This window comes from Myxine glutinosa, chromosome 9 (assembly GCF_964187855.1).
Source record: "Myxine glutinosa chromosome 9, kmMyxGlut1.1, whole genome shotgun sequence".
NCBI classification, from domain to species: domain Eukaryota; kingdom Metazoa; phylum Chordata; class Myxini; order Myxiniformes; family Myxinidae; genus Myxine; species Myxine glutinosa.
Window position 1 is genome coordinate 38,977,279 of NC_136269.1, and position 72,089 is coordinate 39,049,367.

Below are 72,089 nucleotides of genomic sequence, written 5' to 3' on the forward strand. Positions count from 1 at the left end.
TATAAAAGCGACTGTAAGGGACTGCTTTACCAGATGACTTGGGAGATGACCTGGGAGATGAGCGAAGAGGCGACACCAAGAGGAGCGGTGAGATGCGAAACGCTCCAAGCCAAAGAGGAGAGGTACTCGGAAAGGGAACCAGCTTTGGAGAGGCGCGCTGAAAGGAGGGAGACGGCTCCACCAGAAGGAGAGGAGCAGGTGTGCCGAGCCAGCGCGTGACGTCTACAGCAGCGGATACGCGACGGAGGGTTTTCCCGCCAAAACCGCGAGGAATTGAGAGCTGCTGCCTCCGACCTTGCCTCCCTCTCCAGCAATCCACCTCAAGCCCTACCTGCCTGCAATATCCCCTGTGTAAGTGTGAACGTCGTCTGTCCTACTCGTTGTCTTGGGGTTAAGTAAAATGAATAGTATAAGCTAACGATGCACTGTGTGACTGCTTTTTCCATCCATTGCTTGTAAATAATTTTGGTCGTTCTTTCTTTTTGCTTGTGTGTGTATAATAAATCTGTTCTTCCTCCGTACTCTGTCTTCTTCTCTTTTCCTTCTCTTTCGGTCGCTTTAGAGGTTTCCCGATTGAATATCTGCGGTGCGATCTGGTCAACGTCGGGTGGAACCGGGTTCTAATCGGGGAGTAACTGTTCGGACGCGGTAATACACCACCGCTCGGTCAATATAACATCTAAAACCGCGTCTGCAACAATATGTTTTGATAGATATAAGATATAATAGATATGATAGATATAAGATATAAGATAACATAGATAGATACTATGTTACTGGTTTATGTTTTTTGGCTATTGTCGTGTACAGTACTTTTAATTTGATTTCCTTACTTACGAAATAAAAAGTTTACAAACTGTATAACAGTGTTATACTTGGTTTTGCCTCGTCGGCAGCACCACTGCATCATCAGCATCCAGTCTCGATTGCCCCCGCATATCGTGAGCGTTATTCCATTGTCTTTTCATTTGATTTTATTAAAATCAATCCACCCTAAAGTTAATCATGGGTCCCAAACGCAGCGCAACCATCCCTGGTGGTAGCAGCAGCAAGAAACAACGCAAGAGCATTGATTTGGAGGAGAAGCAGAAAATAATAAGACAGCGTGAGAGCGGCAAATCTGTGAATGCTATCGCACGTGATTTCGGCATGTCGCACTCTACGATCACAACGATAATGAAAAACAAGGAAGATTCTTCAAGCGGTAAAAGGATCAGCTTCAATGAAGGCAACAAGATTGACCAAGTTTTGAGAGGGGCCGATGTCGAATATGCAAAAGATGCTGATGACCTGGATTGAAGACCAGATTCAAAAGTGAGTCCCACTCAGCACGCTAACCATCACGGCCAAAGCAAAAAGTTTGTTCGAGAGGTTGAAGCAACAAGCAGGAGCCGACTACGACAAAGAGTTTTCCGCAAGCTCTGTCTGGTTCAAGCGCTTCAAATATCGCTATGGGCTTCATAACATGAAAGTCAGCAGCGAGTCGGCATAAGCCTTTTATTATTCCACATACACGTAAGTATAAATACAAAGTTCACAATGTGATGTTCGGACAACGTCCAATTCGGTTAACGTCACGTTTCCAAGAACGTATCTAGGACATTAAGCGACGCATGACTGTATATATATACAGTCACATGAAAAAGTAAGTACACCCTTGGCTCTAATAGGTGGTATTGCCCCCTTTGGCAGAAACAACCTCAAGTAGGCGTTTCTTATAACTGTCTACCAGTCTCTGACATCGACTGGGAGAAATTTTCGCCCACTCCTCCATGCAGAATTCTTTCAGTTGTGCGATGTTTGAGGAGTTTCTTGCAGGCACACCTCGTTTCAAATCCCCCCACAACATCTTGATGAGATTTAGATCCGGACTTTGACAGCCATTCCAGAACCCTCCATTTCTTTATTTTCAGCCATTACTTGGTGGATTTACTGGTATGTTTAGGGTCATTGTCATGTCGCAAGGTCCACCTTCGGTTGAGCTTCAACTTTCCGACAGATGGCCTCACATTATCCTCAAGCACCCTCTGGTACAATGAAGAATTCATAGTGGATTATATGATGGTGAGCTGCCCAGGCCCTGATGCAGAAAAGCTACCCCAAACCATAATATTTCCACCACCATGCCTTCCAGTTGGTATCAGGTTCTTGTGGTCAAATGCTGTCTTTGGTTTTTGCCAAACATGTCTTCTGGTACTGTGGCCAAATAGCTCTACCTTTGACTCATCTGTCCAGAGCACATTGTTCCAGAAGTGCTGGTCTTTGCCTAGGTGTTCATTGGCAAACTTTAGTCTTGCCCTGATGTTCTTTCTGGACAGCAAAGGTTTCCTCCTGGCACACCTCCCATGTAGATCAAATTTGCGCAGCCTCTTTGTAATGGTAGACTCATGCACTTTGACATCAAGTGGCAAGAGCTACCTGTAGGTCCCGTGATGACATTCTGGGGTTCTTAGAGACTTCTTTCAGCATCTTGCGGTCTGCTCTCGGGCTGAACTTGCTGGGGCGGGCTAACCTGAACAAGTTGGTAGTTGTTTGGAATCTTCTCCACTTGTAGATGATCTTCCGGACAGTCGAATGATTGATTTCAAATTGTTTGGAGATCTTTTTAAATCCCTTCCCAGACTCGTCGGCATCTATAACCTTCTTTCTGAAGGCCGCAGAGAGCTTTTTTGATCTAGGCATGGTGATGCCGCACACTTCAACAACAAAGAGCAAACCAAACTAAATGTCTGAGGTTTAAATAAGACAGGTTCCTCCAAGATCCTCTCTGACGATGTTCTCATCATTTGCACCAGAGCTGGTGCACCTGATTCTAATTTTAGGTATTTTAAGTAGTGATAAATGTAGGGGTGTACTTACTTTTTCCACATGCAAAATTTGCATTTATGTTTATTTAAATTATACAATGGACTACAAAATGTAAATCTTTCATGATATTTGTTATATTATATCACCTTTATCTATCAATATTGTTGAAATGAAGATCAAATAGCTGTATGTTGAAATATGTTGAAAAAGTCAAAACTTTTCATGGGGTCTACTTACTTTTTCACGTGATTGTATGTATATACATACACACTACATGGCCAAAAGTGTCGCCACCAGAAAATCTCATTCCAAAATGATGGGCATTAATATGGAGTTTGTCCCCCCTTTGCTGCTAAAACAGCCTCCACTCTTCTGGGAAGGCTTTCCACTAGATGTTGGAACATTGCTGTAGGGATTTGCTTCCATTCAGCCACAAAAACATTCGTGAGGTCAGGCACAGATGTTGGGGGATTAGGCCTGGCTCGCAGTCGGCGTTCCAATTCTTCCCAAAGGTGTTCGATGGGGTTGAGGTCAGGGCTCCGTGCAGGCCAGTCAAGTTTTTCCACACCGATCTCGACAAACCATTTCTGTATGGTCCTCGCTTTGTGCACGGGGGCACTGTCATGCTGAAACAGGAAAGGGCCTTCCCCAAACTGTTGCCACAAAGTTGGAAGCACACAATCGTCTAGAATGTCATTGTATGCTGTCGCGTTAAGATATCGCTTCACTGGTACAAAGGGGCCAGGCCCGAACCATGAAAAACAGCCCCAAACCATTATTCCTCCTCCACCAAACTTTACAGTTGGCACTATGCATTCGGGTAGGTAGCGTTCTCCTGGCATCCGCCAAACCCAGATTAGTCTGTGGGACTGCCAGATGGTGAAGCGCGATTCATCACTCCAGGGAACACATTTCCTCTGCTTCAGAGTCCAATGGCGGCGAGCTTTACACCACTCCAGCCGACGCCTGGCATTGCGCATGGTGATCTTAGGCTTGTGCGGCTGCTCGGCCATGGAAGCCCATTTCATGAAGCTCCCGACGAACAGTTGTTGTGCCGACGTTGCTTCCAGAAGCAGTTTGGAACTCAGTAGTGAATGTTGCAACCAAGGACAGACGATTTTTATGCACTACGCACTTCAGCACTCGGCGGTCCCGTTCTGTGAGCTTGTGTGGCCTCCCACTTCGTGGCTGAGCTGTTGTTGCTCCGAGAAGTTTCCATTTCACAATAACAGCACTTACAGTTGACCGGGGCAGCAATAGCAGGGCAGAAATTTGACGAACTGACTTGTTGGTAAGGTGGCATCCTCCACGTTGAAAGTCACTGAGCTCTTCAGTATGGCCCATTCCACTGCCAATGTTTGTCTATGGAGATTGCATGGCTGTGTGCTTGATGATATATACCTGTCAGCAATGGGAGTGGCTGAAACAGCCGAATCCACCAATTAGAAGGGGTGTCTGCATACCTTTTGTCATGTAGTGGATATACATAAACATATACCACCATTTTAATTCCAATTTCGTTCAGGCCGAACATATAGTCCAACCTGTCATATATCACAATCGCCATGCTTTACCTTGACGTTTTTCATTCAGTGTGAAACACAAACAAACCGATTGTTAAAATGATCATAAGATATTGAAAGCACAGGCGTTACGGGTCTTCCAACAATACGGTAAGTATAGGCCTTATAGTGCAGTGGCTTAGCAACTTTAATGTTACCAGCCGGATAAAAGTCCCAAATTTGGTATGGAGCTTCGTTTGGACCTATCAATTGATTTTAGCCGAGGAGCCATCCTGACCGTTTCAGATTTTCCAAGATGGCGGCCAAAATTCAAAATGCCACCAGCAAAACTGAAATATCATATATCTCTGGCTGTAGAAGTCACAGATAGACAAATGAGGTATCAAATCAGGGGTTTTTGAGGTCAGTGAAACTGATTCAGGGAAAGGTACATTGCATATGTCACTTATTTTCAAGATGGCGTCCAAAATCCAACATGGCCACCAATAAAAATTAAAATAATGATATGATATTCGTTCAAATGTGGCATCAGACCAGTATTTTCGCTGTGACTGACCTTATGATCTGGTAGAACATTTACACCGGCAAAGAGATGTACAAGGGAGATTAGCCTTGCTACATTTGCACACTGTACAATCTCTTTTGCAGCCGCATTTGATAAATTCTCTGCAAGCACGAGAAGCTTCGGGAATTGTTGTCCAGACAGGTTCCCAAGATTCGGCGACTTTTTTCCAAGCATATCTAGCTGGACTTGGAAGTTTTTGTTGTGCTAACATGCTGGTAACCCAGATGCCAGCCTGGTACACTGCCCTCTTTGTGTGCTGCAGAAGTGCATTCTGAGTCGGTGGAATTTTGTCTACAGCTGGACTTCTGGGAGAAGAGCTCCATACGTGCACTGTTTACATTGGTCAAATTGCTTGTTTTGTCATACACTATGATAACTAGTCGCTCGATCTTCTATAATGTTTCAGATTCCAAATCAACATGCTCAAATGGATGTGTGGCCAGGTGTACGAAAACATTTGTGATTGCATCATATACATGCCATGCTTGCCAGAATGATTTCTTTCCCTTCCCTCGAAATGCTGACGTGGTATCACATCCTGAGAAGGCGTGGAACATGGGTAGGGACCTTGATTTAGGTTCACCGAGGCGTGCACAGATGGCATCGATACTGTAATGTGTGTAGTTCTTTCCCACACCGTAGGCTACCCATAGGTCTACATCTGAGTTAATATGTGAAAGATCATGAAACATGCCCGTAAGAACAACAACAATGTCTGTGTCCACGGTGCGCACTTGGACAATTTTTGAACCATTCTCCAATGCATGCTTCACGTGAACCACGATCCTCGTGTCGGCCCCCTCCTGATTGCACATGGACATTTCGATCTCAGTTCCAATGCATATAACATTCTCTCCAGCTGTGATGTATACCGAACTGCCTGCGGGACAGTTGAACTCTGCCACCTTTGAGGAAAGAAATTCAAACAGTTCTTTCTTGTTGATAGGATCACGGAGGAAGTCATTCCAGTTTGTTGGCAGCTTGGTGTCACCAGATACCTTTCTGCGCGTTCCTTTCCCTCGTTTTTCCCTGGTTGACTCCTTCAAACTGTTCGGTATGTATGTATCCCACACAAGGTCCAGTCGTTTGGTGGTCTTTAGCTGTCGTTCCAGGTAGGGAATGAACACATTGTCTGCATATTCGTGGAATGTTCTGACATGTGTTACAGGCAAGCAGTGCACAATCACAGCACCGTCCAGGACTTTGCAGTCAAATGATGCAGGTGGCTCTGTCTGGTTCGGCTCCTCAATGCATTGCAACAATTGAGATTTTGTACCTGGCAGGTTCAGCTTGCCAAAGTCAGACAGGGAAGGAGGATATGACTGAACCTCATGTGCGAAGAAGTCATTGATATCACCATCCCTATTTTGCAAGGAGATGTATAACTGTCCGAAGAGTGCCATATTGTTCTCAAGCACTTTTACTTTCTTGCCGTCCTTGGATTTAGCTTTGACTTTTGTCGAGAATAAGGGTAGCGAATTCTTTGACATCGGATTGTGTATGGAGCAAGTGCGATCCACAAGGACTGTTGTCACATAGTCCTGATACTTTTTCGTACCAATGTCTTCCAGTGTACGGATTGTATTCACTACGGTCTCACTCGTGCAGTTACGACTGTCAAGAGTTACTAACTCGGGAAAATCATCCAGGAAAGGATTGCCCATCTTTTGTATGACTTTAGATAGGCTATCAACCTGTTGCTGGAACGCTTTCTGTGCGGCGAGTCCCTGTTCATGGTGCTCGAAATTCGTAGGGTTTTCCGGGTCATCATCAAGAATATATTCATTCTCGAACTGCTTCATGAGTCTGGCGAGTTCTGGTCCAGAGGTCATCCAACGTTTGAAGGCGACTGGATTTTCAGTTAGTCCTACTGCACCACCGGAACCCTTCACAACTTTGTTTTCCTGCTCGTGCGCTTGATCAAAGGGTATAGCAGAATATCTGTGGGTTGACTTCGAGATTACCCAGTGATGGCGAGTCTCAAATTCATCCCTGATTGGTTTCGGCAGAGATTTCATGTCTCTGATATGGACGGACAGCCACCTAGCATAGTTCACATGATCTAATGCGAAAAACAAAGGTACGAGCTCCTCCAGAACGCTAATGTACAGTGTGAAGTTCCTCTCCCGATGGGCTCTTACAAATATGAGAATGAGGATCTCATATTGCGTAATCAAATCCCAGAACTTGAACGTGGGACAGTTTTTACACATTCTCTCATGCCAGTTATTAAAATTGTCGTTATCATTCGCACCGCTGGGATCCTGGTTGAATGCCTCGACGATAAGCTTCTTAAGGGTCAAAAGTGTAACTTGGTGAGCGTGTCTAGTTCTGGTCAGGTGAGCTGTTTTCAGGAATGAATCAGCAATTCCAGATGAGGCTACCTCAGCTTCAGTAAGGGCTGCTGTCCACCCGGAGCCCTGTAACAAATCTCCAACAGTGTTGCATAAAGCCATCTCAATGTGCAATCCTCCCATCATAACCACATGCACTTTCTCTCCATACGTATCTGGCCATTTCCATTGTACGTACTTGGCGAGCGTAAACAACGGCTGATCAAATGTTGTGACTGGGATTTGTCCTGGGTTAAGGTACTCTGTTGCTTGCCTTTGGACATCCATGCCGTGTTTAATCATTGCAGGTGTGGCTGACTTTTCATAAAACAGAGGAAGTAGTGCACATACAGCTGACGGCTCTACTGTCACCTCTTGCTTAGAGGCATGATAGGCAGACCATGTAAGCGAATTATCCTTGCTCAGTTCCGTATCATTGACAAGTTGAAGACCATGTTCTATCCAGCCATATTCGTCACGTCTTGCATCTGGTAAAACAGATTTGATGGGTTGAACATTATTCTGTGGAACAGCAACATCGGTGGTCTTCAGCGAAACAGCAGGAACAGAGGCATAACTGTCTGGAAGCAAATGAGTCTGTGACCCAGATGGTGGTATAGCAACAGGCTGTCTAGTCACACCAGGTTCTCTCTCACTTGGGAATTGGAAAAGACTTATTCCCGTGCCGTGGGAAGATGTCTTTGACGTGGTTGAGCTCGGATTATGGTCGAGATTGTCAAGAGCTCCTACAGTGAAGAGACCTTTCCGAAGAATAGTCGGAGCTACTGCACCATCATCTTCAAACCTCTCGCATACAGCTGTGGCGAGCCAGTCTTCAAGCTGCATCACCCTGTCATAGGAAACACTGATACCCATTGTATGTAACTGTTGGATGATTTTCTTGCTCCTAGTCAGCGCATGTATATTGAGGCCAATATAAATTGTTAGCGGAGGTTCTCGGTCAAGAGTGTGCCAGACTTTCACAGGCGAATTAGGTTTCCTTTTCTTGACGTTGTAGATGATGTTTTGCCCAATAGTTAGGCACACTTGTGACTCATTACTCTCTTGGTCTTTCAGATTAGGACCATTGAGAATCATGGAGATGAGAAATTTCAGACTAGAGGGTAATGAGTTCTCCTGACAACCTGGTGGAAACTGGCCAGTGAATTTGAATCCTTCATGATGGAAGATATCTTTTCTAACGATGTTTGCCGCGCGTGCCAGAATCAGGGCATCTTCCGAAAAGTCACGCTTTTTCATAGCATCTTTTATCATGTCTTTCATTCCCTCTTTGAATATTAGAACGATGCCCCGCCCATCATGTTGCACTTGTGCATCAGAAAATCGTTCAAGTAACTGTTCCTTCAATCTGGTTTTGTTGATAGTCTTTTTGATGCCCAATGCCTCAAGCCGATTCACGTACAGCGAGTGTAACTCGGATAATTTGAAGATGAAAGTCCCGGCATTAACAGACATTTCAATGTAACTGGTGAGTTCAACAAATGCTCTAGACTGATTCATTACGTCATCAATGTTTACTGTTGCATGGTGTAACTGTCTCATGTGACTGCGATACCGATTTCTAAGGTTAGTCAAACATTTTAGATGATACTTCGCAACCATAGCTATGAGATCTCCACCAACAATCCTCGCAAGTAGTTGGGTATCTTGCAGTTCGTTGATCATAGCTCTTAGACTGGCATCCATATCATATGTTGAAACCAGATGGAGGTCACCTTCATCTGCGCCTTCTCGCAAAACAAACATTGTCTAATCATGGTTATTGTCCGGCGCTTAATTTGTTGTCTACCATCGGGATTGGATTTCTTTCGCTTTCTTGCTCTTGCCAGTTTCTCATTGTTGAATTTTAAATGACACGATTTATGCCACAATGCAGAATTGTTCACAAGTTCGTCAACACTTTGATCACTCCCAAACTTCAGTTCAGTTGGGAGCTGATCAATCTCGCGGAAATGTTCGACATTACTCAAGAATGACTGGTAGGCAGATGTCTTATTATCGGCGTTTGGTCCTGGACTGAGAAGTGGACATTTTAACTGTTCATCTGTTTCTTGTTGGCAGATAATGCAGCGACTAAAGTCTACAGGTAGCTCCATGTTGATTTATCTGAAAAGACACACACAAATAGATAATTTCTGTTAATACTCTCATATCATCATTTTAACTAGCAATAGTACCCGTCTACGACAGATAGTACCCGTCATGCGTCATCAAAGCATGGTGTTTGTAAATAAACCATATGACCTGAGGGTGTGACGCGTATCCGGGTCACCGAACCCCCGCAAAGTAACGTTACTTTCCCGTACCCCCCGAATTAGGATAGAAATCGAAAAAAACGGCCCACATTGACACGGTCAAAAACGATATATCTATACTCTATAGGTGTGCAAAGTGTCAAGTTAATCCATCCTTCGATGCCTGAGCCTTAGGCGAACATACTTTTGAAGTCCCAGCATTATAGTATGATTTTCCTTGGCGGCCATATTGGATTTTGGACGCCATCTTGAAAATAAGTGACATATGAAATGTACCTTTCCCTGAATCAGTTTCACCGACCTCAAAAACCCCTGATTTGATACCTCATTTGTCTATCTGTGACTTCTACAGCCAGAGATATATGATATTTCAGTTTTGCTGGTGGCAATTTGAATTTTGGCCGCCATCTTGGAAAATCTGAAACGGTCAGGATGGCTCCTAGGCTAAAATCAATCGATAGGTCAAAACGAAGCTCCATACCAAATTTGGGACTTTTGTCCGGCTTGTAACATTACACCTAAAAATTGTTGCTAAGCCACCTGACTATTAGGCTTCATGCCTCACCATCGGACCGCTTCGGACAAATTAAGCCCAGGATTGAATCGTAATAATATCGTAATATATTTACAAAATAATATAGTAAATATAACCATAACATGTCGGGAATGGAAAGTTAATGGATGGAATCGGTGATGGTTCATGAATCAATGATAAGTGGTGCAACCGCAGAGGTAAGGAATTAGCCTCGGTTTTTTTTATAGTAACATCATTTTCATAATAATGATAATGTAACGTTAATATTATAATAAATGTCATCGTGACACAGGAATCCCTTCATAGTGACTGCAAAGTTACTCGAGGTTAAAATATATATTCTATATATTAAAGTAGCGGCAGTTTTGTGTCATGCTACGTCATTACATCTATCTTCAACTAAAGTATCAAAGCCTGGATACACTGCTCTTAGACTTACTGTTTTGTTTTTGTTTTACATACATAGACTTCCGAGAATGTTTTCTTCAATACAATGACCCAAAGCTCATGGAGGAGCTTTTGCATAAATCACATGCAGGACGAAGACATTAGCAGACATCATGTGTACTTTAATAAGATTTACAACGACACAAGTACACAATAGACAAATACATTTAGTATGCTGGATTTCCAGCATCATGAGCCATCAGTTCCGAGAGGAATGTGGAACAGGCAATAAGGGAACACATTTAACGATCATTTTTCTTTTTTGCACAAAGAAATCTAAACTAATGGGGAAGCCAAAATGTCTCTGGGCAGTATGTTCAGAAAATGACAGTGGATAAAAGGTGAACAGAGAGGGACAAGCACATCGCACACGGGTGGCAGAAAGGAAAGGAGCATGTTTCAGCAGGAGTGGAAGAGAGTGTGGGTGTGTGTAGGAGAACGCACGAGCGACGCCGGGCATTACTCTTGAAAGACTGGAGGGAGGGCCACAACCTCCGTCATTTTGATGAAAGTTCGACATACGCCACAGTGACCCATAACCATGCGGTTCTTGCTGGAGGGGAAGAAACAAAAAGTAACCAGATCACAACTTCTTCAGCTTCTTACGAGGGGGTCTGTGACCAAACACAGGTGGTGAAGCCATACTGCTGTCTGGAGTCGGACAGAGGTGGCCGGCATCATTGGCCGCGCCACTAGGTGTGAGGGCGATGGAGCCTTCGCTCATTGTTGACATGGGCTCATCGAAAGCACCGCTCGGAGCATCGTCCTGCTCTGGAGGTTCAGATTTGACTTGAACCATACCCCACAAGGGGGAACTATTTCCAGAACCATCGGCACCTAAACACGACATAACCAAACAGTCATTGCATGAGAAAGAAAATTACAAAGACAGTACATTTGATAATATTTTAATCAATAAGCAAATGCGAGCTCACCCTGGGATGTGACAACACTGCATACTGACTGAGAAGCCAGATTGCCTTGTTACAAAAATAATTAATACCTCAAACAGATGGGTTGACATATGGCACGAGTGTTCTAAGGTCACATAGCTATCTGCTCTGTTTAATCATAATCATGATGAATGAACGAGTGTGCGGTATGCATTTCAATTCCACAAAATGCAGCGAAACAGTGGCTTTGCCTCAAACCAGATGCAACACAAGCAACCAAGTGCAACTGTGCAAGGAAGGTCCAGCTCTTTTGTTGGTAACCCCTCATGGTTGCTTTTTGTTGCAGCTGCTTAGGCACAATTAAAGGTCAAAGACGTTTACGTCACAAAGCTGAGGGGTTAAGACCAAACTGAGAACATATACTGAAGCAATTCCAGTTTAGCCTATGTATAAAGGCCATGTGTCACCAAATCAGTCACTCTCGGTCTTGTTGATTTGCATCACGCCACCAATAGTCCTCTCTGATGGTGTAATGCAAGAAAGTGTTGCATTTCAGGTTGTATTCAGCAAAAATTAGGAATAGGTAAACACCTAAGAGGAAATTCAACATTGTGATGATGCCTTCGCCAAAGTTTTCCGGAGAGATGTCGATCAAAGGCGCTCGTGTAGAATGAACGGTGAATAGCACATGCGTTGTTCTAAAGGCGGATTCAAATATGCAATGCCCTAAAACGTGAGTAAAACTTGCCGATAATTATACCATTATTTGGAGAGAAAAAAAGAATGGATTTTTTTTTCAGAAATGCTGAGGAAAATGTGAAATGTTTGTTTTTGAGCCAAGAAAAAAATACTGCAAGAAAAGTTCCCAGAAATGAAGAAAAATCTTTTCTCAATTACACAAAATTCCGAATATATATAAATACACACACACACACACACACGAGTATATATGAATGAATGAATGAATGAATGAATGATCGTTTTAAGGCCATTTTTCCCCGCCAGAGCGGGGTTAGCCTTGCGGGCCCCATGACGATCATGGTTCCCTGTTTGAGGCAATGTTTTTATGGCCGGATGCCCTTCCTGACGCCAACCCTTGGTCACGCTCTTACGATGCGCAGGGATACAGTGTGCCTATTCTGAATCGGGGTACACACCGTGATCATTCATCCCAGCAAGCTGGTACTCAATTTGCCGACCTCGGAAGGATGACAGCCTGAGTCAACCCCCCTGGCGTTAATTCAGCGATCGACCGGGATTCGAACCCAGGATCCTAGGATCCCAAGCCGGCACCCTAACCGCTAAGCCAACGCCAGGCTAAAAAAAATATATATAATATTGTCATCCAAGATGTCGTTTCTCAAAATAGGCCAATGAGGAAATAAAATTTCAATTTTCTCAGGAAAACGTTTTTTTTTCTAAATTCTTCACATTCTATCACTGATTTTATTTTTAGTGTCGAGTTCTTCTTTTTTTTTTTTTGCTCATTCATTGGAGGGAGGGGTGGTGGAGGGTTATGGTGGAAGGGAAGGGGGGAGGGGAGTGGGGAGAACATCTGCTGGATTTTTGGATCAAATCTATTAATTACTTCATGTAAGTAATAAAATTTTTGTTTAAAATACAAAATACAAACAAAATTTAACGTGCAATGATCATGTTTAAAAATACAATTTACCAAGGAATACATGCACTATAGCAACAAATTACTATGACTATAACTGTAATGGTCCCAGTTAGTCCCACATCCATGTGGGATTGGCCAGGAAATGTTTTTGACCAAAGTCTTTCACGAATCGGCAGGTCAGGCATGATGCTCGGCCGAAGGCGATTTGAGCAGGTTTAGATAATTTTTTTCTGAATGCCACCGTGAAATTTTTCTGAATGTGGGAAAGACACCATGGGATAGTTAACGTCCACAAATGCCCGGTGCTGGCCAACGGGTCCTTCGGCTTCATATATTTGATGGACAACGCACACATCAATGCATTGCCGCACCGCATGCAAAAGAGCAGGGTGGAAGTTGAGTCAAGATTCAAAACCAGGCAAGTCAGCTAAAGGCGATTGCACATGCAGGTAGGCCATTCTGCCAGGCTTTATCAGGAAATACATACACATGTATACACAATGGCAATAAAATTAATTAATAGGAACTGTCAACATTAAATGAAGATCAACTGTTCAGAGGACAAAGCCAATAAAAAATGAAATTGTTAGATAACTTTAGTAAAACCGAGCTCTATACAGAGGTGGTTGAACCAGGGTTCCTTGGTTGGAGGGGTGGTGGAGGTGTGGGGCGTGAGGACCCACCCAGTCACCATGACGAGTAGTTTAATCGACATATATAAAGATATTAAAAATTTGTGCAAATTTTATTGATTTCTGCTCTTTTGATCTGACGAAGGGTTAACGCCAGAAATGTCAGCTTCTCCTCAAGGTTAGCGTACCTCAATCAACATTTTGTTGATTTAATCCAATTGCATTCCACCTCATTAGTTAGTGCATTTTTGTTATAATATATTAAAACCATGTATACATTCAACAGTTTCTCAGAAGCCAGTGTAGGAGGGTTACAGGATATGCATTTGCGACATTATGGCCTCGTTAATGAATCAACCTCCCAAAAGAATAATAATGCATTTCATAGATTGTGTTTATTCTACTGCCACTGCAATGTCAACCAGAAAATTACTCAAACCTCATTAAACAATGTAAGAATTGATGAGTGCACTTTGCTCTTCATCAAAGATGGGGCTCTATGGTCTCACAAGAGAGTTCAGGACGAAGGAAGGCTGACGTCAACGTTTTAAAAGAGCTAAATTCCTCAAAGACCTAAATAAGCATGCATATATATACACATACATATATATATATATATATATATATATATATATATATATATATATATATATATATTTGAGGATTTGGGAACTGTGTGTAATTTGCTGTAAATATTCCTTGTGAAAATACCTCCAATTGTGAAGGTCAAAGGTCGTCCTTAGTTAGGCCATCGCACACACGTAGCCAATCATAAGTTTCCCTCAGTAGTTATGTCCTTAGTAAATGTCAGTATAAGGCTCTGTGGTCCACTAATTCATTGCGTTGCATCGAATTCAAATAAGATAGATCCCCTTTCAATTGCCAGCCTTCATTGCCAACTGCATTCGCCCGCCATTACGCACGTGGTCAAGCCTCGGGGAAGAAGGTGGGAGGAGTCAGCCGAGCGCCAGGAACAAGGCGTGGCCCTGCCAGCGCCTCATCGAGGGGCGGGATCGGTGAGCCCTCGCGACCAATCGAGGCCGAGGCGAGCTCACCGATGGGCGTTCCTAAGAGGCCGGCGGCTTGATCGCGACACGCCTGATAAAAAGGGGGTGCGGAAGGACTGCGGGAGAGATGAGAGAGATGCGGCAGAGACGGGAGATGAACTTTTGAGAACCGCAGCTTGAACCACCGCAGCTTTGAGCGTTGACGGCAGCGTTGCTTTCGAGGAAGGTCGGCGGCTGCTCACCTCGAGCACACACCAACCAGACCCGCATCCTTCCCGCCTGGTGATACCACCTCCTCGTCGTCAGTCCAGCCATCCACCTCCAGCTGAACCTTCCTCTCCTTCCTGCCATTCCATCCTTTTGTGTACGTGAGTTTGTTTTGTGTGTCTTGTCCCTGGGTTAAGTAAGACTGTATAGTATAAGCTAGTATTTGCACTGTGTCTTCCTCTTCTTCTTCTTCCAGTTACTTTCGTTATCTTTCCTTCTCCCATGGTTTCTTTGTTTGTTGTACAAATAATAATAATTAGTAATAAATCCCTGTTCTTCCTACTTTGTCTTCTTCTTCACATTCGGTCACTTTGGAGGTTTCCAAATTGAGTGCACGTGGCGCGATTCGGCCGACGCATATGAATTGGGTTTAGCCCCTTCGATAAATGGCTCACGCCGCAGTTCGCTTCGCTCGGCGCAACCAATCCATTACGCTGCGGCCGTGAGCGGGGGTGTTTCCTTGCGTACCGGGAGGCGCTGGTATTTAGGTCATGGGACGGTTGGGCCTAATACCCTACCCAGCGCTGACCGGGCGTGACGTCAAACCCCAGGACCACGTCGGTCAGTCATAGACGAGGGGATTAATCCCCCCTCGATAAGGGGGAAAGAGGCCGACGTTGGGTTCCGTAACAATATTTATATATATAAATGTACAATTATACACACACACACACACCACACACACACACCACACACAACACACACACACACACACACTTTTCAAATAATGCACCATTTCTTCCAGAAAATTGGTGCAATTAAAAAATATTTTGGTATCCACATATGTATTTATTTGGTTTGCAGTGGAAAAAAACAAAAAAGCTGAATTTTTTTTCTAAATCTTAGCTTATTCCACACAGAAATCTTAAAATGGCCCGGACAATATTATTAGCACCTTTTAGAAGTTGTTAGAAACAATTAGGTTTGAAGCAGGTGATTCTCCTTTACTTTGGAATTGAACTCACCAGTGGTGAGTTGCAGGTGCCTGCAATATAAAAATCACTCTCAACCAGTTTGAATAGAGAAAAAGTCATTCTGCTGTTTTGTGTCACTGTTTGTACCGCAATGAGCATGGAGAAAAGCAAGAAAACCAGACAATTGTCTGAGGAGATCAGACAAGATTGTAGCCAAGCATGGACAATCTCAAGGCTACAAGTCCATCTCCAGAGACGTTGATGCTCCTGTATCTACTGTACGCAATGTTGTCAGGAAGGTTGAGGCCCATGGCAGTGTAGCCAACCTCCCTGGACGTGGCCGCAAGAGAAAACTTGATGGAAGATTGCAGCGAAGGATTGTTCGAATGGTGGAGAAAGCACCTCGATCAACTGCCAAACAAATTCAAGCTGACCTTCAGACACAAGATACGACAGTTTCATCTCGCACCATCCGAGCCAACTCAATGAAACGTGGTTCTATGGTCATCGACCTTGGAGGACCCCACTGCTGAGAGAGAAAGACACAAGAAAGCTTGACTGGAGTTTTCCAAAACATACCTGAACAAGCCAAAATCCTTCTGGGAGAATGTCCTGTGGACAGATGAGACCAAATTAGAGGTTTTTGGTAAAGAACATCATCTCTATGTTTACAGAAAACAAAATGAAGCCTTCAAAGAAAAGAACACCTTCCCTACAGTCAAACATGGAGGAGGTTCAGTGATGTTTTGGGGTTGCTGTGCTGCCTCTGGTACTGGGTGCCTTGAATGTGTGCATGGCATCATGAAATCAGGAGATTACCCAGGCATTTTGGAGCGCAATGTTCAACCCAGTGTCAGAAAGCTGGGTGTCCGTCGAAAGTCATTGGTCTTGCAGCAGGACAATGACCCCAAACACACTTCAAAAAGCTACCACGAATGGTTCAAGACAAAACGCTGGACTGTTCTGAAGTGGCTAGCAATGAGTCCAGATCTAAATCCCATTGAACACCTGTGGGGAGATCTGAAAACAGCAGTTGGGAGAAGGCACCCTTCAAATCTGGGAGAACTGGAGCAGTTTGCACAAGAAAAGTGGGCCAAACTGCCAGTAGAGAGGTGTAGGAAGCGCTTGACTGCAGTTATTTTGTTCAAAGGCTGTGCTACCAAATATTAAGTCGAGGGTGTCAATAATTTTATCAATGCCATTTCGTTATATTTTCTGATTTTAAAGGATATTTTAAGTTCTGAATAAAAAAAAACAAAGGTTCTGTAATATCAACAGTGAAATAAAGAATTCTGGAGACCAAATACTTTTGTCAATTTCAGCTTAATTTTAGAGAAAATTGTAAGTTATTTGAAAAAAGTGCAAGGGTGCCAATATTTTTGGCCACAACTGTTCATCTTACTATAATTCATCAAATGTCCATCTGTCTGTCTGTCTGTCCGTCCGTCCATTCCCAGGTACCGCAAAAACGGCCGAACCGATCGCAACAAAATTTTGGGTGGGTAATCCTGGGACCCCATGGAGTAAAATAGGCTATATTGTTTTTCCAATTTTCCAATTTTTCCAATTTTCCCAAACACGATGGAATAATATTTACCAATATGAACAGTGATGTGGCTTTTATTGAAATTCTACAAATACTGTTTAGATTTTGATGATTTGCGTGTGATATGATTTAACGGATGTTTATATGAATCGTTTAAAATAAAAAAAGCCTTCAATTTCTGATATTTTGCCTTTTCATTTGGGCCTCCCAATTGAAGCCCCGCCCATATGGCGGGTACCATTGCTAGTATATATAACCAAAGAAGCACACTGACCCTGTGACTTGACGCTGACGTAATGTGCATAAATTATACAAACACATCACCTCCAAACTAGAAGGCATCCATGTGGTATTGAAGTCTTTGCAGACCGAGATTAAAGCTCTATGGTCATAAATAGACAAAGTCAGCGATGTCGATCTACATTTCACCCTTGTAATGGGCTCATCAGGACAGCAGGAGAAATGGCCAAGTGGTACTTTTCTGGGAACCTTCTCAAGGTCACCGCTCAAGAGGACGACCCGCTACAACCTGCATCGATACACTGGAACACGACACCAAAATCAACAGGCGTGACATCCCTGAAGCGATGGTGAGAAGAGAACAATAGAAAAAATTTGTCAGTAGTGTCTGATCGAGATCGACCCGATGACGATGATGATGATGATCATGGTGATACATATTTCCATATATAAATAAGCATACAAAGTTTTTTTCTGCCTCAATGACACAGAGGGGTTTGTTTTTCTCTTTCAAACCCTTGACCAGGAACACTCCCGCCTCTCTTTGTTTATATGCAGCCCAATAGTCCGAGCTCTAGCCAGGGACATTCCACATAACAGACAAGAGCAAGCTATACAATATTTTCTCGGGTGCATACGCTGTTTCTCCTGAAGTTGAGAAAGACTTTCCGAGAGCGGATGAGGTTGGAAAGGCAACAAAAATGGCTTTCATTTGTGAGCCAATTCAAAATCTTGATGGCATTGAGCACAAATAATTATTTGACAACATCCCAAGGATATGGTGATATGGGGTTACGGATATGGGGTTACGGATATGGGGTTACGGATATGGGGTTACGGATATGGGGTTACGGATATGGGGTTATGGATATGGGTTTACGGATATGGGGTTACAGATATGGTGTGAGAAATGGAGAAGGTGAAAGGATTTTGGAGTTTGCTGATGGAGCTGATTTGTTGATTTGTAATACTCAGTTCCAGAAAGAGGATAATAAGCTTGTTACATACACGTCAGGTGGGTCGACGACAACCGTTGACGACCTGATGGTGCGTAGGCGAGATAGGGGGAACCTCCGGGACACAAAGGTGATCCCGGGGGAGGAGGCTGTTTCACAGCACCACTTGGTTGTCTGCGACATAAGGGTGAAAGGTGCGAGGAGAGCTCGGCGGGTGAAGTACCAACCGAGAATGAAGGTGTGGAGGTTAAAAGAGGTGACAGTAAGGGAGGCATTAAAAGAGAGGCTGAGTAGGGTTGAGGGTGATGTGGTTGAGCTTGAAAGTGGTTGGATGTCAATGAAAGCTAGTCTGTTGGGAGCCGTTGGTGAGGTATGTGGATGGACAAAAGGACCACCGAGGCACTCGGAAACATGGTGGTGGGATGATGAAGTTGGAAAGAGGATTGACGAGAAGAGGAAGAAGTTCAAGGAGTGGCAGAAGGCGAAGGGTACGGGAGCAGACACAGCAGAGCATGAAAGTTATAAGGCAGCCAAGAAGGCTGCAAAGAAAGAGGTAGCAAAGGCGCAGGAGGCATGTAGGAAAATGTTCGGAGAACGCTTTGATTCAGAAGAGGGTCAGAGAGCAGTATTCAGGATTGCAAAGCAGATAGCGAAAGAGAGGTGTGATGTGATGGGGGTGAGTTGCTTGAAGGATGAAGTGGGACAAATCGTTGTGGACCCAGATGGAATTAAAGGAAAATGGAAAAGATATATGGAAATGCTGTTGAATACAGAGAATGAATGGGATGGCAACATAGAGAGTAACCCAGTTTTAGGACCGGCAGAGAAGATAACTGAGAAGGAAGTTGAAAGATAAAAGCAATGAAGAGCAGAAAAGCGGGAGGGCCGAGGGGAGTTGTGGGAGATATGTTGAAGGCAGCAGGAAGTTGGGGTGTGAAGAGAATGACAGAGATCTGTAATCTGGCGGTGAAAGAAGGCCGCATTCAAGTGGATTGGGAACCGAGTACCCTCGTCCCTCTATACAAGGGGAAAGGTGACCCTCTAGAGTGTGGCTCGTACCGAGCGATAAAGTTATTGGAGCATGGAATGAAGGTATTGGAAAGGGTGTTGGAGAGGAGGATAAGGAAGAAAGTGAACATCGACGAAATGCAGTTTGGATTTATGCCAGGAAGAGGAACGACAGACGCGCTTTTTATTGTGAGGCAGTTGCAGGAGAAGTACATGGAGAAGGGGAAGAAGTTGTTTCTTGGGTTTGTTGATCTGGAGAAAGCATTCGATAGGGTTCCACGCAAAGTATTGACATGGGCAATGAGGAAGTTAGGAGTGGAGGAATGGTTGATCAGAGTAGTGATGGCAATGTACAAAAGAGCGCGCACAGCTGTAAGGACTAAGGACGGGAACAGTGGTGAGTTTGAGGTGAAGGTGGGAGTGCATCAGGGGTCGGTACTAAGTCCACTACTATTTGCAGCTGTGATGGAGGTGCTGGCTCAGAACGTAAAGGAGGGTTTACCGTGGGAGTTGTTGTATGCAGATGATCTGGTGTTGATTGCGGAAAGTATGGATGGACTGAAGGAAAAGATGAACAAGTGGAAGGAATGTATGGAGACAAAAGGTCTGAAGGTGAATATCGGAAAGACAAAGGTGATGGCAAGTGGTAAAGCATGTGGTGAGGTGGAAAGAACTGGGAAGTGGCCCTGTGCTGTGTGCAGGAAGGGTGTCGGAGTGAACTCCATTCAATGTACAATGTGCGCTGAGTGGCTTCAACAAAAATGTAGTGGTCTGAGAGGGTCATTAACCAGTGTGGCAGCTACATTCAAATGTAAGGTGTGCACAGAGGGAGATGCAGATGGAGGAAATGTTGAGTTGGATCTTGGAGATGGCATGAAGCTGGAAGGTGTGAAAACATTTTGCTACCTCGGAGACATGTTGAATGGAGAAGGTGGATCAGACTCGGCAACGGTTGCTGGAGTGAGATGTGCATGGAAGAAGTTTCGGGAACTGAGTGCCGTGCTGATGAGGAGGGGAGTGTCACGGCTGCGGGGGCCCCGTCAGCACCACAGCGGCCCGGTCAGCACCACACCACGTCGGCCCGGTCAGCACCACACCAAGTCGGCCCCGTCAGCACCACACCACGTCGGCCCGGTCAGCACCACACCACGTCAGCCCGGTCAGCACCACACCACGGCGGCCCGGTCAGCACCACAACACGTCGGCCCGGTCAGCACCACACCACACGTCGGCCCGGTCAGCACCACACCACGTCGGCCCGGTCAGCACCACACCACGTCGGCCCGGTCAGCACCACACCACGTCGGCCCGGTCAGCACCACACCACGTCGGCCCGGTCAGCACCACACCACGTCGGCCCGGTCAGCACCACACCACATCGGCCCGGTCAGCACCACGGCGGCCCGGTCAGCACCACACCCTTGGAAAGGACTTTGATGCTGTGGAGAGATCGAAGCAAGCCTCCTTGCTCGAGCGGCCTGGAAGCGGAAGTCCATATATATAAGCACAAATCTATCTATAATTCCAGTAATCTCTGTCTGTACGTTTGTACGTTTGTACGTCTGTTTGTCTGTGACCGCTGTTTCTCGACAACTACCGGTCCGATATACTTGAAACTTGCCAGGTATATTGCTGGGGACCCGAGGATGTGCCTTTTCAAGGTTTGAAATTAATCGGACAAGTACTTACCGAGCTATGGCGATTTAGCCGTTCGCCGTTCGCTTTGGCGTTGCGAATGGACCAAACCATTCATGTAAATAGAGGGGGGGGGGGGGGGGTTCTGTGGTCGTTCGCTTTGGCTTTGCGAATGGACCAAACCATTCATGTAAATAGAGGGGGGGGTTCTGTGGTCGTTCGCTTTGGCTTTGCGAATGGACCAAACCATTCATGTAAATAGAGGGGGGGGTTCTGTGGTCGTTGCGAATGGACCAAACCATTCACATCGAATCATCGAATCACATCGAATGGACCAAACCGTTCGCTTTGGACCAAACCATTGCATGTAAATAGAGGGGGGGGTTCTGTGGTCGTTGCGAATGGACCAAACCATTCATGTTTTTTTTTTTTTTTTTTTTGGCAAGGAACGGGCACCCACGTACGGGCACGTCCTAGCTTATATATAGTACGGGCATGCCCTAGTATATATAATGTGCACATATATATAAGGATATAATACAGATTTGGCATTTAATATGGAATATATATTTTTTCTTCACTTGGGTTTACTTTCTTAACTCGGTATATCAATCTGGTGAGTTTATTTTACACTTTGGTGATTTATTTGTTAAAAGAACCATGTCACTGATTGTCTGTCGCAGCAAGAAGTCAACAACAGGATTACATCACAGGTGGCGTGGCAAAATGTACGGACAGGTGCATTTGATGATTGGCTTCACAGTCGGGTATACAAGGGTTGTTGCGTTCTGTATTAGTGTAAAACAACTGCTGCACCTCTCCAAAAGTTATTGCTGCTTCCGCTGGAGATGGTCCGTCAACTCGACAATGCTGTTTGTCATTGAGTGGTGGCTTTACGAAATTACGGCATGAAGCAGCGTGCTATTGCTCGGCAGTATGGCATCACTCAAGGTCAGGTGTCAAAGATCCTGAAACGAAATGCTCAGAGGTGTGTCCCTACTCCAATACCGAGGCCAGGACGTCCCCGCAGAACCACAAGGAGGGATGATCGCCAGCTGCACCGGTTAGTCCGCAATGGCCATACCAAGTCAGCTAATCGGCTTAGGGCTGAGTGGCAGCAACTGACAAATGTGCCTGTATCCAGAAGGCTAGTCAACCAACGACTGGTTCAAGCAAGCTATCGTGCCAGGCGTCCCCTGAGAAAGCCACGCCTGACCAGATAACACCGCCAGCGCCGATTGCAGTGGGCCAGAGAGCACCGTCAATGGCAGCCAGGACACTGAAATCACGTGATCTTCAGTGACGAGTCTAGATTTCTGGTCTATCGTCAAGATGGCCGCGTCCGAGTGCGCAGCCAAGTGCATGAAGCCTACAACAAAGATTGTATAGTGCCAAGAGTCCAAGCTGGAGGTGGTGGGGTGACCGTTTGGGCTGCTTTTCATGCAGGGGGCAAAACTGACCTGGTTGTTCTGAATGGAAACATGAACCAGTTCAAGTACAGGGCCATTCTGGAAGAAACATTGCTTCCATTTGCTCGTGCAGCCTTTCGAGGAAACTTTGGCTTCCAAGATGGCAATGCACGGCCTCATCATGCTCGCATGATCCAAAACTTTCTTGCTGACCGTGGTGTAGAGCATATGGAGTGGCCCACCATGTCCGCGGATATGAATCCGATGGAGAACTTGTGGGCAGAATTAACGCATCAAATCGACCACTTGGACCAGCAACCGACCTCTGTGCGTGAATTGCAGCAGGCTATTGACACTGCATGGCAAGCGATTCCTGGCCAAACCTTGGCAAATCTCGTGAACAGCATGCCTCAACGTGTACGTGCTCTCCTGAATGCCCGTGGGGGTTACACGAAGTACTGAACTGTAATTTTACTGTCCGTAATCCCAGTCATAATTTAACTTTTGTTTTTGTTGAAATTTTTTTTGGCTAATGTGCAAAACAAAGAGATACTTCTGGAAAACGTACAGAAGTTTAACACAGTACTGTCCATGAATTGAGTTCGATATCAGTTTACATCACTTTCAAGGATCAATTTATTTGTTTCAAAATGTCAAATGTGGTTTTTGTTTCTTTTAAAGGTCACATTAACAAAATCTAGAATAATTTCAACATAATTCCAATGAACTTTTGGTTCTAAGACATCTTGAAAAGTACGTTCACCCCCACAAAAAATATATTCCATATTAAATGCCAAGTCTGTATATTGTGGGCTTTCACTAAAAATACTAGCAAATAATAACGGCGGGGTAGTAGAAAAGGAGGTGGGGTTGAGAGGTTGGGGTATTAAATCAAGCCTCTCAAAATATCAGGACCACACACCACGTCGGCCCGGTAAGCCCAGAGCCTGGCGCGAAGTCCAAGGAAATCAGCACATCATCCGAAAACAGCTCCGGTTGGTGCGAACCACTCGGTCAATGGCGCGAACCAGGTCCCGACACGCCCTTGCTCGCTTGGCCCCGATGAAGGTCTCGCTGGGTGTTCTCCAAACAGGAGCAAACTCGCCCAAGCCACGCTGGATTTCGGCAGCGGAAGCCTTGCTCGCTCGGCCCCGATGAAGGCCTCGCTGGGTGTTCTCCAAACAGGGGCAGAATCACCCAAGCCGCGCTGGATTTCGGCGGCGGAAAGCAGCCACGAAGCGACGATATTCGGTCGGGCTGTAATGCGAACACCACGGCGGCCCGGTCAGCACCACACCCTTGGAAAGGACTTCGATGCTGCGGAGAGATCGAAGCAAGCCTCCTTGCTCGAGCGGACCGGAAGCGGAAAACCTGAAAGGATGAAGGATGAATGAAGAAACGGATGAAGGATGATGAAAATGAAAAGGATGAAGCTGGTAACAATAGAAAAAAAACAAGTAAGCATGTTTAACTGACAATGCAAGGGAACATTATCAAATACCAGGAACAAGGTGATGTAGCCTTTCAAGTGTTGAAGTCTCAATTGCTGGATCAATCAATCTCCCTTGAAGAGCTAATATCCTCATGCCCTCGGTACATCAGTTGGCTTCCCATTCAAAGCAAATAAAGCAACTCCTGTATACTACCTCTCGAATGATGAAATTTTCACTCAGTTAACACACAACTGTGAGACGCTCTTCATCAAAGATGGCAATGTTCTTACATGCACTGACGGCTGCCCCTCAGACAGATATGCATCTTGCAAAACAGTCCTAAAGGACATGTCACTGCAGTCATGACGAAAGGCTTCGTCATGACTGCAGTGACAAATTGCTTCTGGAAAGCATAAATACTCTGACGCAAGCACATTTCAAAGTCTTCCTGCAGAATGATGAGAATAAAGCTCAGTTGTTTTTGACTGCTGTTGCAAATCTGGAGTTGCTCTGAAGCTACTAGTCAAATCTCTCAGGAATCTATTACACTCATTATTGATGGCAAGATATTCAAACTGACTACTGTCAAAGATACATTACAGACGGAGGAGACTGAAACACTCAAATCATCTCATGAGGAGACCGACTGCAGGTCAGTCCTCGACTTATTTCAAGCCAAAGACAACGGGTTCAATTTTGCTGTGTTTCGAAGTCCTGACAGTCCTATTCTTAATCGCTCCATCCTATGCTCACATGTTGGAGCCTCTGATTCTGCTGCTTGATACAGGTGTTGGTCATCACAGACGCAGAATCGACATCACACAGCTTTCTAATGATCTCGGTCCTGTGTACTGCAAGGTCTTCCTCGGGATAAATGAGTATCCTGGAGAAAATTGCAGTCGTGCTTTTAGAAGGAAGGGAAAAGTGAATCCAGTGAAGAAATTGCAAAAGATGCCAAGATAGCAAAAGGTATTCATGTTGCTGGGTGAGATGTGGACTATCGACAAGGCATTGGTGGATGAACTGGAGGCCTTCACATGCGTCATGTTCGGATACCCAAGGTGAGAACATAGGTTATTTCTTGTAAATGCAACTTTAATGAACGTGCATTGCATTAACAAGTTAAATATAGTAATTCCATTTAACCATATAAACAGAATTATAAGTACTTATTTGCCAAAAAAGAAAAATCTGATCACCAAAACCTGTTATGTGATTGAACATGATGGATAATTTATATAAACATTGTGCATTTTGCAGTACACAACCATATTAACTGTAGTGTTTCTGTTATCATTTCAGAATGAAGGAGGAGCCGATTTTATGCAAGATGGTCGGAGACAAATCTGACAAGATATTGAAGACGAAGGTGGATCTCGGTAAACTACCGCCATGCCAGAGGTCATTAATTACCCAAATCAAACGGGCCAATCAAAGCGTGGCACAGTGGAAGCTTGCACACGTGAATGACCGCAATCTTCCACCTGTCCAGGAACTTGGCTGGAAAGAAGACACTGACACTCATCATAATGAGCCAGTCTGGTCTGAAGGCCCATCCTCCCTGATAAACTGATAGATATTGTAGCTGATATCATTCAAAGTAATGGTGATGAAGGATCTAGTGATAGAGAAGATAAAATTGATCAAGATGAGTTGTCCGATGCATCTGATGATGAATAAATTGGTTTACTGTTGTTTACTGTTACCATTGTTAGAGAGAAGGTACTAAAGCAAGTTAAGGATGTAAGACCCATCCATGAATAGCATTGTGTTGGACTTAGAAGTTGATGTCTGCTGTATATGTGGAGGAAAATTATTGTGCACATTGACCTAAATTCCTCAAAACATGGTTGGCTTCATTTTGATTTCGACTTTGATTGCACTCTTAAAGTTTTAAGCACGAAGAGGTGGTGCATTTTGGAACCACACTTCTGTTGCAGCTCAATAGTGGTAAAATGAGGTCTGTGGCGGCCATTTTGAATAGAGGTCAAACCAGCGAAAGTCCTGTTTGTTTCAATGCTGGCAATTGAACACATTTTGGGAGACACTTCAGTGCTTATAAAAACGTTGGTCTCACCAAGTCCTGAGGGTGCGGGGTTGTAAGTTTACCCACTGTAAGTTTACCCAAGTTCAAATTGCTCGCGAGATCTTGGAGACGGCGGCAGGGATTTTCAAAGCTCCACACGGTCTCCACGTTTTTCGAAGTTAAGTCTGTTCACAATTGTATTTTGTCGAAACTGTATTTATCTTTCGGTGTGTGAAGTTATTGTGTGCAACTTTGGTTGTTTCTCGGTGTTTATCTTTCATAAATTGATCGTCTGTTTGCCGTGTCGTGTCTTGAGGCCTTGTACAGTGTGCACTGTACAACCTTGAGGCTTTGTTTTTCTCTCAGTGGTCCGTCGTTTGTGATCCAATAACTTTCGTTCTCTGTATTCCCAGGCTTTTCACCCATAGCCTACTTCCTTGTGTAAATCTCAACTCAAAAAAAAAAAAAAAAAAAAAAAAAAAAAAACACAACAACAACAACAACATTTCCTTCTCTGTTCTCATTCGTTTATTCATTCTTATTCGTTCGTTCGTTCTTCGACCACGTGTTTCTCCCCCATTTCCCCAGATAGTTTTCACTCATTAACCTTCAATGTTTACACTTTCCCCTCAAGTTATGTATTCCGTCATATTTTATAACACCTTTTTCTTCTTCTTCTTTAAAAGGCTGCTTTCGACTTGCTCACCAAATCAATTCATCCCAAAAAAAATATCCATCTCCTATAGTGCCTTTTTTCTACATTCCCTAAACTCTCCTGCACTCCATCCTCCATCCAGCGTCCTTAAACGTATTTTTAACTCGAAGGTCACAAGAAACTCATTTTGCAATAAATGTTCGTTTCCCATAAATCGTACACTTTCAAAAATCCAATCTCACCCCTCCCCTCCAAATCTTCCCCATAACCCCTCCCCTCCAAATCTTCCCCATCACCCCTCCCCTCCAAATCTTCCCCATCACCCATCCCTATCAAATCTCCCCCCTTGCCCCCTCCCTCCTAAACTACCCCCTCACCCCTCCCCGCCAAGACGCCCCCTCGCCCCTCCCCTCCTAGACTCCTGCCTCACCCCTCCCCTCCAAATCTCCCCCATATCCCATCCCTTTCAAATCCCTCCCCTTGTCCCTTCCCTCCCAAACTCCCCCCTCACCCCTCCCCTTCAAATCTCCCCACCCTCATTGCTTCTCAATTTCCCCCCTCTCACTCCCCCTCCTCAAAGCGTCCTCCCCGCTTCTTCCCCCTTCAAACTCTCACCTCCATCTCCCCCAACCTTCTGCCTCGCTCTTCCCCCTCCTCAAATAACACCTCATAGTGGCTCACCCAATCACCATCAAACCTTTTGTCCGCCCCATCCTTCCCTTTCTCCGAGCTATTCTGAAATCTCTGACACACCTTCAACAGCTCTCCCTACCTCTTCCACCTCTTCCACATCTTACCCTACCCCTCCTCCCCCCTGTTCTGTATCTGATGCTCCCCCTTCCTCTTCATTAACGGTATGGACCTCAAACATCCGGGGCCTTCGTTCAAACTTAACTGATCTCTCCATACAGGTTGCTTCTGTCAAACCAGACGTGATCTGCTTAACAGAAACTTTCCTCCTTTATGATGTCTCTGATTCCATAGTATCTCTCCCGGGCTACTCCCTCCTCCGGTATGATAGACCTGAGCCTCGTCCTGGAGGCGGGGTTGCTATCTTTATCAAAAACTCTCTTCCTCACTCGCCCTGCACTGCACTCTCTCCACCTCACCCCCAGGAATACCTCTGGCTACGGCTTCCCCTTCGCTCCCACCTCTTGTTCATATGTGTGTTGTACCGTCCACCAAACAGTGATGACTCCATCTACATCTCGCTGTCTGATGATATGGACCAACTTCTATCTACTCATCCCAACTCTCTCTTCCTCATATGTGGTGATTTCAACTGTCATCATGCCAGTTGGCTGGGTGTGGGTACCTCTCTCACCAGCCATTGCTCCTCAGCAAAGGACTTCTGCGACTCACTGGGACTGACACAATCTGTCAATTTCCCGACCCGGATCTCAGTCAACGGAACATCTTCTCTTCTGGACTTGGTTATGACTAACTTCCCTGAAAATGTCTGCTGCTCTTCTTCTGCTCCGATCGGATCATCTGATCATGTCCTTGTTAAAGTGGACATCTCTCTGACCATCCTCAGGGAGCCTGCTCAGCGTCGACGAGTCTGGCATTTCACTCAGGCCAACTGGCACGGTCTTCAAGCAGCCATCAATCATCTGGACTGGTCTCCCATCTCTACCACCTCTGACATCAACTCATCCTGGGAATTCTTCCAAAGTAAATTGCTCTCTCTCATGCACAGATTTATCCCATCTCGTCTTCAGTTGTCATACCCTTCCTCCCGTCCATGGTACATGGAATCTTGTGGTGAGGCTGTTGCCCAGAAACAACTTGCCTTCGTCTCCTGGAAAGCAAATCCAACGGAAGGAAATCTCATTTCCTTTCACAAAGCCCGAAACAAGTGTGTGTCCACCCTCAGGAGAGCCAGGAAACAATATCTCTCCGTTCTCAAGACCGAACTCTCTTATCTGTCTCCCTCTTCCAAATCCTGGTGGCGTCTGGTCAAATCCGTTTCTGGTGTTTGTTCCCCCTCCATCCCCTCCCTTACCTCAAACGGCTACACAGCTGACTCCGCACGTGAAAAAGCTGAATGCCTCAACTCTGTGTTTGCCTCTAAATCTTGTGTCCCAAACCCATCCCTCTCTGTACCCACCATACCCAGTCGTACCCTGCTGCTCCTGGACTCCGTGTCCTTTCCTCCTGACAAGGTGGAAAAGTTTCTGTCAACCCTCGACTCTGATTCTGCAACTGGACCCGACGGCATCAGCCCACGGGTCCTAAAATCCTGCTCTGCTGCTCTATCTCACCCTCTCTCTGTTCTCTTCACCCTCTCTTTTGCTCAAGGTCAACTGCCATCTGCTTGGAAATCAGCCAACATCACCGCTTTGCACAAAAAAGGTGCAAAAACAGATCCTAGCAACTACAGACCAATCAGCCTTCTCCCAATTATCAGCAAAGTCATGGAATCCATCATTGCTTCGGATATGAAATCTTTCCTCTTCTCCAATGGCTTGATCTCTGATCATCAATTTGGTTTCAGACCAGGTCACTCTACTCTGGACATGCTGCTTCTGCTGTCTCAACAATGGATGGAGGTCCTCAATGCCAAACAGGAAATTAGAGCTGTCTCCCTCGACATATCACGTGCCTTCGACACGGTCTGGCACCCTGCTCTGCTCACCAAACTCTCCTCCTTTGGTATCCATGGAAATCTCCACGCATGGCTGGCGGACTTCCTCTCTAGTCGTCGTCAACGTGTGGCCCTGAATGGGTTTCTCTCATCTCCTCTTCCTGTTCAGGCTGGAGTTCCCCAAGGCAGTGTTCTGGGCCCCGTGCTTTTTCTGGTCTTCATCAATGATCTCTCTGACTCTCTCGAAAATCCTCTCTATCTCTTTGCTGATGACTCCACTCTCTGCCGCTCCATTCCTCTTCCCTCAGATCGGCAGTCTGCTGCCTCCTCACTCTCTGAAGACCTGGACAAAATCACAGACTGGTCAAACAAGTGGAACATGTCTTTCAATCCTGACAAATCTCACACTCTTACTATGTCTCTCCGAAAAGATCGACTGGACAACCCTCCCATCTACTTTCTCAACAATCCTCTCCAAGAAGTTCTGTCGCTCAAGATTTTGGGTCTCACTATCTGCCATGATCTTTCTTGGGAAAACCACATTTCCAAGCTGGCCTCCAAAGCCAGTCGCCGACTGGGCATCCTCCGTCGTGCGAAGTCCTTCCTCGGCACACCTGAGCTCCTCACCACATACAAGGCTTTCATCCGCAGCTCAATGGAATACTGTTCTCCCCTATGGGCCGGTGCTCCTGCCTCACACCTAGCTCGGCTTCACGCTGTTGAAACCAAAGCTTTCAGAATTATTGGAATCTCCCGCGATGAAGCTATCTCTGAGGGCCTTTCACTCACTCACCGCAGGCAGGTAGGTGGTCTTTCTGTCTTCTACCGACTCCTCTCCGGCCTTGCACCCCCAGCTCTCTCTGTGCTCTGTCCCCCAAATATTCCTACAGGTCGCACAAGATCTGCCAGCAACCCTCTGATGGTTAAACTGCCGAAATCTCGGCTCTCTGCTCACCTTCACTCTTTCATTCCTCTTTTCTCCCGCCTCTGGAACAAACTCCCTCACTCCCTTCAATCCCACTCCTCCCTCCAGGTCTTTAAAACAGCTGTTCACCACCATCTCTTATCTTCCCCCATCCAAAACCTTGATCTTTTCTACCCCCGCTAATTCACCCCAGATCCACCTTGTTTGAAATTCCAACTTCTTTCCTGGAAGTCCTGGCAGTGTCCATATGTTTTATACCTCTCCCACCGCCCCCTTCCCACGCCCCCCCCCCCCCCCCAAAGCCCTCGCCCTCTCTCAGATCTCTCGATGTCTCCATGTCTCTCGGTCCCTGCTCTCAAATGTTGTGTTTGTGTCCTTCCCCCTCTCTCCTCATCTTGTCTACCGCTCCCTATGTTATATGTTTTATGTGTCGGTTTGTCTTTCTGTGTGATTAATGTTCGCTCTTTCACGAGCCTCGATCTTGTATACAAAAAAAAAAAAAAAAAAAAAAAAAAAAAAAACTCCTCCCTCCCCCACTCCCTACCTAGGTACCCTAAGGCTGTGGCGTTGCATCATCGGCAGAGTACTCTGCTATGCTGCTGATGCAATGTCATCTACTGGTTCGGGCAGAAATTTCAAATTTGTTCATGGTGCCGACAATAACTTGCCTACTCTTTGTGAAGGACACCATGAGATATTTAACATCCACCAACGAATGCTGGCAGACAGGACGCTCGTTTAATGTCCATCCGAGGGACGGACCACACATTGACGAATTACCCTGCCTGTGAAACTCCGGGATGACAGTTTACAGCTGGGTAGGGATTCAAACCCAGGCTAGATAGATTAGAGGAGAATGTACGTACCCTCTAATCAGCCCTACCATTTCCAATGATGACCCATGATTGCAGACAACACAAAAAAAAAAAAAAAAAAACCCTTTAGAGGCCATTTTTCCCCCGCAAGCGGGGGTTGGCCTTTTTCGGGGATCGTGGTTGTTGTTGTTTTTCGGTCCCCTTTTTGAAGCGATGTTTTACGGCCGGATGCCCTTCCTGCCGCCAACCCTTTTTGTCGCCTTTTACGACAAGCAGGGAATTACCAGTGAACTGGTACTCAATTAGCCGACCTCGGAAGGATGACAGGCTGAGTCAACCCCCCTGGCGTTAATTCAGCGATCGACCGGGATTCGAACCCAGGATCCTAGGATCCTAAGCTGGCACCCTAGCCGCTAGCCCAACACCAGGGATTGCAGACAACACAACTCTTACCTAATGTTCTGACCTTCTCATGTAAAACTAGAACGGCACTCAGTAGAGAGCATACTTCCGCCAGGTGAACAGTTTACATTTTGTATCCCAGAGTAAACCAGAAAATCACAACACAGAATCACATTTAATCAAAATCATATATCCACAACTTTTTGGGATATCCTGCTATGTATCGTTTTTGGCCCTATCTCCCAATGGTGAAGAATCACTTGAAAAATTATACTAGCCAGAGCCGAATCCGGATCTTCACCAAAATCGAATCATTTCGTCCTTGTCACACAACCAACCTGTCCACCAAGTTTTGGCCAAATTAGTCCGTAACTTCTTGATATCCTGCTCAAAAAAAAAAAAAAAAAGACAGGGGTGAAAAAATAACCTCCATCCTCCTTCGAAGGTAAAGTGAGCGGTCAATGGCGTGCCATTGCAAATCCCCATGTTTCCCACCTCAAATAAAGTTGAAAGATGGCAAAGGTTCCACCAGGGATAACCCAATATCAAATTTTGAGTTTAAAAAAAAATCTTCTGTTTTGACCCCTGGGACCCTAAGACCCCACTCCCTGGGGCATGAGCCAAAGGTCAAATCATAAAAATCGTTAAATATTTCATGCTCCCCCAATGTTTATTGCATAAGCAAAGTTTCATTAAAACGTGTAAAAATGTGCCTGGAATTGCATTTTTTGACATTTGACTCTGACCACAACCCAAGCCAAGATGGGGTGGTGCCAAAATGATACTGCCCTCGCATCTTATTGCCATGTGGTGATCAGAACTACCAACTTTGGTGAATTTCTGCATAACCGTTTAGGAGGCGATAGCGTGACAGTAGAGACACACAGACAGACAGACAGACGGATGCCAATTACAAACTCCCATCCCACTCCCCCACCCCTGCATTTTTTTTTTTTTTTCAAAGAGCGTAGGGAATTAATAAAAACACAAAAAAATGAACATACATACATACTAACTTGCGTGCACATTTAAATGAAAGATTTTTTTAATGTCAGAGGGATAATATACCACCAGTGTTGATGGCCGTTTCAGAGGCGTCCATGTCCAATTGAAGAAGGTCGCCTTCACCTGTCTGTTCGGCTTCACTCTCTTCGCTCACAGGAAAGCTGATGAGCTCCCCAAGGGGTTCCTCTTTCACCCACGAAGTGGGCACAGTAACCAACCTGCAAGAGGCATAGTAAAAGACAAACACTCAAAACCCACAATCATGCTACTCGAATGACTCAATAATCCGATTCACTATCCCACCATAATCGCAATCACGGGATGACAAGATAGCCAAAAGGTACAAGATAGCCAAAAGGCACAATTGTGAAGCCTGGATTCGAACCTGAACACAGCTATAAGCTCTCGTATAAACGTCGGTGTTTTGCAGACATCAATATGTGCTCAATCCGTCGGGTGGAAGACCCGTCTGCTAGCAAAATTGATGGACGTTAAAGATCACACAAGTTCGCGAAAACACCTTTCCTTTGACCTCAAAATCTAATCAGTTCATCTATGCATCACAATAGATAATTATACCAGGTTTGGAGAAAATCCCATGAGTGGCTCATAAGTTAGCTCTGAAACAGGTGTGTGTGTGTGTGTGTGTGTGTGTGTGTGTGACGTGTGTGTGAGTGTGAGTGTGAGTGTGAGTGTGAGTGTGAGTGTGAGTGTGAGTGTGAGTGTGTGTGTGTGTGTGTGTGTGTGTGTGTGTGTGTGTGTGTGTGTGTGTGTGTGTGTGTGTGTGTGTGACGCGCTCTGGCAAAACCAGACACTTGTCGGCATTTCTCTCAGCGAGAAAAAGCCGAAAAGAGTCAAAATATAAGCACAGGGAACAAATTGAGATTTTTATATGGATAGAAAGAGTAACTTCTCCAGATTATGATGCACCAAAACATTTTTCCAAGAAACAACAGAAAAGTTGGGAAATTCGCCGAAGAATCTAAAATGTCATTCTCAAAATTCTCAGAAAGTCACGATTCCTCGGTCAAAAAGACATGAAGATCGTGAAATTTCGATGTTTTACTACGAGTCATACATCGTAATTCGAAGGAGATCCCTGACATACATGTTTGGTACGAATGAAAAGCTCTACGTGTGCACATTGTGTGTGCGTGTGAACTGTATTGTGAACTTTGAACCTCCAGTATCTCCATTGTTTAAACGAAAATATAATTGTCATTAAAATACCATAACTTCGATAATTTTCATCCAATGAACATAATGTATATATCAAATGAAAGAGAAAAGCATGGGAAATCAGATACCAAAATCTCAATTTTGATTTTTGCCCCCAAGTGTCTGCTTTTGCCAGAGCCAGTCACTATATATATATATATATATATATATATATATATATATATATATATATATATATATATATATATATATATATATATATATATATATATATATATATATATATATATATATATATATATATATATATATATATATATATATAAATAAATAAATAAAGTATTCAGACCCCTTTGCTATGACACTTGAAATTTAGCTCAGGAGCCTCCCATTTCTCTTGATCATCTTTGAGTTGTTTCTACACCTTGATTGGAGTCCACCTGTGGTAAATTCAATTGATTGGACATGATTTGGAAATGCACACACCTGTCTATATAAGATCTCACAGCTGACAATGCATATCAGAGCAAAAACCAAGCCATGAGGTCGAAGCAACTGCCTCTGCAGAGCTCAGAGACAGGATTGTGTCGAGGCTCAGATCTGGGGAAGCCTACAAAAAAATCTCTGCTGCATTGAAGGTTCCCAAGAGCACAATGGCCTCCATAATCTTAAATGGAAGAAGTTTGGAACAACCAGGACTCTTCCTAGAGCTGGCCGCCCGGCCAAAACTGAGCAATCGGGGAGAAGGGCCTTGGTAAGAGAGGTGACCAAGAACCCGATGGTCACTCTGGCTGAGTTCCAGAGATCCTGTGTGGAGATGGGAGAAACTTCCAGAAGGCCAACCATCACTGCAACACTTCACCGATCTGGGCTTGATGGCAGAATGGCCAGACGGAAGCCTCTCCTCAGTGAAAGACACATGAAGGCCCACAGAATCTTGTTTCTCAGTCTGAGAGTCCTTTAGGTGCTTTTTTTGCAAACTCCAAGTGGGATTTGTGAATAGACAAATAGACAAAAAAAAATCAAACAAACAAACAAAATTTGTTTCAAACAAACAACAAACAAACCTTGCCTCCCCCCTCCCATCCCCAAGGTGGACCTCAGTTTTTTGTTTTTTTTACGTCGTGAACAAACTTTGGTACATCACGGGTGATGATGGTTGTAGTCAAGTTTCATCGAATAGGGTGTGTAATTTCAGAAAAAAAGCAAATTCCTATTTTGGGGCATCAAACCGTGATCCACTTTGAGCCCCGGTAGACATCCTTCGACACCGATTTTTTTCATGCCGTGAACAACTTGAGTTGCAGCATACCAAGTATCATTTTTTCCATGTTTGGTCACAATGTCTTCAGCGGTTTCAGAGAAGAAGTTGCAAGTGTTTATGGACTGACGGGCGGACGACGCGGCAATCGCATAAGCTCCCCGGAACTATGTTCCAGGTGAGCTAAAAAGAGACAAAAAGTAAGGTTAATACACGGGAAAATACAGTCTGTGTGTATCTAATCTCTCAGCCATAATTGCCAACAATTGACTATCAAGTTAACCCCATGGCATCCGTCTGGGTGTTTCCCTTTTGATCTGTTTGACGTCTGAGAACAGGGGAAAAAACCACTTGGAAAGACAGAGCCAAGTCATCCACCACCGAGTTATCTGGTTAAAACCCAACAAACATGCAAACCGGGACGAAAGTGGGTGGGTGAAAGGTGGCGAAGTCTCGGATGAGGTCACGCGAACGGTGGATGACTTCGCAAAAAAAGAATGTGCGAGATGGTCACTTGGACACATGGAGGAGGGGTTTACATATAAAGGGGCATGTGGAGTTAAGTCGGACATGGGGGTGGTTGATCGTCGGTTGCTATCTCCATTGGTCATAATCTGCTGTTGGAATCGGGGCGATTAAGGTCCAGCAAAGCTGATAAGCAACTCGTATATTATAAAGGCCCGGGCTGCGACATTTTGCTGTTTGCGGGAATCTGACTGCCTGCAACGTCTCTCTGGCCTCAAATCTCGCTGCCTCCAACGCTCAACCATTCACCTCGTGCAGGCATCACGCCAGGAAAGGTATCCCGCCAGCAATAACTGTAAACTCTTTACCTTCGCAAAAGCGGAAGGTTATGTTTTGATCGCTGTGTATTTATTTGTATGTCTGTGTGTGTGTATGTTAATCGCATAACTCAAAAAGTATTCAACCGAATTGCATGAAATTTGGTGGGATGATTGGTTATTATACGGGACACATTTGATTAGATTTTGGGAAACAGATTTGCTCAAATTCTGACTATTTTTAACTCGATCGTATTTCACTCAAAGTTATGAGCGACTGAAGAAGATGTCCATCCAGGACGTCATCACTATAACGCGATCTCCCGCGATCATTTCAACCTCAAAAAAAATTATAATTGCAGATTTGACAATAGATGAGGCATATTAACAAACGAATGAAACAGATTTGCTCAAATTCTGACTATTTTTAACTCGATCGTATTTCACTCAAAGTTATGCGCGACTGAAGAAGAAGATGTCCATCCAGGACGTCATCACTATAACGCAATCTCCCGCGATCATTTCAACCTCAAAAAAAATTATAATTGCAGATTTGTCAAGAGATGAGGCATATTAACAAACGAATGAAACAGATTTGCTCAAATTCTGACTATTTTTAACTCGATCGTATTTCACTCAAAGTTATGAGCGACTGAAGAAGAGGATGTCCATCCAAGACGTCATCACTATAACGCGATCTCCCGCAATCATTTCCACCTCAAATGAAATTCAAATTGCAGATTTGTCAATCGGGGAGGCATATTAACAGACGAATGAAACAGATTTGCTCAAATTCTGATTTTTAAAAATCGATCGCATTTCACATAAAGTTTCACATCGCATACACTCCCATGCCAAGTACAGAACAGTAGCTGCGGCGAAGGTATGCGCTCTACCGAGTGCCCGGATTCTAGTTGTCTTTATAATTGTGTGTGAATGGGTTAAGTTATTGTGTCAAGCCATGTCGAGATTAGGGCACGTGGGTTATAAATCGTTCTGTACTGTATAAATGTTATTTTTGCCTTTTTCTGTCCTTCTCTTTCACCCTTCTTTTAATTCGGGTATTGCTGAGCAATAAACCCAAATTATTCTCATCATCTGAGTGGTTTGCGGTTTCATTCCTTTGGGCTTCACATCCCTGGCACTAGAATGCTTGCGCGTTGTGGGTAATTAGCGGTTAAACACTTCATCAAGGGTTTTTGTATTATCGCGGTAGGGGTTTCTCCCCATGTCGCCCCCTCAGAGCGACATCCCTACCATGGGGAAATCGCATCGCAGGCTGCAGAAACTCGTTAGAGATAATGTATGTAGCCCCAACTGTATGTATGTAGTTAGAGATACTGTATGTATGTGGTCCCAAAGCAAAGATTTAGTTGGCTTTCCCGGCAAACAGTTTCCAGCCTCCATCGACCTTTTACCGCAAATTGCAAACTGTAATAGATTTAATGAAGCGTTTTCCTTATATTACTCGCGGGGTTGACTTGTTTACATAGCTGGTGGGAAGCTCTCAATCCCGCGAAGCTCTCAATTATAGCGCGGCTAAAATCCGCGGCCGTGAAAACAATGAAAACACGAGGCACACGGCTGCGAATGTAGAAGCAGGTCATGCTCGCAGCTCGTAGAAGATGCTTTTTTGTGTATGTCCAGCTGTTTTGTGCATGACTGGTGAAAGATGGGTTTTATAAATGTGTCAAGCTAGTGGCTCATGAATTTTTTTTGCGCCCCCCCACCCCCCCAAAAAACCGCGAATTTGTGGGACACGGCCGCGAATAGAAAAAAAACCGCGAATTTGTGGGACACGGCCGCAAATAGAAAAAAAACCCGCGAATTCGTGGGACACTTTTCCACGAATAGAGAAACAGGTAGAATTTTATCAACCACAAATATGCGGAACCGATGAATAGCGGAACCGCAACAGGTTCTCTGATACTATTACCATAGAAACACCAATGTGTGCTACAATAAAAAAATTAACTCAGAGAACATTCATCCTCTTGGGATCAAAGTTTGATTTTCCAAACACCCATTCAGCTTGGAGTATACAGAGAATGACATGCTAATCCTCTAGCTACTCTGGAGTACATGCAGCATATGACGAGAAATCAATGATATGCACAGGGAGCTGAAAAGACAAACAACAATAATTCGTTGGCATACCTTGTGGGATTAAGCATTCGCTCATACTCCTCGGTCAGCTGTTTACTGCTGGACAAGACGTAAGCATGGTAGTCTCGCACACGGCGCTGCCAAAATCCACGCAACTCGAGGCTCGAACCGATGCCTATCTCATGGAACACCTGCTCGATCACGTCTGGAAAAGCCGTACAGCCCATTAGAGCCTCATGGTCAGAGGCAGTCCGCAGCAGGAGGCCCAGTTTCAGGTAGAATTCGTGCACCACGTCGGTAAGGGTCTCCAGAGCAGATTCAAATGCGGTGTCAAAACCCGCATGAGATACTAATGAGGCGACTGCACGCCCAAGAACACGACGACATTCAGACGCATGGAGCTCAGGCTGGGGCAGCGCTTGACCCCTGCCAAACAAAGGTGAAAAGTCTCCTAAGAAAAGAAAACTAAGACATTCCTTACCCAGGCAAAAATAAATCTTGACCTTCGTTATTATTCACAAATTCAGACCCAGAAATGGTCAACAGATTGGCACACTGTTTCAGATCATTAATTATTACTAAAACCAATTCTTCAGTGATGGGTAAACACGTATAGGATCAGAACTGTTTGCTCCGTGTATCAAAACTTTACAGGGAATATGGAACTATCCAGCGAACAAGCCATAAAATCGAATATCCTGAGATTCGACAAAACCCTGACAGTAAGTAATCATGCATCGCAAAAATGGACATAGACCTGCTAATAAAAAGAACACAACAAAGATGACCCAAAGTATGCTTAACCACAAGACATGTGAAGAATGCCATAGAGTAAGGGTCAGCAACCTATGGCTCTTCTACGATCCCAATGTGGCTCGCAGACCCTCAGTTTATCTGTGCAAATGCACACAAAGATCAAATGAACAGGCTTAACACTTAATTAAAAATATTAGGATATTTGTTTTGAAAATATATTTACAAAGGACCACGGGTTGCAATTTCGTGGTTTGTATTGATTTCATTTTGATATACCTGCCCCAAGCCTGTGGTTTAACCTGTTTATTGCCCGAAGCCTGTCCAAGAGCCGTATCTCTAGCCTGTTCTGCACGAACTGGGCTGCGGCATGGAGACAGATCTTATTGTTGCTTGTATTCCTGAGTGTAATTTCATCGAGTTTTGATTGGTCACGATATATTTCAATCTGAATCAGTCAATCTGTGCAAGAACCGTTTCAGATTTTCATTTTTACTGAACCCACTCTTGAGTGTGAAAATGGCGAAATGAATGAAAGGCAGGGAATACCTTTTTGGAGAATTCAGGATTTCCCCTGCCTTTTATGCAGAGAACGTTCAGCTTCCAACAAAATAAAATAAAAAACAAACTAGAACGGCACTCTTTGATGTCACGACGTTGACCAATATGCCTCCGCCGACATTATTGCATCATTATACATACTTGTACCAAGTTTGATTTGAATCCCTTCAGCTGTTCACAAGTTATCACATTTTTACCTGGCCTTACCACCACAATCTAATCAGTTAATCTTTGCATCATGACATATACTCATACCAAGTTTGGTCAAAAATCCCATCACTGATTCACAAGTTATCGCAGTAACAAAAACCTTTCTCGGGTGGACAGACGGACGGACAGCAGGATGGACAACCCAAAAGCGTAGGGCCTCCAACAGCTTCGTCAGCAGAGGCATAACAAAAACAAATCAAACATACAACGAAATCTCATGCCAAAACATGTAGCCTTTGCAGCAAAATACCCAGAATGTGAAGCTTGGAAAAGGGCATGTGAGGATCTGCAAAGTGGGGCAAAGCAAACTACTGGCAGGATCGAATAAAGGAGGGAGTATGAATTCTGCAAGCTTTGCAGGCTCTTTCAAGATGGTTCGCAAAGGTAGGCCTGTTATCGATGGCGAATATGTGAAGAGCTGTATACTCAACATTGCCAGAGAGCTGTTTGATGAATTCCCCAACAACGACAAAATCTTGCAGCAAATGCAAAACAAGTCTTTATCAGCAAAAACAGTTCACATCGAACTGTGAAAATGGCCGACCATATTGAGAGTAGCAAGGAGAAACTATTTCTTCCGCCTCTTATTTTTCTCACTTTGAGACCAACTCACTGAGATATCATGAGCGTTTCAAGATTGATGCACAGTAGAGGAACCAAGCAACAGCTTTGATTTGCAGCAGCTCGTGATGTTTACATCCGATCTACTCATATCGGTCAAGTCTAATTTCGTGAATTTCTGCAAAACACAGCATTTTGATGAAGTTCATAATTCAACCCCATGAAACTTGCGTGGAAGCACTGGACTCGACAGTGATTCCAGGCATCTCAGTTGGAGATTTGGAGTGAGAAGTTGCAGACTGTAAGAAGTTGGACATTTGGGTGGAAAATTCTCCCACCCTGAATTCAAACTTGGAAAGTCTTGCTCGGCAACACGCAGAATTAGCAAAGCTGCACAGCTGGACTAATTTGAAGAAATTACCGCAGGAGGATTAACCACATTCGGCAAAACTTGGAATGAACTAACACTTACATGCAGCACAACGCAGAATGTCACTTTTGCTTTGCTAACAAAGTTTGGATCTACCGACACATGCAAACAACCATTCTCGCACTTGTGTCACATTAAAAACCACAACGGCACTCGGTAGAGCGCATGCCTCCGCCAGGCTAAACAGTTTACGTTTTCTATCCCACTGATGGGTCGGATATGGATTCGGACCTGAACCAAAATCGAATCGGCTTCTTCTTGTCACTTGACAAACTCGCCCACCAAGTTTCGTCCGAATTTGGCCATAACATTTTGAAATATAATGCTATATAATCGGTTTTAGCTCTATCATTCAATGGTTAAAAATCACTGAAAATAATCCTCAGATCAGGATTCGAATCTTCACCAAATTTGAATTCGTCCTTGTCACACATACACAACCAATCCACCAAGATTTGTCTGAATCCATCCATAACTTTATGAGATATCCTGCTATATATCGTTTTTTGCTGTATCAATGGTGAAGAATCACTTAAATTCTCAGCTCCAGATCTGGATGCCATGAGTCACCAAAATCTCATCATTTCGTCCTTTCACATACCCAATCTCCCCGCAAAATTTCGTTCAGATCCGTCCAAAACGTTTTGAGATAGTGTTCACAAACAGACAAACAGACAGGGGTGAAAATATAACCTCCATTCACCTTCAGTGGCAGAGGTAACTTGCGATCAAGATTAACAAACGAAAGCCTAAATGCCTGCATGAGGCGTAATTTGACCAGTTGTAAACAGGACTTCAAGGAAATCGGCAAAACGATGCAGCAGCAGAAGTCCATTGAGAAAACTGCAATGTTGTTCTTTTTCCGACCCGTTGTCCTTTTGAGCATGGTGGCCGGTGGGCCACAACGACATTCCTCCGTGCTGCTCAACTCTGAGCAATCCTCGCTGCATGCTCCAGTGCGAGATTCCTCCGTCCTGCTCGGCTTTGAGCAACCCTCGCTACGTGCTCCAGTGGGAGATTCCTCCATCCTGCTCGGCTTTGAGCAATCCTCGCTGCATGCTCTAGTGAGAAATTCCTCCATCCTGCTCGGGTTTGAGCAATCCTCGCTGCGTGCTCCAGTGAGAGATTCCTCCATCCTGTTCGGCTTTGAGCAATCTTCACTGCATGCCCAAGTGTGAGATACCTCCATCCTGTTCAGCTTTGAGCAATACTCACTCCATGCTCCAGTGCGAGATTCTTCCATCCTGTTCGGCTATGAGCAATCTTTGCTGCATGCTCCAGTGCGAGATTCCTCCATCCTGTTCGGCTTTGAGCAATCTTCACTGCATGCTCCAGTGCGAGATTCTTCCATGCTGTTCGGCTTTGAGCAATCTTCACTGAGCGAGATTCCTCCATCTTGTTCAGCTTTGAGCAATCTTCACTGCATGCTCCAGTGCGAGATTCTTCCATGCTGTTCGGCTTTGAGCAATCTTCACTGAGCGAGATTCCTCCGTCTTGTTCAGCTTTGAGCAATCTTTACTGCATGCTCCAGTGCAAGATTCTTCCATCCTGTTTGGCTTTGAGCAATCTTCACGGCATGCTCCAGTGCAAGATTCCTCCATCCTGTTCGGCTTTGAGCAATCTTCACTGCATGCTCCAGTGCGAGATTCTTCCATCCCGTTTGGCTTTGAGCAATCTTCACTGCATGCTCCAGTGGGAGATTCCTCCATCCTGCTCGGCTTTGAGCAATCCTCGCTGCATGCTCCAGTGAGAAATTCCTCCATCCTGTTCAGCTTTGAGCAATCTTCACTGCATGCTCCAGTGCAAGATTCCTCCATCCTGTTCGGCTTTGAGCAATCTTCGCTGCATGCTCCAGTGCAAGATTGCTCCATCCTGTTCGGCTTTGAGCAATCTTCACTGCATGCTCCAGTGCGAGATTCTTCCATCCTGCTCCGCTTTGAGCAATCTTCGCTGCATGCTCCAGTGGGAGATTCCTCCATCCTGCTCGGCTTTGAGCAATCTTCGCTGCATGCTCCAGTGAGAAAATCCTCCATCCTGTTCAGCTTTGAGCAATCTTCACTGCATGCTCCAGTGCAAGATTCCTCCATCCTGTTCGGCTTTGAGCAATCTTCACTGCATGCTCCAGTGCGAGATTCTTCCATCCTTCTCCGCTTTGAGCAATCTTCGCTGTATGCTCCAGTGCAAGATTCCTCCGTCCTGCTCGTCTTTGAGCAATACTCACTGCATATTCTACTGCGAGATTCTTCCATCCTTTTTGGCTTTGAGCAATCTTCACTGAGCGAGATTCCTCCGTCTTGTTCAGCTTTGAGCAATCTTCACTGCATGTTCCAGTGCAATTCGCCTTCTTCACCGAAGTTCATGTTCAGCACTTCTAAGACCATCAGTTTGTGTTCCATTTCCTGCTCATCGTTCCATCGCTCTGCATCATAAGTAATGACACCGATTTGACATTGGAATCGAATGGTTCCGCTTAGTTTTGACTCAAAGTTTCATGCAATTCCAAATCTTTAACAGAGTTAAACATTGCTTGAGCTTTGTTTGATTGGCTCTCCTGAACAAAACGGTCGCCGACCCCTGGGATGTTGGTAAGGAATAGAGCAAGAGGACTGGATGTCGCCGAATAATTCAAGATGGTTAACGGAGTAGAACCAAGACTCGGTCTGCAGGAGTTCGTAAAGGCCGTAACACACACACACACACACACACACACACACACACACACACACACACACACACACACACACACACACACACACACACACAGTAGGCGGGAGAGGAGGGGGATAGGTGGTCAAATTGCCGCAAATTTGCGTACGTAATAAATAAAATTAGAGGAGTAAACATTTTAAGCGACAGATCGCGTGCAATTGGGTTTAGTGAATGAGTGTTTATACTTATAGTTATAGTGTCAGCCATCGTACATCCGAAAGGTGCACCTGTGCTACAGCTTGCATACCCGGCGAGTACCTGGCAAACTCGCTGCTCTCGACGTCCGGGTCCCGCATACGTATACTGTATAGCCTAGGTCCAAGGACAACCTCTGGTTGAGAGGAAGGGAGAAGGATGGGGAGAGGCGGGGGAGGTGGAAGACCTGTGGCGGTCGCCGGTGCCGCCTCGTCCGTCTTGACAGCCTCGGCAGCTTGTTGGAGGCCCCGGAGCCGGCGGCAGTGCTGCAGCAATCGGACGGTGTGTGCGGACAGCGGGTCGAGGCCACCGGCTTGAGCCCCACGGGACCTTGGCTGGCGAGGCCTCGGTTGGTGCGGGGCCGGGGCTCGCGGCTCTGCGGCCCGAGGCTCGGCCTGCAGCACGTCCACGGCGCCTCGACCCGGCTGTCCGGCCGCCGCTGGAAGCTCTCCCCAGTAGAGCATCGAAAAACGCGGGACTTGATCCCGTTCGGAGATCGGGGAACGTCAGCGACGCTAGACCGGAAAAGCGCGCTTCGCATCATATGTCATTGTTGTTGTTGTTGTTTTTTCATCGACACATAAAATAGAAAGAAACAACAACATATATAATATATCAAAGTAAAACGAAAACCCAGATCAAAACATCAAATAAAGCGTCACGATAAGTTATTTAGACAATTATATCGCTTTGTGCAGATGATGACGTCACAATTTGTCATCGAAGGCGAAAATATATTGAGGAAAATAAATTAATAACACATCTGAATTCCTCCGTGAAATATCAGTTTGTGGTTTGCAAATTGTAAAATAAATGCTTAACATTTACCGGTGTTGGAACAGGAGCATCTGTGCAAACGTCGAGTAAGGGCATATCCAGGACTCCCGTGACCATGGAGAGCATAAGTTCGTTTGCGGATGGATTTTGGTACTTTGGGATATGTATTTAGAAAAAAAAAAGAGCTCCTCTGCCCCTCCCAAAAGTGTGGACTAACTCCACCAGAGGGCAAAATCCAAAATGACCGCTGGCGGCCATCTTGGAAGTTACACAATTATTACATATCTCTTGAGTAAAATAACGTACAGACATGGAATAAGTGTCGTTTTTGACTAATTTAATGACCAGGAGTCCATTCCAGTGGTTATTTTTTCATTTCTTGGTCATCTTCAATGTGAAATCCAAGATGGCCGCCAACAGCCATATTGAATATATGAATATTTCACATCTTCCAAACCAGTTAACGTAGGAAGACGATTAAGGTATTGTTTTCTTTCAAGTAATTATATGGCGGGAAACTCATTCCAGGTGTAACGTGTCGACTTGGAGGTCATCTTCACTATGAAATCCAAAATAGCCGCCAGTGGCCATCTTGGAAATTAAAAATAAATACATAAATCTTGAGTAAATTAACATACAGGCGTGAATTATGAAGTGTCTTTTTTACTACAAATTAATTCCAGGTGTTACTTGCCCATTTTGAGGTCATCGTCAGACCTGAAAATATGATCTAGGTTGTTTCTAACTCATTTTCATGGTCATTTTTGCAGCTCATTCAATTTTGAAAAGAATATAATATGTTCAGCATTAATTCAAAATGGCCACCAATCTGAGAGTTATTTACTGTTGGATTGAAGCATCTTGAATTTTGACACCCAACTTGAATTTAACAGCCATCATGGTAATGCGCGCAAGCTGTTTGTTCCTACATTGTATATATCACCTTACTGATCATTTTAATCCGAGAAGCAGAAAAAGGTGGTCTTGTTGATTTACCAACTATCCTGGAGCATCGTGTCACTGATGAATGCCTCCCCATTTTCAATGTCAACGGTACATACCGAAAAATACAGAAGAGCAAGCTTGTTGAGAAGTTCTCATTGCAGTCTACTAACATTACAACCCCTTACACAGCTGTGGTGGATATGGGAATAATATGGCGCAAGGCTACACCAACTGTTGAGGACTGAGAGAAACAGGACGGTACCTGCTACACCTGGGGTGACTACGCTAACAAAGTTGTTCATCTGGTGATGAGTCGACATCCTACAGCTGCACAGATATTTTGCATCAACGATCCATATGATCACCCTGAATCTGTCAAGGATGATGAGAGGGACAGCAGAAAGAAAACCAGAGCGGTTCCAAATGTATTTATGAAAACTGGTGAGCCATTGCCATCAGCCCGCGATTTCCAGTCTCAGCTCAGCAAATCCAGTAATAAAATCCGACTCCAACACTTCATCAAAGATACATTCTGCAAAGCTGCTTCTAATATTGAGAGAGAAGTGGTATAGCCTACTCCGTTGGAACAAGTTGCAGCAATCTACTGTCTGGCGAGGTCCTGGATGCATTCCAGTTCATACACTCAGAAGCCGATACAATCCTAATATCAACATATACCACACTTCGGATACAAGGTTATCAGGATCCCGTCATCATTGACTGTCAGGACACCGATATATATATATATATATATATATATATATGTCCAGGTGGCATATGTCTCCCATCCCGTTCCAGGGTTGTTGTGTATAAGGAGCAAGCAAGATAATAATAATAATAATAATGCATTTATTTTATATAGCGCTTTTCAGGAAGCCCAAAGACGCTTTGACAGAGTATCTCTCCTGCAAGGCATTTTGTGATAAAGACATTGCAGATGTCATCATTCCTCTGCATGTCATTGGCGGTTGTGACAGTAACTCTGGCTTCTATGGACATGGTAAGAAGTCTGTAGTTGATAAGGTATCAGACCCAGAAGCCAGCCAACTTCTTCAGAGATGTGGCGAGAGCCTGCCACTCAAAGCTGATGTGCTCTCAGATCTGAAGGCCTTTGTTCAAGTACATGTATGGTGACAAGAAAAGCACAAGTGCAGGTCAGGCTAGAGCTCTGAAGTGGAAAAGTCTTCAAAAGAAATGCACCCTTCGCCTTCCCCCTGATGATGATAGTCTGATACATCACCTGCTTCGAGCCAACTACCTGACATATGTTCAACGGCATTTTGAATTGAAGGAACATCCGTCTCCTCTGCAGCATGGCTGGCAGCTGGGAGATGGCAAGTGTCGTCCTGTAAGATACACTCAACCAACACTACCATTAGCTTTAGCTCTATCTGCTCATTCTGTTAGCAGTGGAATCGACTCTGATTCTGATGGAGAATCGTCTTGTGAAACGGACAGTGACTCAGAAACATCAGATGACACTTCTGAATCTGAAAGCGATGCATAAAACTCTTTAAATATTAAAATTTGAAACATTGGTTGTACTCTTCTCGCATTAAAATGATCAGTAAGGTGATATATACAATGTAGGAACAAACAGCTTGCGCGCATTACCATGATGGCTGTTAAATTCAAGTTGGGTGTCAAAATTCAAGATGCTTCAATCCAACAGTAAATAACTCTCAGATTGGTGGCCATTTTGGATTAATGCTGAACATATTATATTCTTTTCAAAATTGAATGAGCTGCAAAAATGACCATAAAAATGAGAGTGAAACAACCTAGATCATATTTTCAGGTCTGACGATGACCTCAAAATGGGCAAGTAACACCTGGAATTAATTTGTAGTCAAAAAGACACTTCATAATTCATGCCTGTATGTTAATTTACTCAAGATTTATGTATTTTTTTTAAATTTCCAAGATGGCCACTGGCGGCCATTTTAGATTTCATACTGAAGATGACCTCCAAGTCGACAAGTTACACCTGGAATGAATTTCCCGCCATATAATTAATTGAAAACAATACCTTAATCGTCTTCCTACGTTAACTGGTTTTGAAGATGTGAAATATTCATATATTCAATATGGCTGTTGGCGGCCATCTTGGATTTCACATTGAAGTTGACCATGAAATGAAAAAATAACCACTGGAATGGACTCCTGGTCATTAAATGTCAAAAACGACACTTATTTCATGTCTGTAAGTTATTTTACTCGAGATATGTAATTGTGTAATTTCCAAGATGGCCGCCAGTGGCCATTTTGGAATTTGCTCTCTGGTAGAGTGAGCCCACACTTTTGGGAGGAGCATCGGAGCTCTTTTTTTTTTAAATACCCCAAAGTACCAAAATCCATCCTCAAACGAACTTATGCTCTCCATGGTCACGGGAGTACTGGATATGACCCTACTAATAGTGACTGTACCCGAGTTGCTGTGTTGTCATGATTTACACCAATCATAATACAAACAATTATTTTGCACAAATTTTTTTGTAGTTTTGTGACATTACATTTTACTCGCAACGGTACCCACCCTACGGGTGGGGCTTCAATTGGGAGGCCCAAATGAAAAGGCAAAATATCAGAAATGGAAGGCTTTTTAAAATTTCAAACAATTCATATAAACATCCGTTGAATCATATCACACGCAAATCATCAAAATCTAAACAATACATGGCACCCATTTTGAAAAAAGATTGAATTCTGCAAAATGGAAATGGCCGCCACACCTGTTTCTCAGTCGCTTTGCACACGCTGCCATGTTACTTCGGAGCCGCACATTTATATAGGAAGAGTTTGTCAGGAGTCAATCTACTCTCTCCTGGTACGTAGAATTTCAACAAAAGCCACATCACTGTTGAAATCGGTAAATATTATTCCATCGTGTTTGGAGAAACTGGAAAATTGGAAAACTTTGAAAAATTGGAAAAACAACAAAACCTATTTTACTCTAGGGGGTCCCAGGATTACCCACCCAAAATATCGTTGCGATCGGTTCAGCCGTTTTTGCGGTACCTTCGAACGGACAGACAGACGGACGGACATTTGATGAATTATAGCAAGATAAGCAATTTCGGTTGAAAAATGATGTTGAAAAATTATTTTAAAAATTCAAAAAAGAACCCCTCAGCACATACATACGGGAGGGGAAGATGCAGATTGGAAGTTTGGGACGATTACACCTCACCACCACGTAATTCAAAACACCTCACCACCACAAAATTAAAAACACCTCACCACCACGAAATTCAAAACACCTTACCACCACGAAATTCAAAACACCTCACCACCACGAAATTCAAAACACCTCACCACCACGTAATTCAAAACATCTCACCACCACGTAATTCAAAACACTTCACAACCACGGAAACAAACGTTTGAGGGAGTAGTTCAGTGACAACACAGACACTGCCCAAATATGTAGACATATTGATAGATGTACCTGAGTTGCTGTTTTGTCATGGTTTACACCAATCATAATGCAAACAATTATTTTGCACAAATGTATTCGTAATATATACGTTATATTCCCTTTTATAAACAATTTAAGTTGAAGACTTAAGTTGAATTTTTTTTTTTCAAAAAATATCTCAAAAAAGAAAAAGATATTTTTTCAAATAATTTCAAAAAAATACCCTTAGGACATAGACACTGAAGAGGTAGGTGCATACCAGAATTTTGGTACGAATTCACCAAAGTTTGAGGGATTCGTTCAGTGACTACACAACACAGGACAGCACAGGCACTGCACAGATATATATATATAAAGTATTGTTACAGACGCGGTTTTAGATGTTAGTTTACCGAGCGGTTTGGTATTACCGCGTCCGCACAGTTACTCCCCGATTAGAACCCGATTCCACCCAACGTTGACCAGATCGCACCGCAGATATTCAATCGGGAAACCTCTAAAGCGACCGAAAGAGAATGAAAAGAGAAGAAGACAGAGTACGGAGGAAGAACAGATTTATTATACACACACAAGCAATGGATGGAAGAAGCAGTCACACAGCGAATCGTTAACTTACACTATTCATTTTACTTAACCCCAAGACAACGAGTAGGACAGACGACGTTCACACTTACTCGGGGGATATTGCAGGCAGGTAGGGCTTGAGGTGGATTGCTGGAGAGGGAAGGCAGGGTCGGAGGCAGCAGCTCTCAATTCCTCGTGCTTTTGGCGGGAAAACCCTCCGTCGCGTATCCGCTGCTGTAGACGTCACGCGCTGGCTCGGCACACCTGCTCCTCTTCTTCTGGTGGAGCCGTCTCCCTCCTTTCAGCGCGTCTCTCCAAAGCTGGTTTCCTTTTCGAGTACCTCTCCTCTTTGGCTTGGAGCGTTTCGCATCTCACCGCTCCTCTTGGTGCCGCCTCTTCGCTCCTCTCCCAGGTCATCTGGTGAAGCAGTCCCTCCCAGTCCCTTTTATTACTTCGGGCGGAATCAAGCCGCCGGCTCCGAGGGCACGCCTACCGGGTCGCTCACCGCGGTGCTGATTGGCTGTTAGGGCTGGCTCACTCCTCCCCTCTATGACGAGGTGGAGACACGCCTTTCTTCTCCGAGATTAGCACATGGGCAATGGCGGCTTGCGGGATTGAACACAACTCGCACCCTTTTGAAAGGAACTTTGGAGAGCGGAGATGTTTGGGGAAATTGCAAGGGCCTATGCTTATTTTGTTTGATACAATGCAAAGTCAATCTAGTGGGAAACACATATTTAGCCTACATAGAATAAGGAAATACACTATTTAAAAAGATATATCGTGACCTGCGTGTAAGTTTCATGGAATTAACTAGGAGGACGGCTGCGACCATTATTTACATTAACAGGGTGTTACACATAACAAAACCATACTTTTTACATTCGTTACACTTCCTCCAAAATTGTTACACTTCTCAAAAACCGTTACACTTCTCAAATTCGTTACACACTTCTCAAAACCGTTACACTGCACCCTCCTTTCTTCAGGCCTGGCCTCGGGCCTACAAAACTTTAACTTAGTGTGACACGTAGGTGTAATTCCCTCTACAATTAACCTGACCCTGAGTGTGACAATCTTAAAACACAAATAAGTATGTCCCCCTATTGCATTGCACCCTGTCTAACAGACTCAAGCCCACAGCTAACCGAATTACGGAATTATTCTCAAACTATACATTTACGGTGGGGAGCATTATTTACAATGACGTGATTTCTTATTTACAACGCAACCCAGGACCTGTGTTTTTTTTCTTTTTTTTCTTTTTAGGGAACAAGAAAAAGAAATTCCTGTTGGGAGGGAGGAGACAGCACGCATTGCATCGATGCACCAGTACCAATACCACCAAAGCACCCAAAAGCACCAAAAGCACCACAAGCACCACTCGGTGCGCAGTCACCATGGTTCTTAATAAACACAACAAAACAACTAGTGGTGGTCTTCACTTTCTCTGCTGGGCCGATGTTCTTCCCGACGTCTTCTGCCTTCATGCGGCCTATTTGGACATAATAAAAAGCACAACTTGTGTTCGTTTTTATTTAGGGCCTCAGGGGCCAACTAAGGGTGGTCCACCTGTTTGGCATAGGTGCCACCTTACCGAGGTCCGCAAGCAAGATTCCCTGGCCACTATGGCCGGTCTCCAACAGAGGTGCCCTGCCCCAGAACCTGGGGTCCATCAAGTGGTACTTGGCCGCAGAACAGCGGTCCATAAAGTGGTACATCAACGCAATGCATGCTGGTTCTGGGAATCTCGGGCGCACAATGGCCACCTCACGCACGCTCCCCTCGGCACCCAATGGCGCACAGGTCATGTGGGAGACAAAAGAAAGACAATTGAGCGAGGGGTAAGGTCACAAGGGTACACGTCAATAAGGCAATGCAAGGCGAAATGCGTACGGAGGGCGAAGTGAGAAAGCTCGTCCCTACCGTACGTCACCCCCCTGTCACCTACACTACCCTTGCCCTTACCCCATATTTACAAAATCTACCCATTTACAAATTCGTCACTACTGTCACGTCTTCCCCATATTTCCCCTATACCAAATTCGTCTCCACAATCCCTCGACTTCAAAATTTGCCATCACCAATTCATCATCAATCCTCATAAGGAGGGAGAGATGGAATTACGCACAATGTCACACCCACGTCATGATGCGTCTCACAATCCAAACATTTGCATCATAAAAAATAATCAAAACATGGCATGGTGTGGAGTACCTGTCACCTCAGGTGAGTGGATGCAGATGGTGCGAGGAGATCCTTCATCCTAACTACTTTCTAAATGACATTAACACACTTTACACTACCCGGGGTCTTTCCCTGCCAATCCATTGGCCACTTACACTATGGGTTCTAAAAACCAATTCCCATTGACCAAACTGTGGTGCTTCTCAATTTGGGGTCTCACTCCCCCGATTCATCTCCCGGTGCCTTCGCACAATTTCTGGGCTGCGACGTGTAGCTCTCCCAGCAGGTCTACCCACCTGCACACCTCCACCACTGCAGTTGCCACCCAAGCTTACCTAGCCCCTCACCCTAACCTAACTAACTGGGGAAGGCCCTCTCCTGGCTCTGTCACCCCTTGGTGCCCTCTGGCACTGGGCTACCCGGGTCCGTCCTCCGGATCCTCGGGCCCCATCCACAACTACCGGCTCCCAGAGCCCACCTGTGGCCTCACCTGGCCGACATCCTCACAGTGGTGGAGTGCCCAACCAACTACTCACACTAACAGGCTACACGCCCAGCCATTTCCACAACACTAATGCACCCATCCAAAGACCATTCTTTCACCCGCACCACAGATGCCAATATCCAACCACAATTTACCTGTACCCTCTACCTAACACTTACACTACCCGCCCCGGGTATCCGTGATGGGGGTCCACTCTTCCCCCATTCACACCTTCGCACCATCCACTCCACTCCATAATTTCCACCATACTCACTCCACGACCATCCATTCCAATACTCCATTTATTCCACACTACCATTCTCCATACCTGCTGTTGCACACCTGTGCCCTCACACCTGGTGCCACCTGCACCCTCCTTTCTTCCTGGACCATTTGGTCAGCACAACACGCAATCACCACTACTCCCTCATACACTGCTCCATTCACCTGTTCAGTTGCACACCTGTGCAATCACACCTGTTCAATTCTCACCTGTTCAATCTTCACACACACGGCATCATCTCAGCTAACTACTCCCCTCTGAAACTTGCGCTTCCCAGTCGTCCCTTTAAACTATTGCGCTCCCACGTCATTATCATCCACACTAAACTACCTGCGTCCCCACTACAGGTATCAGTCACTAACTAACCTTAACGTTACCTAATGTCATCTTCTAGGGCCCTATCAATATAACCAAGCCCTCCCTGGCTCGGTTGTCATAGCCACCCCATAAACTATTGCGCATTTGCCCCCACCTCTGTGAGGGATGGTGGATTGGCCATCCCATCACATCGGGGAGGTCCCACTATCAATTTTGCTCACCGAATTTCAACAAATCAAACAATTTGCCATTTATTGCTAATCACCATACCGTCATCAAATTTTGCTTTTTTTCTAATTTCGGGGCCAAAACACTATCCTCATCACCCGTCTACTTATTACATCCTCTCGGTGCGCCAATTCACGTCTACAGCCCGGCTTCGTACAGCCGAGCAATGAACGCGGGTCGTTTTGTGCCAGTGGCTGGATACGTCCCGCATTCGGGGCAGGGACGGGGGCTTACCCGGGCCGAGATCCCACGCACCACCTCGGCGTGGAGCCATCCAATGTCCCGATCTCGACCTGCCGGCACGTCTCAATAGAAAGTGGTCGCCATGACGACCCTTCCTATCGGGCTGCCCGCTCCGCCTAGTGGAGCCCGGACACGGCCGTTCCAAGCGAGGCACAGCGTGGATCGCGTACGGCGGTTCTTTCGAAACTGCCGTGGTTCGGATCCCCGCTGGTCCTCGCGGCACGCGAAGCTGCCCGACGCGCACCGAGGGCCCGATTCGGCTATAAGTCGTTCTAACCTCTAACCTGGTTACCGTCGATGCCTCACCTGGATGCTTACGCGCATACGCTACCCCTTCCTTGCTCATACCTCCAGCTGTTCCCATGCTCCTCGTACCTTTCCTTACACACCTCGGTACACTCATTCCGCTCACCGACTTGGTCACACACCTGACCACCGAACACCTTGGCACACATTCGTCGCTCGCACACCTCACCAACACACCTCTTCGCGCCCCTTTCTCGGTCACCTCCTTTGTGACAATCACAGGTGTGCTCTCACCCGCACACCCAACCACGTGCCTCACTACCAATTCCAGCGTGCATTCCCACTCACGCTCTACCATTCCAGGTGTGCATCCTTCCATTCCAGGTGTACATCCTCGCTCACCTGTCACAACCAACTCACGCTCCGTGTCGCTCTCACTACTCTCACCTCCACTCTCGGTCGCGCACTCACCCTTACTCTCGACAGCACACTCTTTCCTCATGCACCCATCCATTACACACCTTTCTCGCGCATCCTTTTGCGCACACTCTTTCGTTACTTCCTCCGTAACACTTACCACACCGCGCATCCATGTACCCCCTCGCACACGCGCTTCGACCAACTCACTCTTGACAGCACACTCACTCCTCGGCGTGCACTTTTTCCTCACACACCCCATGGTCGGACATTCTCGCACACCTCTTTTTTCGCACACCAGACCTGTCGCACACTTCACCAACGGCCTTTCACGAACACCCGGATCCAAACCAATCCCCAAGCCGACTGAAGCTTTCCTCACATCATATACATTGCCACTCACCTCCGTACCTCGTCGTCGCACCTCCTTTGCCACCTGCAAACTCTTTATTCGGTTAGTGAGCATCACATCATGAGTTGAGCACCGACCTTGTACATATTCCATGACTTCCTCCTTTATCTCCCTCTTAGTTTCCCTCCGTCTCTTCTTAATTTCACTCACCCCCTCTTCCACCTCCTCTAATTTTTCCTTTACCTCCTTCATCTCCCGGTGCGCCCCCTCTATCTCTTCCTCTAACGCCACCTTAACCGTTTCGATGTGCGTCCTCACCTCTCGGTCCTTCGTCTCCATCACTTCTGTCACCTCCTCCAACTTCTTCGTCAACCCCTCATGTACCATCTGACATTCCTTTTGTGTTGCTATTAATTCGTTTTTAATGTCCTTTTGTGTCGCTTTCAAACCCCCGATGATTGCAGTGTTCTTTTCCACTTGTAGCCCAGCAGATATGTGAAAAAATTGTGCTTTTGGTGATACAAGCATGAAATTTTGAACACTGATAGAGCATACTACTAGGAAGATTTTTGGATATAGGGGCATTCAAATCTTTTCCTAGGGACAAAATGGCGGCCATTTTAAAAATGGCCGTTTACGGATAATAAGATACACAGTACCGATGTCTATAAAACTAGATTTACTTATTGCTCAAGCACACCTATGATGTTTTTTTCACTAAACAGGTTGTAAGATCATAATTAAATGTCAACAAACTCACATAACATTTATTTGGTCCTTATTCTTTACAAAAATAATTACTTTTTGAGCTATTTTGAGCAAACTCCAGAAACACAATGGAAATGAAGTGAAAATGCCACATTAACGCTGTGGAAGTGACTTTCACTATAAAACAGTCTACAAAACAGTCTTCCACATGTTTGTGTATATGTAACAGGTGTGTTATTCCTCCTGTATACTATCGTGTGCACTCCCCTGCACAGTGACACAGAGCTGAGCACTGGAGTGCGGCCTTAACACACTTGCACTGTTTCCTGCAACCCTTCTTGCATCCACATCTAATCAATTGTCGGCATGCCTCAGTTGCCTCTGTGAGGGTTGTCCAATATATCCCCCAGCCGTTATTACTCTGTTTCCAACCCCATTCACTTGGCGATGGGAGCTCAGGTGCGCAAATCATCATCTGGCCCCAACAAAAGCCGGCTTGGTAGGCAGCTCTCTTGATGTGTTGTCTGAGGGCTTCTTGCGTTGGTGGGATAGCCTCTATTGATCTACCAGTCTGGGTGAAGAGATGCTTGCGGGCATCGTTAACATGTTCCTGGCTGCTTGTTCGATCGTAGAGCAGAACAACAAAACGCTCCAGTGGATCCATGTTGTCATTTGCAGTTGAAATGGTTGGTGTGGCAGCCAGTGCGCAGAAAGCTGAGGTGACCTCATCATAGGCTTTCCATGTTTCCCATGCTGTTTTCTTCCCCCTTCCGCCGAAGCAGGACACGGTGTCACACCCAGTGAAGGTGTGGAAGAATGGCAACCCTCGGCACTTGTTTGGTCCCAGTGCCACAGCCATCTCGTGAGCTGCCAAGTGCCTGAAATTCTTCCCTGTGCCAAAAGCAACCCAGAGTTCATCGATGTCAAGATATCCAGTTGCTGCCACTGCAAGGATCAAAACATCTGTGTCCACTGTGCGGATTGACACCTTGGTATAGCCCTGTCTGACTGCATCTTGGACATGGAGTAGTATCCTTGTATCTGCCTCCTCGTGACTACACGGGGAAAGACCAGTAACATCTCGTGGCTGTGTACAAAAAACTTCTTTGTGGTTTGTGGTGACGATTTGCTTGTCAGTCTCAATGTTTGCTATCCTCGTTGCTAGAAAGTCAAACAACTCCACCTTGTTCTCGTCTATGCGAAGGAAGGCCTGCCAGTTTCGAGGGATGGAACTAGATGGCTCAACTCGTCTCCTGGTGCCTTTACCCCTCGTCTTCCTGGTGTCGGCTTTCAAACTGTCTGGGAAATATTCATCCCAGATAATATCAACCCTGCTCTTATTTTGTATCTGAGATGTGATGTATGGCAAGAATACTAGTGATGCATACTCAGAGAAGGTCTTCGCATTACGAGGTGCCAGCATGTTCACGATGGCTGCTCCATCCAGGATCATGACTTCAACAGGGGGGCTTACATCATCATTTTCCCGTGAGGTGATCAGATCTTCTAAGCACCCAACCAGATCAGACTTGGTTCCAAGCCGGATTTTGCCCATTTGTGACAATGCAGGGGGACAAGCTTGGTTTTCATGTGCAAAGAATTCATCAAGATCTCCATTCCGTGTCTGGGATGCAATAAACAGCCTGGAGAACAGAACGCAGTCATTCTTCAGAGATACCACCTTCAACTCTGTTCTTGACTTCTCTCTGACTGGGGGTCGGCTGAAGAGAGGGAGATTGTTTCTTTTTATTGGGTCAGTGATAGGCTTTGTCTGATGTACAACCCTCTCGTTCACATATGTGTCATACTGTTCTTTTCCCAGCTTCTCGATCTGGTAAAGGGTGTTGATGACTGCTGGGTCTGCCAGGTCTCTGCTGTCTAGCACCAAGAGATCTTTGCTGTCGTCACAGAATGGGTTCCCCATCTCTCCTATGACACGGGTGAGTGCTCTCACATCTCGAGCAAAGGCTACCTGCGTGTGCTTTGTCTGTTCATGGTGTTTTAGTTCAGTTTTCCTAATTCTTTTTTCTGTTGTGGCCTCGAACTTATACATCAGTTTGGCCATCTCTGGACCAGACACCATCCATCGGCGCAAAGCTGCAGCATTCTCCGTAAGACCTACAGCCCCTCCATCACCTTTCACCAATGCATTATTTTGCTCGTGTGCCTGGTCTAAGGCTATGGCAGAGAATGCACGTGTAGTCTTCTTCATGGTGAAGTTTCCTGCCAGAAACTGTGCGTATACAGTTGGATGCTTTGTTGCAAGTGTCACCATGTCGCGCAAGTGAACTGGGATCCACCTGGCATAGTTTGTATGTCCCAAGGCGAAGAACCATGGTACAAGCTTGGTCAGAGCATCAGTGTACAGTTGGAAGTTTCCTTCACGGACGGATCTCACATAGATCAGGACTGCCAGTTCTAGCTGCATAATTAGGAACCAGAACTGAAACTGTGGACTTGCATTGGCTTGTTCACCGCACCAGTCATCTAGTGGTATCGTATCCTGTCCCTCATCTAGTCCACTGGTGTACTGGCTGTAGGCTTCCTTCAGGAGAAGATAGAGAGTACTGGCTGTGACTTGGTGTGCTCGTCGTGTGCGTGTCACATGGGTCACTTTCAGGAAGGAATCAGCAGTACCACTTGTAGCAACCCCTGCAAGCATCAGAACGCCTGTCCACCCACTGCTATCCAGAAGGTCACCGAGGGTTTTCCATGCTGCCATCTCAATATGGAGTCCACCAAAGACCATGACGAAGTGATCTTCTCCGTGTGTTTCTGGCCATCTCCATTGGATCTGTTTGGCAAGTGTGTACAGTGGCTGATCAAGTGTGATTACAGGGATCTGACCTGGATTCAGAATATCGATTGCTTTCTTGATGACATCCATGGAGTGACGAATCATTGCCACAGATTTTGCCTGGTCATAGAAGAGAGGCAGCAATGAAGTTAAGGCCACACTACACTCTGGTTCTTCTGGAATAGACTGCTTGCTGGCATGGTATCCAGCCCATGATACTGTCTCGTCTCCCTTAAGTGGTGTGTCAGATAGCACTGTCTTCTCCATCTGCTCCAGCCACCTGTCAAAATGCAAGATAATGAACACAATTAAGAACAAACAAGTCCACACAAGTTAACAAGTCTTGGTTATTTAGGTACACATATAACTGTCCACAGTTCAAACACAATAATCAGTTACCTGTACTCAATCTGCATTGCTTCAGGGATGAGTTGGCAGTTGCTTTTGTTGGGACCCGCTAGCTTGGGTACAGGTGGGTCACATTTACCCAGAACAACAGGAGGTACGATGGTGTATGACTGTGGCAGGTGTGCATCTGTTGTTGATGTGTCATCTGGGTTTACCCGTTGAACTCCACGGCTATCGCTATTTGGGTGCTGGAAAAGTGAAATGCCAGTGCCATGGAAGGAGTCGTGGGCACTTGTTGAACTGGGGTTATGATCAATGTTATCCACTGCCCCAGTTGTGAAGAGGTCACTTTTTAGCTCAGGGGGGCAAACTGTACCCTCATTTTGGAAAACACGGCAGATTCTGTTCCCCAAGTCCGTGGAGATGCTAAGCACCCTGTCATAGGAGATCGAGAGACCCAGGTTGAACATAGTATCAACCAGGTCTCTTTTTCGAGTCTTTGTGTGGATAAGGGTGCCCAGGTACACAGGCAGGGGAGTCTCCCGATTGTGACTGTGCCTCGTGGACGTGGTAGTACTGCTACTCTCTCTGCGGCGTGAGTAACTGTTGAACATAAGGAGTTGTGAGATTGTGAGAGTCGGTGTTGATACCGACGAGTGGCTTGACTGCTCTTGGATGTTAGGACCATTCAAGATCATAGAAACTAGTGATACAAGCGAATTAGGTACCGAATGTTCTTGGCAGTGGGCTTCAAATGAACCACTAAATGTTGAGTTCATTTTCAACATGTCTCTACAAACTATATTTGCGGCTCTAGCAAGACAAACTCCATCACTGTCAGTGTCGTGATCACATGCCTTCTGAAGGGCTGAGCCAACATCCTGGTTGAAAGCAAGCAGAATATCTCGACCGGACATGTGCTCCTCTAGGTCTGGAAAATATGTCATGATTCGATCTTTGAGTTTGGTGGAGTGGACACGCCTGGTCAAGACTGTTCCAAGCTGTTCCAGCCTGGTGGTGTATAGTCTTGCTAGGTCTACCAGCTTGAACACTGGTGTCACAAGAGCATCTGTGCGGGCATCATCGATGTAGGACACTAGCTCTCCAAGTGCTATACCGTGATTGATATCATCTTGTTCATTCAGTGTTGTGCTTGTGGCCCTTGCTTTGTTATAAAGTGACACCAGACAGTTCACGTGGTACTGTGCATCTTGTGCTATAAGGTCACCTGCACTCAGTTTAGCAAGAAGTGCCTGATCTCCTAGTTTCAGGGCAGCTGTCCTGACATGTTTATCGAGGTCGAAGGTGGAAGCTTTTCGCAGAGAATTAGTACCCGCTGGTTTGTCACAAAAGAAACACTTTTCAGGCTGTGGCTGTGTGTGGTCTACATGTACTCTGTGACGGGTGTACTTTCTTGAGACACTTGCGGTTTCTTCACTAGACGTTTCTCTTTTTTGTGCCCGATGCAGTTCAGTTTTGTTGTATTTCAGTCTGCATGAATCATGCCACTTAGCCTTGTGGCTCTGGAAGGTTGACTGGATACCTTCACCATCGTCCAGGCGGGACAGTTCTAGAGATTTTGGCAGGCAGCCCATCTGGCTGAAGGTGAGGAGATAATCTGCAAGAGTTTGGTATCCGGACCCTGTGGTTCGCTTGGAATCAGCTGGACAGGCAAGGGCCTCATCGGTGACCTCCTGACATAACACACACTTCTCCCAATCTGTCAGATAAGGCATGTTTGTTCCAGATGTACTAGGGCTTTGGGGGTCTAATAGCTTGAAATTTTTGTTGGCCATTGTCAATTAAGCATTATCCACCACCACCATCCAATCAATATACAAATTGGGAACCAAATCTAGGTAGCTACTACAGTCAATGAGCGAAGGTGCAGTGCAGTCGAGTTATCATCTGAAAAAGAAATACATACATTATTATCATAAATATAGTAATTCGCTTTCGTAACTTTTCACTAGCCTTGCATTGTTCCTTATAGTCACCTAGTCTATGATAGGAAAGTTCATAAAGCTACATCAAAGTTGTTCATATAAAGGTATTGAACCAAAATTACACCCAGGAGAAATCAGATAGTCATGCAAAGTTAAATAATTAAACCGCTAGACCAGTCCTGTCTATTGCAATGGTAAACCATTTGTTCTGCCCCTTATAGGCCACCGTAGATTCCAATTTTGAACCCAGTATGAAGGTATTGCATAGCATGTACATGACAATTTATAATATGCTCATTACATTGTGTTTCAATAGCAGCACAAATGACAAGTCTGAAATAATAGGTAAATATGTCCTTCTTAACCGCCATTTTGTAAAATGGCCGCCATTTTGGGCCAAGGAGAAATCTGGAATGCCCCTACATCCAAATTTCACTGTAAGGGTATGCCCTAACTGTGTGCCAAGTTTCATGCTTGTATCATCAAAGGCACAATTCTACCACAATTCTTCACATATCTGCCGGACTATTGGTCCGCTAGTTCCCTTTGTCCGACTGTCAGCTGTTCTACTCCCTTCGTCAGATCTTCTATTCCCCCCTGTAACCTAGCCGTATTATTCCTCACCTCTTTCTCCATACGCTTCTCACCTCGCTTTACCTCCTCGCGTAGCCCCGAAACCTCCTCACTTACACCTCGTCGTATCCCCTCTTCCATCTCCTCCATCTCTTTTGTAGATGCCACCCTCATCTGTCCCAATTCATCCCTCTGAGCATCCAATTTGGTTTCTACCCCGATTTTTACCTCCTCTATCTGCTCTCCCATTTGTTTGATTTCCCTGGCAGATTGTTCCCCTATTTCCCGCAATTTGTCCTCCATCCTATTTTCTAACCCCATTAACCCATTTTTCAACCCCTCTAACTGATTCTCCTGGGCAGCCATTCTGTTTTCCACCCCCGTTAACCCATTCTTTACCTCTTTTATCCCGTTGTCTAACCCCTCAAAATTATTGTCTAACTTCCCAAATTTCTTGTCTAACTCCTCAAAATTATTGTCGAACTTCCCAAATTTCTTGTCTAACTCCTCAAAATTATTGTCGAACTTCCCAAATTTCTTGTCTAACTCCTCACCGGTACCCCTCGCTTCGTCCCTCATTACCCCCATTTGCCCCATAATTCTGCTTTCCATTTTTTCACTATCAGCCCTCCTTCTGTTTTCCATTTGTTCCATACTGTCGTTTTTTTTCTGCATTTCCACCATGAATTGGGCCATGAAGGCTTGTATTTGGGCCGTGCTCATTGGTTCCGCGACCGTGGCCCCCTCAACCACGTGCGCGAGAGCGCCATTTTGTGCGTCTGAAACCTCCGCAACCACATTGCTATTTTTCTCCTCCTCCCTTTCCTCCACATACATTTCCCCGAGGTCCTGGGTCGATTCCACCCTGTCTATCTCTCCCACCGACATCCGATCGCCTTGATTGTCCATGGCGCGATCTCAAAATTCGGGTTTTGCTTTAAAACAAAACAAATTTCGTCAGCTCGTAATTTTGACCAAAAATTTTTTCTACATGTTTTTAAAATTTGGTTCGGGCCTCGAATCTCACTCCCCGACACCAATTGTTACTGCTATAACACAATTGGTGTTCCAAAATTTGGGCCTAACAAATTTAGTCCCAGGTCCGAATCCAACTCCTGACAACCAATTGTTGCAGACGCGGTTTTAGATGTTAGTTTACCGAGCGGTTTGGTATTACCGCGTCCGCACAGTTACTCCCCGATTAGAACCCGATTCCACCCGACGTTGACCAGATCGCACCGCAGATATTCAATCGGGAAACCTCTAAAGCGACCGAAAGAGAATGCAAAGAGAAGAAGACAGAGTACGGAGGAAGAACAGATTTATTATACACACACAAGCAATGGATGGAAGAAGCAGTCACACAGCGAATCGTTAACTTACACTATTCATTTTACTTAACCCCAAGACAACGAGTAGGACAGACGACGTTCACACTTACTCGGGGGATATTGCAGGCAGGTAGGGCTTGAGGTGGATTGCTGGAGAGGGAAGGCATGGTCGGAGGCAGCAGCTCTCAATTCCTCGCGCTTTTGGCGGGAAAACCCTCCGTCGCGTATCCGCTGCTGTAGACGTCACGCGCTGGCTCGGCACACCTGCTCCTCTTCTTCTGGTGGAGCCGTCTCCCTCCTTTCAGCGCGTCTCTCCAAAGCTGGTTTCCTTTTCGAGTACCTCTCCTCTTTGGCTTGGAGCGTTTCGCATCTCACCGCTCCTCTTGGTGCCGCCTCTTCGCTCCTCTCCCAGGTCATCTGGTGAAGCAGTCCCTCCCAGTCCTTTTTATTACTTCGGGCGGAATCAAGCCGCCGGCTCCGAGGGCACGCCTACCGGGTCGCTCACCGCGGTGCTGATTGGCTGTTAGGGCTGGCTCACTCCTCCCCTCTATGACGAGGTGGAGACACGCCTTTCTTCTCCGAGATTAGCACATGGGCAATGGCGGCTTGCGGGATTGAACACAACTCGCACCCTTTTGAAAGGAACTTTGGAGAGCGGAGATGTTTGGGGAAATTGCAAGGGCCTATGCTTATTTTGTTTGATACAATGCAAAGTCAATCTAGTGGGAAACACATATTTAGCCTACATAGAATAAGGAAATACACTATTTAAAAAGATATATCGTGACCTGCGTGTAAGTTTCATGGAATTAACTAGGAGGACGGCTGCGACCATTATTTACATTAACAGGGTGTTACACATAACAAAACCATACTTTTTACATTCGTTACACTTCCTCCAAAATTGTTACACTTCTCAAAAACCGTTACACTTCTCAAATTCGTTACACACTTCTCAAAACCGTTACAGTATATATATATATGTATACGTATATATATATATATATATATATACAGTATATATATATATAGATACACACAGACTTGGCATTTAATATGGAATTTTTTTCTTCTTCTTGACTAGGTTTACTTTCTGAACTCGGTATATCAACCTGGTGAGTTTCTTTTACGCTTCGGTGATTTCTTTGTTAAAAGAACCATGTCACTGATTGTTTGTCGCAGCAAGAAGTGAATAACAGGATTATATCACAGGTGGCATGACAAAATGTACGGACAGGTACATTTGACGATTGGCTTCACAATCGGGTATATAAGGGTTTTTGCGTTCTTTATTAGTGGAAAACAACTGCTGCACGTCTAGAAACGGTATTGCCGCTTCCCCTGGAGATGGTCCGTCAACTCGACAATGCTGGTTGTCATTTAGTGGTGGCTTTACGAAATTCCGGCATGAAACAGCGTGCTATTCCTTGGCAGTATGGCATCACTCAAGGTCAGGTGTCAAAGATCCTGAAACGAAATGCTCAGAGGGGTGTCCCTACTCCAATACCGAGGCCAGGACATCCCCGCAGAACCACAAGGAGGGATGATCGCCAGCTGCACCGGTTAGTCCGCAATGGCCGTACCAAGTCAGCTAATCGGCTTAGGGCTGAGTGGCAGCAACTGACAAATGTGCCTGTATCCAGAAGGCTAGTCAACCAATGACTGGTTCAAGCAGGCTATCGTGCCAGGCGTCCCCTGACAAAGCCATGTCTGACCAGACAACACCACCAGCGCCGATTGCAGTGGGCCAGAGAGCACCGTCAATGGCAGCCAGGACACTGGAATCACGTGATCTTCAGTGACGAGTCTAGATTTCTGGTCGATCGTCAAGATGGCCGCGTCCGAGTGCACAGACAAGTGCATGAAGCCTACAACGAAGATTGTATAGTGCCAAGAGTCCAAGCTGGAGGTGGTGGGGTGACCGTTTGGGCTGCTTTTCATGCAGGGGGCAAAACTGACCTGGTTGTTCTGAATGGAAACCTGAACCAGTTCAAGCACAGGGCCATTCTGGAAGAAACATTGCTTCCATTTGTTCGTGCAGCCTTTCGAGGAAACTTTGTCTTCCAAGATGACAATGCACGGCCTCATCGTGCTCGCATGATCCAACACTTTCTTGCTGATCGTGGTGTAGAGCATATGGAGTGGCCTGCCATGTCCCCGGATATGAATCCGATAGAGAACTTGTGGGCAGAATTAACGCGTCAAATCGACAACTTGGACCAGCAGCCTGCCTCTGGTGTGAATTGCAGCAGGCTATTGTAACTGCATGGCAAGCGATTCCTGTCCAAACCTTGGCAAATCTCATGAACAGCATGCCTCAACGTGTACGTGCTCTCCTGAATGCTCGTGGGGGTTACACGAAGTACTGAACTGTAATTTTACTGTCCGTAATCCCAGTCGTAATTTAACTTTTGTTTTTGTTAAAAAAAATTTTGGCTAATGTGCAAAATAAAGAGATACTTCTGGAAAATGCACAGAAGTTTAACACAGTACTGTCCGTGAATTGAGTTCAATATCAGTTTACATCACTTTCAAGGATCAATTTATTTGCTTCGAAATGTCAAATGTGGTTTTTGTTTCTTTTAAAGGTCACATTAACAAAATCTAAAATAATTTCAACATAATTCCAATGAACTTTTGGTTCTAAGTCATCTTGAAAAGTAAGTTCACCCCTACAAAAAAAATATTCCATATTAAATGCCAAGCCTGTATATATATATATATATATATATATATATATATGTACATATATATATATATATATATATATATATATATATATATTAATATATATATATATATATATATATACACATACATATATATATATATATATATATATATATATATATATATATATATATATATATATATATATATATATAATAGGCTACGGTGATTCTGTCTGTCTGTCTGTCTGTCCGGGGGTGTGGCTTACTCCGTTTGCAGAGTAGCTCCACCCATTCTTGGAGAGGCTTCATGTAAACAAATATATCCACCATTTTATTAACTTGAATAGCATTGAGGCCTGTTTAGTTTGGCCCGTGCTGTCTTTCTCTCTCACACAGGTTTATTTCAACTCAAATTCGATATATCATTTCATTTTTAACAGTCGCTAAGGCTGGTTAAATTTTTTTTCCTGTTTATCAACGCCGCCCGCCCCATAAAAGTCGTCCGCCTCTAAAAAATTATTATTATTATTATTTTTTGCTCGCGAAGTCAGTACCGTTCCCACTCAGTGGAAAAGAGGTTCGAATTTTGTATGTGCTCGCGTACAAAGCCAAGCCTTTGTGTTTGTGCTCGCATACAAAGCCAAGTCTTTGTGTATGTGCTCGCGTACAAAGCCAAGTCTGAGCCAAGTTACATGTGCGCGACAGTTTGAAAGAAAATGGCGTTCGTTGTTTGCCAAATTCGGCGAACGTGCAGTGTTCTAAAGGCCTGGGTTGGTGTCAAAGTGCCAGAAAATATCACTCTGGACGAACTGTATTATGAGCTCTTGTCGGGAACGCTTGATGGTAAGAAATATAACCGTTTTCATGTACGTTGTTGTTGTTGTTGTTGTTGTTGAATATTTAGTGTGCGGGTTTTCCCCCTCGCTCGCCATTTACGTGGACCGCAAGGTTTTTCTTCTGATAAATGGAGTGTGCGCTTCCTTATTTTATTCATAAAGAATGGTGGGAAATGTTGGACTCCAGTTCTGTTCTAAACTAAAATCTGTCGATATATCTGTACTGGGATCCCAGATCTGTATTTCTAGTTTTCATTCCCGGGTGGTTAAAAATTCCAAACCAAATCCAGACTTGGAAAAAACAGAATATCTGACAGTACAAAACACTGAATTTGATCTGAGACTGATGAATACTTGCAATTATTTAATAGTTGTAAAAGGAAGTGTGTGTGTGTGTGTAGAGGGGTGGGGGGGGGGGGGGGGGTGCTCATTTTTTCAATGTACAATTTTTCCCCACATTTTTGTTGTTTGAACCTTGATGTTTGTGGCTTGGCTGATAGGTAAACAGTATAGTAGACAATATACAAGTATATTTTTAATATAGTGATTTTTCTTTTTCAGGTGTACCAATTGAGGACACCAATGGAGTGGTAAACATCTCAGTGGGAGATAAAAAAGACTATGACCCATGTTGCAGCTAGAGATTCAACATTGGCAGATGTCATCAATACCCTTGGAAATTTCATTGAGTTCGTTATTACTGTCCTGGATCAGCCAAACCAACAGAAGACCAATGAACATAATGCTTTCGATGTCATGATGGCAGCAGCAAGGAACGCCAATCATCGACCACTTATACTTGATCCACCTAGAAACAAGAAAGACCAACTAAAAAATGATGTGATTTGTTGGCTGGACAGAAATAGTGTTGGTTGGTCACTTCAAAACGTAGCCGCTCTGGGTTCGAAATTTGTGAACACGCTGGCTGATGCAATGTGGTACATCGATGGCAATCACTCAACTCTGGAGACTCGCAGTTGTGGAGTACCCGAATTACTCTCGCATTTCCAAGGATACAATAAACCTGAGGAGAGGAAACGAAAGAAGATTGATGCCAACTCACTACAATATGCAGATGTAGCTGCCACATCCGGCTCCTCGTTCGATCTGGCCTCCCATGGCTTCATGAGAACTGAGCAGTGGAAATCAATTTTCGAGGCCATATTGAAGCTGGGGAACAATTTGAGAAAATATGCAGATTACCTCAAACAAACAAACACAGCAATGCACGAGCACCATGCAAAAATGAGCCGACAGGTCAATGAGAAGGAACAATGGGATATTCTGTCACCAGTGACCGTGATCAAGCCAACCTATCAGGCGAGATACAAAACTCTCATTGAAGCCATATCTCGCACAGAAATGTATGATGTCATTTGTGTGAATGAACATGCACCATCAGAGCCAAAGCAGACATATACCTACCTTCACGAAATAAAGATGCCAGTTCGATGTGTATTGTACACGTATACAGGCTCAAAAGAAAATCTGACCTTCATCTGGAAAATTCCCATTGACGCGGACAAAGATTTGATTGAAAAGAATCAGAAGATCCTGGATGAAATAAGACAGTCTCTTCCCCAGTACCACACACGTGCAATGAGAAAAGCTTTCGTTGACCAATTTGGGAGAGTAACAACATGCAAGCCTGCTATCTTGAGAGAAGCCTATCGACGTTTGACTGGAGATCGAGCGGCTGCGAACAGTCTCGAAGAAGCAGAGGTAGACAAGCGCATCTCTGATCTACTTGAATTAGAAGATGAGGATCTCATATGTGATCTTCGACTGTTAAACAGTGGGAGACCATTGCAGGACAACAATTTCCTTGAAGCCTGCAGAACGTACATCTCACATACGTTAGAAACAGCTGTTGACGAACGGCGACATGATGAGGTTGACAAATCAGGTGACCTCGTTACTCATCTTGCCACAGCTATGAATACCAGGCACCTCTATAATGAAGTTTTGAATACCCTTCCAGAAGGAAGCCCTGTTCCGTCCCTCCAGGGGTTAAGGTTACAGTTTTGGCCAAGACGGTGTAACACACTGGCTTCATTGAGGTACCAAGGTACTTTGAAAATCAGATTTATAGTTCAAGCCCGACAATTTCGTCACACCCATGAGGATTGTCACTATGCATCTGCCTTGTTCAGATACCAGAGAGAGTTCGCAGTAAGGTACAGAAACCATTCAACGTTCGTTTGCTGTGATGACAAGCACAGTGTTAAAGTGGGGGAGCCTGGTTTCCCCGTTGCTGCGGCTGAGCGTGGTAAGGAGGTTCTCGTGTCCATGGAATCAACATTCGAGGTTGGAGACCACGATTTCACCAAACTTACAATAATTCCATCAGTCCATTTTCGTGTCAACATTCCGGAGGAGAGTTCCGGTGCAGGATTGTTTTACACCGGAAAGGTTTCTGTTGGTCTGAAAAACAGTTGCTTCGAGCCATCATCAGGTCTTCGACATGCAACTGAGCTGAAACAAATACTCAACCAGCTCAATGATGACAAGCCGATTCTACTTCTGTACACAGATGGTGGACAGGACCACCGACCAACCTACCTTTCGACCAAATGTGCTCTTTTGGCTTTATTTCTTCAAAATGACCTGGACTACTTGCTAGCTGTAAGAACACCATCATATCATAGCTGGAAGAATCCCGCAGAGCGCATAATGTCAGTCATGAACTGTGCCCTACAGAGCATTGGTATGATGAGATCTGTCACGGATATGGAGGATCAACTAAAAGCCTGCAAGAAGATGAAAGATATTCGAAAGCTCGCAGAGAAGAATCCTGCAATAAAACAAACGATGTCTGATTCCTTGCAACAACCAATAGCCCTGTTGAGTAAACTGCTGATGGCACTTGAAATAAAAGACGAGCCTTTCTATGTCTTTCCGGCAGCTGATTCCACAGATTTGGATACATTTTGGGAGAATGCACGAAAGATAGACGACACGTTACGAAGGGCAGATACAACCATGAAATCCATTGAAGGCAAACCTGCAATCACCGACTTTCTGAAAAGTCATTGCCAGTCGAGATACTACTCTTTCAGCGTTAAGAAATGTGGAGATGCAGCCTGTAACATCTGCAAACCACACAGGTTACCAACAGAGGTGTTTAACTCACTCCATCACTTGCCAGATCCAGAGCCATCAGACACAGACCACTACAAAGCATTCGATGAAGTCTATGGGACTCAAACTAGTGAAAAGTTCCGTCCATCTTTGAAGACAAAACAGACGAAAAAACATGGCATTAAAGCGCGGCGTTACGCGCGCTGCTTGTGAGCAAGGAGGAAGCGGACAAGCGGTAACATATAAACGTCTTTATTGTAAGACTACACTGTAACACTCAACTCCTCCGGGCTGGTCGCCCGGGGTATATCATGAGGCCACGCCTACCCCTCGGGCGTGGCCACCGCCCACTCGGTGCGTGGAATGATGTCACCACGCCAGTGGGCTTTTGTGTCCGCCACACGCGCCCCCCCAGAATTCCCGCGCACCTGGAGGGCCAGTTTGCGGGGCAGACGAATGACCCGGCCGAAGCGCCCCCTGGCGATCGGCGGCGTCCGGGGTGCAGGGATACCAGGTGGGATGCCCCTGGCTGCCCCTGGGATGGGTGCAGGACCGGGGGGCGCCGTGGCGGCGGGGCTGGGCGGTGCCGGGGGTCCGCCCACAGGAGGGCGGCCCCGACGTGGGGGTCGGGCCACTGGCGGTGGATGGTCCACATCGAGGTGGGCCGGCTTGAGGCGGTCTACCGAAACGCGGTCAGGAGTACCGCCGATGTCCAGGGTGAAGTGCTTCGCCCCGGTCTCCAGCACGCGGAAAGGCCCGTCGTACGGGGGCCGCAGTGGTGTCCGATGGGCATCGTGGCGGACGAAGACGTACTCCGCCGTGCGAAGCTCCGGGGCGACGTGCGTCGGTGGGTGCCCGTGGCATGCCGTTGGCACCGGGGCGAACCTCTGGGCGGTCTCTTGCAGAGCGGAGCGCTGCTGTGCCGCGGACCATGGTGCCGTGGAGTCGGGGAGGAACTCGCCCGGCACCCGCAGCGGTTGCCCGAAGACCAACTCCGCCGCGGATGCGCGCAGGTCCTCCTTGGGCGCCGTCCGGAGGCCCAGCAGGACCCAGGGGAGCCTGTCGACCCAGCCGCCGTCGTGGAGGGTGGCCCGGAGCGCGGCCTTCAATGAGCGGTGAAATCGCTCACACAGGCCGTTAGCCTGGGGGTGGTAGGCCGTGGTTCGGTGCAGCCGGACCCCGAGCCCCTGCGCAACCGCCCCCCAGAGCTCCGAGGTGAACTGGGGGCCGCGGTCGGATGAGATGTCTGAGGGGGCGCCGAACCGGGCGACCCAGGTGGCGATGAAAGCCTGCGCGACATCGGCCGCCATTGTCGACGCCAAGGGCACGGCCTCCGGCCACCGGGTGGTGCGGTCCACCATGGTGAGGACGTAGGTGAAACCCCGCGAGGGGGGCAGAGGTCCCACCAGGTCCACGTGGACGTGGTCAAACCGGCGTTCCGGCACCGTGAACGAGGCCAACGGGGCCTGGGTGTGCCGGTGCACCTTGGCGCGCTGGCACGCGAGGCACGTCCTGGCCCAGCCGCGGACGGCCTTCCGGAGGCCATGCCAGACGAACTTGTCGGCGATCAGCCTTTGGGAGGCCCTCGCGCCCGGGTGGGACAGGCCGTGGATGGCGTCAAACACCTGGCGCTGCCAGCCCGCGGGCACAATGGGGCGAGGACGCCCGAGGGAGACGTCGCACAAGAGAGCCGCGCCCGCGCCGTCGAACGGCACCTCGGTGACGCGGAGGCCTGTGACGGCGGTCCGCAAGGCCTGGACGTCGGGGTCAGCGGCCTGGTCCGCTGCCATCCGGGCATAGTCGATGCCGAGGTGGACTGCGTGGGCGACGGCCCGGGAAAGGCAATCCGCCACCGGGTTGTCCTTCCCCGCGACGTGCTGGATGTCCGTCGTGTACTCGGACACGGCCGAGAGGTGACGCTGCTGCCGGGCCGACCACGGCTCGGTGACCTTGCCCATCGCGAAGATCAGCGGCTTGTGGTCGACGAAGGCAGTGAACGCCCGGCCCTTGAGCAGATGGCGGAAGTGCCTGACCGCCAAGTGAAGTCCGAGCAACTCGCGGTCGAAGGTACTGTAACGGCGTTCGGGCGGGCGAAGCTGCCGGCTAAAGAACGCCAGCGGTTGCCAAGCTCCACGCACCCATTGCTCGTGCACCGCGCCCACCGCGTAGTCCGAGGCATCGGTGGTGAGGGCGATCGGTGCATCGGGCGCCGGGTGCGCGAGCATGGTGGCGTTAGCCAAGGCGAGCTTCGCGCCCGTGAACGCCGTGTCCATCTGCTCGGTCCAGGTAACGTCGCCTTTGCCCGGCTTACCTCGGAGAGCTTCGTGCAGGGGGCGCAGGAGCTGGGCGATACGGGGCAGGAACCGATGGTAAAAGTTCACCATGCCCAGGAACTCCTGCAGCCCTCTGATCGTGCGGGGGCGCGGAAACCCCTTCACCGCCTCCACCTTGGCCGGCAGGGGGACGGCGCCGTGCCTGGTGACACGGTGCCCCAGAAAATCGATTGTGGCGGCGCCGAACCGGCACTTTGCGGGGTTCACAATCAGGCCATGCTGGCCCAGGCGTTCGAAGAGCGTGCGGAGGTGGCGTAGGTGCTCTTCGCGGGACGCGCTGGCGACGAGGATATCGTCCAGGTAGACGTAGACAAAATCCAAGTCGCGCAGGACGCTGTCCATCAGTCGCTGGAACGCCTGAGCCGCATTCTTCAGACCGAAGGGCATGCGCAGGAACTCGAAGAGTCCGAATGGCGTGATGACCGCCGTCTTCGGGACGTCCTCCAGCCTGACGGGGACCTGATGATAGCCGCGTATGAGGTCCACCTTCGAGAAGAAGGACCTGCCCGCCAAACGGGCGGAAAAGTCCTGAATGTGGGGGACGGGGTAGCGGTCGGGAGTCGTGGCGTCATTGAGACGGCGATAGTCCCCGCACGGTCGCCATCCCCCGCCGGGCTTCGGCACGATGTGCAGCGGCGACGCCCAAGCGCTCTCTGAGCGCCGAACGATGCCGAGTCGCTCCAGGGTAGCGAACTCCGCTTTTGCCACCGCCAGCTTCGTCGGCTCGAGGCGGCGTGCCCGGGCGTAGACCGGTGGCCCGACGGTGGGGATGTGATGGGCCACCCCGTGCTTGACGGCCCCCGCCGAGAAGGTGGGCCGCGTGAGGGCCGGGAAGCCGGCGAGGAGGCGGGTGAATGCGTCCGCTGCCGGAAGCGTACAGACCAACGTGGCCGGAACCGAATCGTTTGGCAAGCCGCTTGGCAAGCCGCTCGTTGAGCTGGGCAACGCACATGCGAGCGAGCTGAACGTCTCGGCCTGGACAAGCCGTCTGCGCTTGACGTCGACCAGGAGCCCATTAGCGCACAGGAAGTCCGCGCCAAGCAGTGCCATGGGCACGTCGGCGGTGACGAACGTCCATCGGAAAACCTGCCCTCCAAACCGTAGAGAGAGGCAGCGTTTTCCGTACGTACGGATGGGCGTCCCGTTCGCGGCAAGCAGCGCGGGGCCCCCACCCGCGGCGTGCTTGTCTGACATGCCGGCGGGAATGACACTCACCTGTGCTCCCGTGTCGCACAGGTAACGGCGCCCGGAGAAGGTGTCCGTTATGAACAGCAGGCTGCTCGAACGGCCGGCGCTCATCGCCACAATTGAGCGCCGGCCCGGGCGTTTCCCGACCCGTTGAAGGAGCACGGCGGATGACACCGCCGAGCTTCGTGGCCGAACTTGGCGTGGAACCAGCACCAGGTGGTGGAGCTGGAGGAGTGCGGCTGGCTCCGCCAGGCCGGTGGAGTCGACGGGTTTCCCCGCGGTGGCGGTTTTCGCCGCGGCGGTGGGCGGGGCGTGGCGGCGTTCACGAGGTGCGTATCAGCATGCTGCTGAACCACAGCGTGCTGTAGAAGATGATGCTGTGGAACATCAGCGTGCTGTAGAAGATGATGCTGTGGAACATCAGCGTGCTGTAGAAGATGATGCTGTGGAACATCAGCGTGCTGTAGAAGATGATGCTGTGGAACATCAGCGTCGAAGGCCGTGACGGCCACGCCAACGCTCGCCCGCGTGTCCGAAGCGGCGAAGTACTTGTCCGCCTCGGCCGCCAATGCTCGGGGTTCCGTTAGCCCGGTCCCGGCCA

The 72,089-nt window shown here is 46.2% G+C and overlaps 1 protein-coding gene across 1 annotated transcript; it reads right to left on the minus strand.

Moving 5' to 3' along the window:
• Nucleotides 1-10,588: 10,588 nt before the first annotated feature.
• On the minus strand, nucleotides 10,589-43,774 carry SUPT7L (SPT7 like, STAGA complex subunit gamma). Its single transcript, XM_068129287.2, has 4 exons — nucleotides 43,277-43,774; nucleotides 37,846-38,220; nucleotides 32,530-32,684; nucleotides 10,589-11,324 (listed from the first exon to the last, which is right to left on the minus strand). Exons 1-4 carry the CDS (start codon nucleotides 43,675-43,677, stop codon nucleotides 11,071-11,073), a joined length of 1,185 nt encoding a protein of 394 aa, XP_067985388.1. The 5' UTR covers nucleotides 43,678-43,774; the 3' UTR covers nucleotides 10,589-11,070.
• Between the last annotated feature and the right edge of the window lie 28,315 nt (nucleotides 43,775-72,089).

Excerpts from the sequence above, each read along its gene's own strand:
- SUPT7L (XM_068129287.2), bottom strand. The coding sequence starts at position 43,677 with ATGCTCTACTGGGGAGAGCTTCCAGCGGCGGCCGGACAGCCGGGTCGA. Across the intron at positions 32,685-37,845 it reads CGAATGCTTAATCCCACAAG|GTTGGTTACTGTGCCCACTT; the intron begins GTATGCCAACGA and ends TGCCTCTTGCAG. Across the intron at positions 11,325-32,529 it reads AACGGCCATCAACACTGGTG|GTGCCGATGGTTCTGGAAAT; the intron begins GTATATTATCCC and ends TGTCGTGTTTAG.